Below are 72089 nucleotides of genomic sequence, written 5' to 3'. Positions count from 1 at the left end.
TGAAGGATGGAGGAGGAGGTGTGATGGTGTGGGTGTGCTTTGCTGGTGACATTGTCAATGATTTATTTAGAATTCAAGGCACACTTAACCAACATGGCTACCACAGCATTCTGCAGCGATACGCTATCCGATCTGGTTTGCGCTTAGTTGGACTATCATTTGTTTTTCAAACAGGACACTGACCCAACACATCTCCAGGATGTGTAAGGGCTATTTGACCAAGAAATTGAGTGATGGAGTGCTTCATCAGATGACCTGGCCTCCACAATAACCTGACCTCAACCCAATTGAGATGGTTTGGACCGCAGAGTGAAGGAAAAGCAGCCAACAAGTGCTCAGCATATGTGGGAATTCCTTCAAGACTGTTGGAAAAGCATTCCTCATGAAGCTGGTTGAGAGAATGCCAAGAGTGTGCAAAGCTGTCATCAAGGCAAAAGGTGGCTACTTTGAACACTCTCAAATATAAAATATATTTTGGTTTAACAGTTTTTTGGAGTTACTACATGATTCCATATGTCTTATTTCATAATTTTGATGTCTTCACTATTATTCTACAATGTAGAAAATAGTCCAAATAAAAACCCTTGAATGAGTAGTTGTGTCCAAACTTTTGACTGGTACTGTATGTAAATAAGGTATGTTTTTTTATTTTTAATACATTTACAAACATTTCTAAAAACCTGTTTCACTTTGTCATTATGTGATATTGTGTGTAGACTGCTGAGGAATTTAGTGAGTTTAGTTTTACATCTCCTAAATTTAGGACAGACACTTCAAAACATTGGGTCTTATTTATTTTTTGACTGTCCTTTTAGCCATTTATGAATATGAGTTTCTATGGGCTATATTTTGTGCCTTTTACGATCTATATCTTTAAAAAATACCAAAAAGGTCCTAACTTTTTAAAGTCAAATAGCTAAATGATCCATAGTATGAGCGTCTTACAACAATTCCATATGTCAGCTTAGCATCACCCCCCTTCTGCTACAGGCTCAGTGTGTGAATAACAGTGTTTTGTGTAAATGTCTTCTACACACTAAGTGGTCATCTGATGTGCCATCTTAAGGTACTTCTGCTGTAGGGCTACGCCCTGTCCCCAAGTCCCTCTCCACGTTCTCCACACTTTCCTCACACTCACTCATCCAGCCCATCCCACCCTTGAGTGTAGGTGGATAGATCCGTATGGGGCTAGTACTGTGCTTCTGTGGATATTAGGAAGAGTTTGCCTGTGTGTGTGCGTGTCTCCCGAGTCCACCACAGTGCCACTGCTGAATGTGTTTTAATGAACGCAGCAGACGGAATGAGCACCTGGGGAGGGATGGGGGGATGGAAGGAGGGAGGGATAGAGGGGTGAAATCAGGAAGAAGAGAAGAGGATTCCATAGTTATGGAACGGCTCCAAAAAGAAAAGAAAAAGTGATAAGGAAAAGAAAAAGAGAGGGTTGAAAGAAAGGGACAGCAGCGATGGAGGGATGTGAAAGCTCGGGCCCCCTACAGGACCTGTTGGCCTCCCAGGGTGCTGGTACTGGGTTACTGAAGATCTGTTTTCCTTGAGGGCCTAATGGAAGTGTGTGTGTGTATTGGTGCATAATTCAGGGTTTGACAGGTACTGTGCGGTAAGACGATCTGAAATCAGCCAGAGGACAGGGGTTAATACAACTTTCCTGCTAAATCATTGAGAGGGAAAATCATCAGTCATAGAAGAGATAGAGAGCACAGAGCCACCCCAGCCTCAGGCCTGGGAGAGGGAGGGAGGGCGAGAGAGAGACGGAGGGAGAAAGTGTGTGTGTGCATGTGTTTGCGCATGAGAGTGCTTCAAAAGAGAGAGAGAGTCAAAAATCAGCCATAGTTAACAAGGCAAGTACAAGGCCTAATTCTTGGAGGTCTTTTACTATGAATATTTACTGGCGCTCTAGAAATACTTTTTGGGTAATATAATACAGGAGGTAACTTCTACTTCTCTGCATCTCCATTGACTTCTTTATTATTGTTCTGTTTAAATATTCATATTGTCTCTTATTATTATTATCCTACTGTAAGAGTATATGGATGACTCTGTGATGCCTAAGTCTGGCCTGTAAAAGTTTGCTTACCTTACCATGTGTGGCCAGGTTGAATGATGGAGTGATGAACGATAATTTCAGTTTGATTCTGAAAACTTCTGTTAGTCTCTTACTGTTCCATAAAAAGGTGGCGGCAGATACAGTAGTGTGCTTTGTTTTAAATCATTTTTTGGTGGTCTGGATTGGTTTAATATCGGAGGCCTTTCTCGCTCAGACAATTATTTTGTTGTTGTTTATTCCTCGTCTATCTACATGTTTCTGATGACACTCACAGACAAGCTGATGATAGTAAAGTGGCTTGTGCGAAACACTAAACTCTGTAATAATAGTTTTATACTATGAGCGTGGCTGACAGAGCAAAAACAGGCAGTCTTTCCAAGGACAATATCACAACGTATTATTGTTCATGTGATGACATGCTATTTATCGAATAATTAACTAACTAGGTTTATAATGACGTGATTAAATGAATCCTGTAACCATTAACTCAGTAACCTGGGGCACCATGGGAAAAGTTTGTTTAATGAGTTACCGTTTCCAGAATTCACTCCAAGAATATCGATTTCATAGCAGTCACTAATTCATTAATTTCCTCAGTCAGTCTAATTCTGAACATCGCATAATTTGTAAATCTGCACAAACCAGGGTCTCACTAAATCATTCCGTACCACACAAACTGAGAAGATTATTTATTTACTAACAAGCTAAATGATAACATAAGACACACATACAAACACACACAGTCTAGGCGATTGATTAGAACTTAATACAATGACAACAGGTCCCTAGCGGACCAACACAATATGACACGTGTTACACAAAATGGAGATTTAAAGAGATCGAGAAAGAGCATGAGAGAAATTCAACACTTGGATACAATTTGTAAACTATGCTTAGTTTTAGCCCTAACACATTGCCCTGAACTGCCGGTAAAAAGTGTACCATTGGGTATCTATTCGTGGGCCGAGTTCCGCTTAGCGGGAAAGGTTTGGCCGACGCCTTGCTCTTTCACCCGATTGTCCATACAATGTCACAATGTCCTTTCTCTTAGTCGTCTGTTTCCTTGCACTCGTTCTGTGAGAGTGGTCTTCTCAGGACAGCTAATCAGCCATGTCGACGCTCCCAGCGTGGGTAGGAGGGCCATGTAGACACCCGGTGACTTGAAAAGAATAGCCGGAGGGTCCTGCTTTAAATTCACCTTCCTAGATACAGTACTTAGAATAGCTACTCCACCATAAACTTGATTGTTCAGAGATTTTCTTTGTCTTCAACCTCGTGTTGCGTTTCGGGATCATGGCTAGTCGTAAACCTCAGCTGCAGCGCGTGGTCAGCTTAGTCTGCTATGTGAATTCTTAACTCACATGTTTTATACCCTCGGGTCACAAGGGGTGTTTCCGTCTTTATGGCACACTCTCTGGGTTCCCTGGGGCGTATCTTGTTACAAGGCAAGGTATTAGGATCATCTTTTAGACAAGTAAAATCAGTCTTATCGTCACCAAAACATTCTCTTTCATCTGGGTATTCTCTACCCAACACAAAGTATGTAAACATCACATATACATTATGAAAACTCTTAAAGTTACAATGTTTTCGTCATAACGTCTTCATTTAATGTTAAAAAACATAACAAAATCGACATTCGTTTTCATATTCCATCTACCATTGTTACCACCATTTTGGCTGATGAAATATAATGTCCCAAAGTCCCATTTATTTGATGTTCTGTAGTTTTGGGCTGTAAACTCTTCCTAAGGCACACACATTCCAGTCTCTCACATTATTGACTAGGAAGGAGTTGGGCTGCTCCCTTATAATTTACGATGGGCGTGAGGTCATAAACCCCCCCCCCCCATCAATCCCTCTATACCTCTCCCCCTTTGCAGGAGGGAGGGATATCTCTGTAGAACCGTGATCCGTTGTAAACTGATCCTCCAGGCCAGTCCATGACCACAAACTCCACTCCTCCTCATGTTCCCCCACTTCCAATTCCCAGCATACATCTCAGCTTTAAAGGCACGCATCACGGTATCAAGAGAATCCCCCCTTCTCAACAGCTTCTAGGTTAGGCACAGTGCAGGTGGGTGGGCGGATGGGCTGTATGGAGCCAATTTGAGTTCAAAAGAATTGTCCCAAAAGAAAAAAGTGAATAAAGAAAAAAAATATTGTATGCGAAAGTTGAAACTGGAAATGTAATAACTGAATTGTATGAAGAATTTTTTTATTTATTCAAATGTACTGAACATTATTTGGAAAGCATTCAGTTGATGTTTGCATCCAATCTTAGTTTCTTTGGTCAAAAAACGTATTTTCACTCTTGGTTCTTGTCCTCCAACTGAGCCACACGAGATGGTCCCGTGTGGCTCAGTTGGTAGAGCATGGCGCTTGCAACGCCAGGGTTGTGGGTTCATTCCCCACGGGGGGACCAGGATGAATATGTATGATCTTTCCAATTTGTAAGTCGCTCTGGATAAGAGCGTCTGCTAAATGACTTAAATGTAAATGTAAATGTTGTCTATGGACCGGTGGAAATCTGTCCTTTGGTTGAGAGAACACCACAATTGTGCAAAGCTGTTTTTAAGAATCTCAAATATAAAAAATATTTTGATTTGTTTAACACTTTTTTGATTACTACATGCTTCCATAGGTGTTATTTCATAGTTTTGATGTCTTCACTATTATTCTACAATGTAGGAAATATTAAAAATAAAGAACAACCCTTTAATGAGTAGGTGTGTCCAAACTTTTCACTGGTACTGAATATTTAAAAAATATCTATTGGTATGCTGTTGCATCGAACATTTATTTGACATTCTGCATTGTTTGAATTTCCAACTTTAATGACTGAACAAGTAATTACATTATTGCCACCAGCTAGCAGTCTAGAAATGGCAGCATTGTGACACCGTGTATAGCATCGGGAAATGTTAGGCTTAGGCTTAACGCCCAAATAAGCCTACCAATAAAAATGTATCCATTAGCTACAGCAAAGCTAAGCCCTGGCACCACAGAAAGGCTATCATCGATTCGATAGGCATGCAGCCCTATAGACATGTTGCAATTTCAGCACAATGGACAGGAATCAGGGGGGGCAACTCCTACCTTGGTTTCTCTGGACCCCTCCAATCACATATTTTTTTGCTCTGCGATCTATTTAGATTATGCTTTGGAATTCTGAGCCTGTCATCCTCACCCATCACCATTGCACATGTGTAGCAGGTACTTCTTTGCAATCATGCACTGCTCTTCCAGACAACTTACTTCTCCCAGCTCAGTGTGCCAGTTGTGCCTCCTGTTCAAAGCTGTAAAAAGGTAGAAGAACGATGGCACAAACCTCAAACTAAACAACAGTAAATTATAGGTGCAATTACAATGTCTAGATATACCCACAGTAGCTAAATAATCTCATTCCTTGAGTATCATGTACACCCTTGATTACTGTATACTGTTAGTGGTCCACATTCAGTGTATACAAAAACATTATTTTCTTATCTATGATTGGTTCTCCTCCTCAGAGGTTGCAAACATAGCTCTGTATTTGTCTCACAGGGTGTGAAACCTGGGTTCATTGACAAGATGATTATATCCAAGCCTACACCAAACCGCATTGCAGAAGGAGTGAGGTAAGCTATGTATACTGTATTTTATTGTTTAAGATCTCATAATTTCTGTCTACAAATTCACTGATTCTGCGCTTCTATGCTGTACACTATAGAAGCACACACTACAAAGGAATGGTTGGACTGTTGGCGGATCTCTCTGTGCTGGAGGTGGAATAGACCGACAGGGATTTCCATGTTGAACAAACCACAGGTGACCACCATAGGCATGACAAATCGACAGGCCTCGAGTGGAATCTGCTTCCGGGTTGGTGCAGAAAGGGAATGTCTTATCTTACCAGCAGCCAAAGCTTCCTACTAAGCACATCAAACTCCACCAAGATGCTCTATCAAACCCATCCCTACCTCTAGTCGACCACCAGCTTGGCCCAACGCAGTGCGCGTTTGTTTCCCATGGAGTGGCTGTGTATGCAAACCAAATGACGATCGGTAGCAGGATTTTCTAACAGTAAAATAAAAGGTAGCTACATGCCATGAAAAAAAGGGTTCCTAATCAATAAAAAAAATAAATGGAGCCTAACGAGATGGAGCAGGTTCAGGAGACAATACAGACAAACACAGAGACAGTGGCCGGGTCTTCTGAAGACCATGAGGAAGGAAATCCCTGGCCACATCTCAAAGAACACTTCAGCTTCAAGCAGAGAAGAGGAGACAGTGTTATTATGGAATGTATGCTCTGCTTACCAAAGATGGTGGAGGTGGCTGCCTACAAACACTGCGTCAAAACGTGAGGAAATGGTACAAAAAGTTATGAATATATTTTATCGCCATGAATGGCGTTTGTTGTGTAGGCTATGTAGCTAACAAAGTGTTGCTACTAGCCAGTTGCATTCAATCTGTAGCATAATGCAAACGTTAGCTATCTCATCCTGTTGCTAGATAGTTAGAAGCTAACCCTGACCAACGTCTATACACAGCTGATGGAACTATAAACTGTAGTGTGGGCTACTACCGCATTGACATCATGGCTAGCCATCCCAATAATCTAAGTTGTTGGGGATAGCTAAAAGTGAAATGAATGAACTTGTGAAGATAAATAAATAATTTTGAGACCTGGGATTTTTAGGTACAGTGCGGCAAAAAAGTATTTAGTCAGCCACCAATTGTGCAAGTTCTCCCACTTAAAAAGATGAGAGAGGCCTGTAATTTTCATCATAGGTACACTTCAACTATGACAGACAGAATGAGAAAAAGAAATCCAGAAAATCACATTGTAGGATTTTTAATGAATTTATTTGCAAATTATGGTGGAAGTATTTGGTCAATAACAAAAGTTTATCTCAATACTTTGTTATATACCCTTTGTTGGCAATGACAGAGGTCAAACGTTTTCTGTAAGTCTTCACAAGGTTTTCACACACTGTTGCTGGTATTTTGGCCCATTCCTCCATGCGGATCTCCTCTAGAGCAGTGATGTTTTGGGGCTGTTGCTGGGCAACACTGACTTTCAACTCCCTCCAAAGACACTCCAGGACCTTGAAATGCTTCTTACGAAGCTGTATGTGCATTATTTTTTTTGCTTGCTTATTACCTAGCTGGATCACGGAGTTTCGAATAATAGCCAAAAATCGTGTTTGGTAAAACTATAGTTCTTATAACTGGGGAAAAGAAAGAACAATATTCCCTAACATCCGTATGTATTTGAACAGTGACATTTTTCAAAACATGCTGTAATTTCTAAGTAGTTCATTTGATATGAATAAAAACACCTTATAGCTGACAGTCTGCACTTGAACCCCATTGTCATTGTATCTTTTAAAAATCCAATGTGCTGGACTACAGAGCCAAAACAAAAATTGTCATTGCCCAATTGATTTTTTTAATACTTTTATTTCAACAAGGAACACAGACTGAGACCAAGGTCTCTTTTACAGCTGGGCCCTGCATATACATGTTTACACATACAGTTTAGGCACAATGATTAAGAAACTACACAAGACAAACAAAATAACAGATAACACAAAATAATACAGCAACAGATTACATTTACACATAGGTTATTCTACTAACAGCACAAGAACTTGCATTACCCGAAACAGTTACAAGCAATACAAAAATAAAAATCCTCCAATAAATATTTAAAATGGGCAAGAGGGACAAGAGTCTGAAGTTTAAGTTTAGTCTGCAGGCTATTCCATAGGCAAGGAGCATAACAGGAAAAGGCAGCCATACCCAACTCTGTGGAAATCGCATGGGCCTCAAGTGTAATCCATGCTTGAGACCTGGTTTTAGGAATTATAATTATAATATTGATGAGTGATGATAAATAAGAAGGTAGTTTATTCAGAACTGCTTTATAGACAAACACGAGAGCATGTTGTTCTCGTCTCACGGACAGCGAATTCCAACCAACATTTTGATATAAAACACAGTGGTGAGTTCTGTAGCTAGCACCCGTAATAAACCTAAGTACGCAATGATAAGTAGCATCCAGCGATTTAAGTGTTGATGCCGTAGCATGCATGTAAATAATATCCCCATAATCTATAACAGACATAAAAGTAGCTTGCACAATTTGTCTTCTATTTGTAGAGGACAAACATGTCCTGTTTCTATAGAGGAAGCCGAGATTGACTTTTAGCCGTTTACAAAGTTTGTCAATATGCAATACTTACAGATTGCACATTGTGCTGGTTTAAGCAAATTTGTATAAAACCAAACTGGTCAGGCTATATACATTTTGTCCACAGAGGAAACATCCTTTAAAGATAAACTACAATATGCTCACCTCTGCAACCACAAACAAATTAACTATGGAACTATCAAACACCATTTCAACTTGCAAGCAAGCAAAGATGTCTGAAATGATGGCAGTGGGAGGAGCCAGGTGCGTCTCACAGGCAGGCAACCGTTGACAAGTTTGTCATTAATTTGATCTGTGAGGGCCAACAGCCATTCTATGTGGTCGAACAAAAATTTGGTAACCACCCTGCATCCTCAATGCAAAGTCATCTCCAGACCTACTGTTCGTTCAAGAATACACAAAGCTGCAAAACACATGAAGAAGACAGTTATGGCACACCTTGGCAGGGTAAATTATGTTGCCACCACCACTGATTGTTGGACAGCTTATCAAAGGAGTTACATCGGGGTCAAATGTCACTGGATAGATGAAGAAACTCTGGTGAGACGTTCTCCTGCACTCGCTTGCAAGAGATTGAGAGGTTCCCACACATTTGATGTGCTTGCAGGTGCCCTCAATGACATCCACTGTGCATACAGGATCAGAGGGAGTGGTAAGAACCACAACCGACAGTGGATCAAACTTCATCAAAGCATTCAATGTTTTTGGTGAGCAGAGCTAGGCAGTCGAGTCAGCAGACCGAGACTCAGATGCTGAAGAGCCAGCAGAGCAGGTTGAATACCAAGACACCTATTCCATCCTGGAAAATGACAGTGGCCTAGAATATCAACTCACTCAGCATCAATGGTGTGCATGTCACCTGCTGAACCTCATTGCAACAACAGATTCTGCGTTGGCAGAAAAATTGTGATAGCTACAAAAGGTTGTCCAGGTGGTCTTTTGCCAAATACCAAGCCATGTGGAATAAAACGAGCCGGTCAACCTCAGCTGCTGAAGTTGTAGAGAATGAATGCAAACTGCAGTTTATCCGTCCAAATCAAATACGTTGGAACTCAACTTACCTGGCTGTGGAGAGGATCACACGTATCATACAAGAGAAGGAGGAGGATGCCATAAGAAGTGTGTGAAAAATTAAAAGTGAAAATGTGAGTAGCCATTCTTTGAATCAATGTAATGTTTTCCTATTACAGTAATATTTATTGTCCATGAAATGTTAGGATTCTAAGATGTATTACATTTAACTTAACTTATCTTTCAGGCTGAGCCCGGCAGAAATGTCCTTCTTGAATGAGTACAGCAAAGTGATGAAGCCTTTGGTCTCAGCTTTGAACATTCTAGTCTGAGACCAACACGCATATGGGGTGGCTGCTGCCAGTGATCTTCTTACTAAAAACAAAACTTCAAAAGGCTGGAAGCATCTTGACAAATATGCCTACCATTTATCGAAGCCATTCAGAACGGTCTCCAAAAGTGCTTTGAGAAATGATGGAGGACCCACAGCTTATTGCTGCTGCAATCCTTCTGCCAAAGTTCAAGACGTCTTGGACTGACAAAGCCAATGTCATCACAGCCGGTATGATTTCTTTACTCCAAAAGGTTTTAACCTCATTGTCCATATGATGATATCTTTTGGTCTTTGAGTCTTTTCTTCGATTGTTTTTTGTTGTTTTTAATTTTTTTTCATTATTTAAGTTGCATTACAAGTGCTGGACAATGACCTTTGTTTTTAGGTACAGCCAGACACGGACTCACCTCAACATTAGAGAATTTGTTAGGTCTGAATCTATTTGAACAACTCAAATCAATCTCAGTATCTGAGAATAACAAGTGCGGAAGTCTGTGTTCGAGCTATTGCAATGTCAATAATATGATTATGTTGCCAGCCACATACAACAGAGTTTGCTGAAACACCGAATATGTGATTGTTGTGTTGTTTCCAATGTACAAGTTTGCCATACCTGAAGAATCATCTTGACACAATCACACAGGACGAGACTGAGCATCTAAGGCAGCATTCATCTGATGAAGAGGATTTCTTCTCATCACTGACAACCAAACGGTCAGAAGGTACAGGGGAGCTGGATGGGTATCTTGCTAGTCCATCGGACAAAATGGATTTACTTCATTTGTTTCCGTACATAAAGACGTTGTCCCTCAAACTCAACGCAGGCCTGTCTGCATCTGCCGCCTGTGAGCATCTTTTTAGGTGTGCTGGACTGTTCTTCACTGCAAAGCGAGCCGGGGTAGACTCAATTAACTTAGAAAAGCAGCTCCTACTGGAACTGAATTCAGAGAGAAGTGAAGTGAGTTAAGTGTTCGATAGGTAGTTACACCAAAAAAAATTACTTTTGAGCATTTTGTATTTGTGAAGATTTAATATTAAAATCAACTGTGCTGGATCTAATCTTTTTGCTTATTTTTGGGTGTTTTATGGAACATTTAGCCTGTCGAGCATTACATGTAAACAATATTACATATACAGTAGTATATAGAAAAGTACATTTTTTTATATTAATTTGATTGTGAAGCTTGCATTCAATTGCCACACCCTTTTCACATGAACATCCATTCGTGTAAAAAGAGAAAAAAAATAACCATCAAAATTCAAATAGCAAATTATTTTAGAAGTATCTTAGTAACTTTTCCTCTGAGTACTTTTTAAATGTGCTACTTTTTACTTGAGTAGTTTTTTTACACCAGTACTTTTACTCCTACTTGATTATCCCTTATCTCCCTTACCTCACCTCGCTCATCAACTTATCCTTGACCGCTGGCTACGTCCCTTCCGTCTTCAAGAGAGCGAGAGTTGCACCCCTTCTGAAAAAACCTACACTCGATCCCTCCGATGTCAACAACTACAGACCAGTATCCCTTCTTTCTTTTCTCTCCAAAACTCTTGAACGTGCCGTCCTTTGGCCGCTCTCGCTGCTATCTCTCTCAGAATGAACCTTCTTGATCCAAATCAGTCAGGTTTCAAGACTAGTCATTCAACTGAGACTGCTCTTCTCTGTGTGCCACGGAGGCGCTCCGCACTGCTAAAGCTAACTTCTCTCCTCTGCTCTCATCCTTCTAGACCTATCGGCTGCCTTTGATACTGTGAACCATCAGATCCTCCTCTCCACCCTCTTCCGAGCCTGGGCATCTCCGGCGCGCCCACGCTTGGATTGCGTCCTACCTGACAGGTCGCTCCTACCAAGGTGGCGTGGCGAGAATCTGTCTCCGCACCAGACGTGCTCTCACCACTGGGTGTCCCCAGGGCTCTGTTCTAGGCCCTCTTCCTATTCTCGCTATACACCAAGTCACTTGCTCTGTCATATCCTCACAATGGTCTCTCCTATCATTCGCTATGCAGACGAACACACAAAATCTCCTTTCCCCCTCTGATAACCAGGTGGTGAATCGCATCTCTGCATGTCTGGCAGACATATCAGTGTGGATGACGGATCACCACCTTCAAGCTGAACCTCGGCAAGACGGAGCTGCTCTTCCTCCCGGGGAAGGACTGCCCGTTCCATGATCTCGCCATCACGGTTGACAACTCCATTGTGTCCTCCTCCCAGGAGTGCTAAGAACCTTGGGGGTCCTGGACAACCACCCTGTCGTTCTCACTAACATCAAGGCGGTGACCCGTTCCTGTAGGTTCATGCTCTACAACATTCGCAGAGTACGGACCCTGCCTCACGCAGGAAGCCGGCGCAGGTCTAATCCAGGCACTTGTCATCTCCCGTCTTGGATTACTGCAACTCGCTGTTGGCTGGGCTCCCTGCCTGTGCATTAAACCTACAACTCATCCAGAAACGCCGCAGCCCGTCTGGTGTTCAACTTTCCCAAGTTCTCTCACGTCACCCCCGCTCCCTCCGCTCTCTCCACTGGCTTCCAGTTGAAGCTCGCATCCGCTACAAGACCATGGTGCTTGCCTACGGAGCTGTGAGGGGAACGGCACCTCCGTACCTTCAGGCTCTGATCAGGGCCCTACACCCAAAACAAGGGCACTGCGTTCATCCACTCTGGCCTGCTCGCCTCCCTACCTCTGAGGAAGTACAGTTCCCGCTCAGCCCAGTCAAACTGTTCGCTGCTCTGGCCCCCAAATGGTGGAACAAACTCCCTCGCGACGCAGGTCAGCGGAGTCAATCACCACCTTCCCCGGAGACACCTGAAACCCCACCTCTTTAGGAAATACCCTAGGATAGGATAAAGTAATCCTTCTAAACCCCCCCCCCCTTAAAAGAGTTAGATGCACTATTGTAAAGTGGGTTGTTTCCACTGGATTATCATAAGGTGAATGCACCAATTTGTAAGTCGCTCTGGATAAGAGCGTCTGCTAAATGACTTAAAATGTAAATGTAAATTATAATTTCATTAAAGTAAAGTATTCTACTTGAGTAGGATTACATCCAGTACTCTTTCCACCCTGCTCAAGTAAACCTCAGCAAAAAAAAAAAAAAGGCCCTTTATCAAGGGAAAGACGGCCTGTCTTTCAAAGATAATTCGTAAAATCAAATAACTTCACAGATCTTATTGTAAAGGGTTAAACACTTTCCCATGCTTGTTCAATGAACCATAAACAATTAATGAACATGCACCTGTGGAACGGTCGTTAAGACACTAACAGCTTAAAAACGGTAGGCAATTAAGGTCACAGATATGACACTAAAGAGGCCTTTCTGCTGACTCTGAAAAACACCAAAGGAAAGATTCCCAGGATCCCTGCTCATCTGCGTGAACGTGCCTTAGGCATGCTGCAAGGAAGCATGCAGATGTTGCCAGGGCAAGAAACTGCAATGTTCGTACTGTGAGACGCTTAAGACAGCGCTACAAGGAGACAGGACGGACAGCTGATCGTCCTCGCAATGGCAGACCACGTGTAACAACACCTGCACAGGATTGGTACATCCGAACATCACACCTGCAGGACAGGTACAGGATGGCAACAACAAATGCCCGAGTTACACCAGGAACACACAATCCCTCCATCAGTGCTCAGACTGTCCGCAATAGGCTGAGAGAGGCTGGACTGAGGGCTTGTAGCCTGTTGTAAGGCAGGTCCTCACCAGACATCACCGGCAACAACGTCGCCTATGGGCACAAACCCACCGTCGCTGGACCAGACAGGACAGGGAAAAAGTGCTCTTCACTGATGAGTTATGGTTTTGTCTCACCCAGGGGTGATGGTCGGATTCACGTTTATTGTCGAAGGAATGAGCGTTACACCAAGGCCTGTACTCTGGAGCGGGATCGATTTGGAGGAGAAGGGTCCGTCATGGTCTGGGGCGGTGTGTAACAGCATCATCGGACTGAGCTTATTGTCATTGCAGGCAATCTCAACGCTGTGCGTTACAGGGAAGACGTCCTCCACCCTCATGTGGTACCCTTCCTGCAGGCTCATCCTGACATGACCTTCCAGCATGACAATGCCTCCAGCCATACTGCTCGTTCTGTGCGTGATTTCCTGCAAGACAGGAATGTCAGTGTTCTGCCATGGCCAGCGAAGAGCCCGGATCTCAATCCCATTGAGCACGTATGGGACCTGTTGGATCGGAGGGTGAGGGCTAGGGCCATTCCCCCCAGAGATGTCCGGGTATCTCACAGCAAGAACTGGCCAATCTGGTGCAGTCCATGCACTGCAGTTCTGGTGGCCACAGCTGGTGGCCACACCAGATACTGACTTACTTTTGATTTTACTATTTCTAGGTATGTGTGTTTGGGTAAAATGAACATTTTTGCTTTATTCTATAAACTACTGACAATTGAAAATTCAAGCAGCTCGGCTTTGTTTGATGGCTTGTGACCAAAGGTTTTCAATCACCGGTCCTGCACCAAATTTCACAGTGGTTGCGAGACACGGTGGCTTGTAGGCCTCTCCAGGTCTCGCACCCACTGTGAAATTTGGTGAAGGATCGGTGAGGATCTGGGGGTGCTTCAGCAAGGCTGGAATCGGGCAAATTTGTTTTTGTGAAGGATGAATCAAGCCACGTACAAGGTTGTCCTGGAAGAAAACTTGCTTCCTTCTGCTCTGACAATGTTCCCCAACTCTGAGGATTGTTTTTTCCAGCAAGACAATGCTCCATGCTACACAGCCAAGAAAATCAAGGTGTTGGTGGAGGACCACCAGATCAAGACCCTGTCATGGTCAGCCCAATCTCCAGACCTGAACCCTATTGAAAACCTCTGGAATGTGATCAAGAGGAAGATGGATGGTGAAGTATGTGGTCCAAGGGCTCTAACCATTCGCTGAGTGTTTGTGCAGGATCTGCAGCCTAACTCAAAGATAATATCAAGGCTCACACTATGCTCCAGGATTGATGAAGCATCCAAGGAAATTAAGAATGTGACTGAGGCCATGATCAGAGTTGACCACATTGCCACCACCACCGACTGCTGGTCTGCAAGAAGATGGAGCTTCATTGGTGTTACAGCCCATTGGATAGACCCTGACAGTCTCAACAGATGCTCTGCAGCCCTGGCCTATAAACGGTTGAGAGGATCGCACACCTTTGATGTGTTGGCAGGCGCCCTAAATGACATCCATTCGGAGTTCGAAATCCGGAGTAAGATTATGAGAACAACAGACAATGGCTCTAACTTCTTGAAAGCGTTCCAAGTTTTTGGAAAAGATGAAAACAATGAGGCAGTCGAAGCAGTGGGAGGTGGTGAAGCAGCTCCGCCAGGAGAGGACGATGGTGAAGAGGAACAAGAGGAGATTGAAGAAGTGGAGTTTGTTGATGTGGCAACGATCCTGAATGAAGATGATGGTTTTGAGTACCAGCTGCCGAAGCACCAGTGTTGTGCTTGCCACCTACTCAACTTAGTATGTACAGTTGATGCCCTGAAAGCAACATGCAGTGAAGCTTACAAAAAAAGTGTCCTGTTCAACATTCGGCAAGTGTCAAGCACTTTGAAACAAATGTGGGATATCTACACTTGCAGCCGAAACCGTTGAAGATACTTGCAACGACCAGCTGCTGCGCCGGAATGCTACAAGGTGGAACTCCTGGTTCACGGCTGTAGAAAGACTCCTGAGGATCATCAAAGACAAAGGCGAGGCGGCCATCAGAGTTCTCTGCACAGACCTCGAGGTTCCAATGCAAGTAGGAATTATGTATTATTTTATCATAATGTAAGGTCTTGAAAACGTCTAAATCTGTCACAGTGTTTCCTGACCTTTTGCTTGGGGACTAATAACTTTCCCATATTGTAGCCCTACTCTATAATTGAGTCAACTACTCATCCAGCCATTGATTACTGTAGTTAAATCAGGTGAAATGGTTAGTGGTCCCCTTTTGTAGGTAAGGAAACATTTTTTTTTTTTTTTTTTTTAATTCACTGGTTCAATCCAGTTGAATTCGCCTTCCTCACAGAGTATGCTGCCACCATGAGCCCAGTCGTAAAGGCCATCAACATCCTGCAGGCTGAAACCAATGTCAAGATGGGGTGGCTACTTCCAACTATCAACCTGCTGATCACAAAACTTGACTGGATCAAGTTGTCCCTAAAGTACTGTAAGCCTTGGGTCAATGCGCTACAACTGGGACTGAAGAAGCGCTTCAGCTCACAATTCTTCTTATGTATTGTGTTAGTGAATTTAAAATGATATTTAAGGAAGGGGGGTGCGCGTGTGTGTGTGTGTAAGTGTGTGCGTGAAGCATAGAGAAGAAAGCAAGATTCACTGAAAGAGGAGAAGAAAGCATACCAGTGAAACAAAAAAACAAACATAAAAATAAAAAATGCTGACTTCATACTTTCTCCTGCCTTGGAGGGGAAATAAACAATGATTATCAAATCAGTTACAACCGCTGTGTCATAAATCACTGCATATGAGAGGAAGAATGACACCTCATTGCCGCTTCGTTCCCCTTCCTCTCCTTTCTGCAGGTCTTTCTTTTCCCGAAGAGCCCTCTCATGAATGATATAAAGAGTGATCTGTTTTCTGAGAGAAAGCTGTCTCTCTAGCAGGAAGTTAACCTCTGAGGGGAGGAGCTTGCCTGAGGTAACATATAAGGGGCGTGGAAAGCCACAGGGTTTACTCAGGGCCAATCCTTGCCCTTCTGCCACCATAGGCAAGACCAAAAAAATGCCACCCCCTGCAAAACTAGAATAGTTCCATTAAGCAAAATTATGTCTAAAAGACATATTTTCCAAGACGTTGAAAAGGCATATTTTCTAGACGTAAAAAAATACGTATTTTCCGGACATTGAAATCAGGTACATTTTCGGGTTCTGAATGAAAGTTGAAAATAAGTCATTTATAGATTTCAATGTTTGGGCCAAATCAAGGCTGGTCCAGACAGGTCAAAATCTGAACCAAACATCGAAAGCCTATGATTGGATCAGATTTGGTCTGGACCGGACCAAAAATCTATGTCTGTGGATGTTGAAATCAATCCCGGTCTGGACTGCACCAAATCGGAACCAAACATCGAAAGCCTAGGATTGGTTCAGATTTGGTCCAGACCAAAAACCAAAGTCCATGGATGTTGAAATCAAGGCCGGTTTGGAACTGCACCAAAAGACATCCAAAAGGCGTCAGCATCAGTCCGTGCTTACTGATGTAAATTTAAAAGCATGTCAATTTCACTTGGACCTGTCCTGTTTTTATGATATGGTTTTTGTTAACATGACAGGATATTTTAGATTTGATTGAGCGCCATTTAGGTTAGGCTATTTGATCGGAGAAAGCTGCATGGTGTAAAAAGTGGTCGTCTCATTACATAGTCATACATTTATCTCCAGCCTGTAGGCTACAAAACAGGCCACATACTCTTTCTACCATATCCTGTATTTGCTACATTGCTAGATTATGTTTTTGAAGCAACGTTGCTGGAGCGCTGCAGAGATGCGTCTCTCCAACAGGACCCTGGAGAGGCGCGCTTGGAATGCACAAGCACAGTAATTTGCCTCCCTGCCTTTGACAAAGTGGGCACTGCTCTCAATGTTCAGCATCTGCGCTCACCTAAAACGCCCATATGCCACTGGTTGAGAGAAATTGTCATTGTTTTTAGGCAGAATTGTCTGAGGTTTTATGTGTTGTTGTTGGAGGTGCGTCTTGGTCAGTTTAGCTCAGAAAATGCCGCCCTTGTCAATCTATCAGCCCTAATCCTGTCTAATGAGCGGGCCGGCCATGGGTTTACTCCGCACAAAATCTGTCCACGAAAATAAAACCATGAAGTGAGGAATTTTGTACAGAGTTCAATGACAGTGTCGAATTTGGTCAACATATTTTTTGTTGTTGCTAATTTGTTACGTGAGGTATATTTGATCAAGCAGAAGTTTCGTAATGGTTTAGGTTGTTAGGAATGCACTGATATAAATGGAGACACGTGGAATTTCGGCAACTTAAAAAAAAAAAATACTTTATATCAGAATTGTGACTGTGGTTCACACTCGTATCTGCCCTCTCATTGGCTAGAATGGTTCCATCTTATCTGCATTAATGCATGTGTAGAATGTATCTTCAAGACACTTCACACACGTACGATACAGTATGTTTGCATTTCCTAGTTGGAAATGCTAAAAGATTTATCAACAGAAAATTTAAAAAAAAAGTGGTATGATATGAGATCAGATATCCAGAAATCATTGTGTTAACTTCAATTTATTACCTGATATCTTTTTTTATTTTTTTATACCCCCTTTTCTCCCCAAGTTCGTCGTATCCAATTGTTAGTAATTACTATCTTGTCTCATCGCTACAACTCCCGTACGGGCTCGGGAGAGACGAAGGTCGAAAGCCATGCGTCCTCCGAAACACAACCCAACCAAGCCGCACTGCTTCTTAACACAGCGCTCCTCCAACCCGGAAGCCAGCCGCACCAATGTGTCAGAGGAAACACCGTGCACCTGGCCACCTCGGTTAGCGCGCACTGCGCCAGGCCCGCCACAGGGGTCGCTGGTGCGCGATGAGACAAGGACATCCCTACCGGCCAAACCCTCCCTAACCCGGACGACGCTAGGCCAATTGTGCGTCGCCCCACGGACCTCCCGGTCGCGGCCAGCTGCAACAGAGCCTGGGCGCGAACCCAGAGTCTCTGGTGGCACAGCTAACACTGCGATGCAGTGCTATTACCTGATATCTTAACATATTTTTGGTGGAACTGCCGTCACGTACAACCTCATTATCAGTTTTGGAGGTGGAATGCTACTCCCTCACCATGTAGGCAGCTGTGTGTTGGAGAACACTTACAAAGCTTCACACACACCATAATTCAACACAAAATCACACAGCCCAGTCCCATGCTTCTATACTAGAGGTTCATCATCTATCATCCCCTCTCCCTCCCTCTCTCCCTCCCTCTATGGGTTTCTACCTCCTCTCCCCTCACCTTCACAAGGTAAAGGACACCAAAGAAAACTTTGGCATAATTCAAAACCCAGTCAGTGTGGCAGTTTCCAAAGTCAAAGTACCAATAACATTGATAATCAAGTCCTAAAAAAAAAGAGTGCTGTGAAACAGAGAAACAACAAAGGGTTAGCTAGCAGCTATCGTTCATTCTCCACAGGAGGTAAAGTAGACAGAGCTTTGAGACCAAAAATGACTCACTACTTGGCACTAACAACCTGTCATTTTCACATAATACATACAAACCTACCTGTCACATAGCCTTACCTGTCACACAGTCTTATCTGTCACCCACATATGTACCTCACACAGAGCTCTTGAATGTCACACATAACTTCCTATCACACAAAGTTGACACAGACCTTGCCTGTTAAACAAATACAGTCCTATCTGCAATACTCAGATGTACTGTGTCTTTGAGCCATGAAGGTAATGTTAAGCCCCCCCCCTCCCCTCCCACCCAGACAACCCTTAGTTCATATGAAAGCTCAATTTAATTACACATTCTATTTTACAGAAAGTGATTTGATCAATTGATAGCGACAGAGTCACACATTGTATATGATTTCTTCCCAAGCAAAGCCCAATTACTTAGACTTTTCAGCTTTAGAAGGTTCAAACCTGCAGTAGCCTCACCCATTCCATCCCTACCCCCCCGTCCCCTAAACTTGTAGTACCCCAGGCGTAGCCCCACCTGTTATAACCCTCATCCCTACCACCCCCCCACTCCCTCAAACTTGCAGAACCCTAACTCCACCCGTTTCCACCCTACCAGCCCCAACAGCTGGGTAGAAGGAGACTGAGGGAGCCAAGAGCTCTCAGCACATTATCTCACTCAGCAGGGGGCCCAGGTATCACAGGGAGATACACATGGCCAAGAGACAAACACGCCAAACAAGCACGATACAACATGTTCATCTGAAAAACACTACTCCCACTCATTAGCATTAACTTCGAATGGTCATTTGATTTGAGGTAGTTTGAGATGTCTCCAACGTGTTGAGAAAGTAAAGAAAAAAATACATTAAAAAGAAGAGTGGTTCCCTCAACTTGGGAATGGGCCTGTTCAAACGCAACTAAGAAAGTCTTTGGGCAACATTTTCATTTGCTTAAACAGCTGTGCTGTGAACTAACGCACTGCAACATTCAAAATAATGGTAGAATACTATACCTCGCGATTGCAGTGCTTGTTGCGCGTGTACGGCGCTTTAACTAATTGGCCATTTAAACTAGGAAGGGGCATCGCGTGGTGAAATATCGGAAGCCATTCACTTTCAATTAAAAGGAAAGTGAGAGAAGCAAAGTGGTCGGGGGAACCGTTGAGCGATGCGAGCATAGGCGAGAAAGCTAAACTTGCACTAAAGTTGGGGAAAGCTGAACATTATAAAAAAAAAAAAACTCTGCAATATCATGACGCAAATGACCAATTGATGATCACAATAGCTTCCAACCCCTACTGGATTGTCTGACAATGGCTGTTGATACGTAGCACTAGCTTGCTTGCTAGCACCCACATGAGGGCGATGCTAGCGTGGCTAGGCAAGTGCTGCTTGTATAGTGTAAATGCTCCGTAAATCTGCGGTTATATTTCAGTTTCTCCTCATTGTAATTGATAAAAAGAAATGCTACAACATAAATCGCGCTGCAGATATAATTTTGTTTACACTATGCATTAGCTCACAGTGCAGGTGTCTTTGTGACAGGAAAAAGTCACCCTCTGTGTGCCTTTTAACAGACTGACGCCCTGCCTTATGCTTTCTGTCAGATTACCAGGGAGACAAATGTAGGTCTTCACCCTCATTGCCCTCATCCTCATCCGTCTCTGGCCACTGCAGGGCTTTCGGTCTTGGGCCTATAATCCACTTAGGTGGCTCTTTCTATTCTTCCTGTATGGCTCTAAGCCGGAACATTGATTCCATTATACAGACTCACTCAACGACCTGCTGCCTATTCCATTAGAAAGGCCCAATCCATGTCTGTGCACAGTCCTAATCCAAATACATTATACAGTCTAGAATGGTCGCTGGTAGCAGCGGCCCCCCCCCCTCTCCACTCCATAGCTCTGGATAGCCAGTGACAGATGGGGAGATGAAGAGGGGAGAGAGAGAGAGTCAGAGTTCCGGTCATACAGTGAGATTTCGCGCTGAATCGGATTTCACTGATGTAAATACGCACACACACTATTATTGTAGTATTCTACATGTTATAATAATAGAGTAATAATGTTACAATGTATTGTATGATGTATTATTTTATTTATTTAGTAGGCTGTTTAGTTGTGATGTTTTATTCCTGTTTGGACAGCTGGAAGAGTAGCTGCGCAGAAAGAGTAGCTGCAGCAGCTAATGGGGATCCTAATAAATACTAAATGATTATGTGGAATTTAGGGCTTTCTCTCCATTTAATTGAGATGGTGCTTCTTTTACCGTGTCCCCTCAACAACAAAGGAATAGCGCAGTTTTTAATAGGACCTGATAAATACAGTATGACCAAGCAAGGTGTATGTACAGTACCTGAATAGTATGGAAATAATTTAATCTCTTGGGGAATATAGACCTATAATTAGTGAAGAACAGAAAAATACATAAACAGACAGTTCTACAATCCTTGAGGGGAAATGGAACAATCAGAATCAATCTATCCAAATATCCCAACCCCTCTGTCCCTCCACCACCTTGCTAAACCTCTCTCCAATTTCGACACCCTAATCTCTCTTCATCGTCCCCCTCCTCATCATCCCTCCATCTCTCTATCATTCTCCTTGTCCCTCCCCAATTCTCTCTTTTCTCTCTCTCTCCCTCCTTGTCCCCTTCTCTATCCTCTGTCCCCCTCCTCTTCATCCCTCCATCCCTGTACTGTTCTCTACCCTGTATGATCTCCAACAACCTTGTCTCCCATCCAGGTTGCTAAATGATTCCAAACTTCCGGCACATCCACCTGTCTCTTATACACATCTAGATGTGTATAAGAGACAGCCCCCACACAATCTCTCCTCCTCTCCTGCATCGGCACGTAATGGCCTATAGGGTTAGGATTACCCGTTGCTTTCTCTCACCTCATTGAGTTAAATTACTGATTATTACCTTTCACTGTTTAGTGTTCAGTCACTGAGCTGCTGCTGAAGGGGCCAGGAGTGGGGAGTGCAGGGGCCACACGAGCCCTTCAGGAAAGGACTCTCTACCTCTCCCCTCTGTCGATATCACCACCCTATGTCCTTACTGTGGCGACGTGGACTAAGAAGCACGCCATTTAGTCTTCTTTTATAATATAAAACCAATTTCAGTGCGAGCGGTTCCAGCGGTGCCTCCGCAACGGGGGTAAATATTCATTATTAAAATGTTTCCCCGAGCAGTTGGGAAATCCAAATATGAGATGAGATGGCTCAGCCCTATTGTCCCGAGGGAACATTGACTATCACCCAATATTCCCTCATTCCTTCCCTCAATCCCTCCCCCAGGCATCCCAGAATAACAGCATTGATCAGTGATTATGTTACTGGGGGTGTGGGTGGGGATGGAGGAAGACGTCAGGCGTCAGTCATTTCTATGGGAGCTATTTGGGTCCCCTTGTTACCGGATGCAGCAGCATAGTCAGTATTGTGCAGTTATAGCTTCTTTCTCGATCCGGATGTAAAGGGAGAGACTGAGCGATGAGGTATGTTCTGTAGGTAAGGAAATTATAATATTATATGGACATTTAGCTAGCAGACGCTTTTATGCAAAGCAACTTAGGCAATACGGTTGTTCAGTAGCTATTGCTCGAGCGAGAAATCACAAAACGACTGATAGAGGTATTGTATTTGATTAGGGGAAATTGCGCAACGTTGGTAAGTTAAGTATTGGGCAAAGGGGCTTGGGCTGGGTTGTTGGGTTTGGGAGGAGTTATTCCTGACCAAGTGACCAGAAAGTAACCACGATACTCTAGGCTCTACATCTAGGCTATTTGTGGTCAGGAAAAACTCCAAGCCCAACCATGGGAAATGGTATATCCCTCCCCTCTTTACACCTTTCTATCGCTCGCTCAGCTTTTCCCTCTGCATCTCCATGCTAAGCATGAAAAGTGTCTGTGATCAATACCTCCAGGCCTGCTCCTGCTTCTAACCACAGGCTGGGGGGTGGCAGAGCTACCTGGGGGCTGGAGTGCTGTGTCAGCATCCACTCAAGACCTCAAACACCCCTCTACTCCTCTCCTTCTCTCATCACCTCTGTCAACCAACACTTCCTCAACACAATCCCTCACTCACCCGTTTCTTACTTTTAACGCTACACACTTCCATCCCCCTTCTCTTCTCCTCCCCTCCTCCCTCCATTCCAATGTGGCTGTTAAATACCATTCAAATGTCACCCTGCTATTTTGATTGGAATAATAATTTTGAGAGGTGGGAGAAATGGCTTGTTGATGCTAAGCAGGCGGTGCAACAGCGAAAGCCATCTCTCCCTGTCACAAAGTTGCCGTGTAAGAGGTTCCCAGTTCCTGGCCGGCACCACGGCGCTACAGTAGATGTGGACACAGGTTTATGTTAAGACCACCGAGGCCATGTGTTAGTGTTGTTCATCATCACGCCTTAGTAGACCAATGACAGCGACAGTACTAGGATCCATGCACAGGGAGTGACAGAGGGTCAGTGTAAAATACCTAGGATTAGTGTGGTTATGTATGTTGGGGAGTGTGAAAGTGTGTATGAATGTAACAGTGATTTAATTATAGCTTTTTAAACTAACAATAAGAGTAGAGTTCAAAACCAAAAAAACTAACATGTGTTTCAGGGGTTTGACCTATTTTCAGTGTATGAACCTTGAAGTAAACTCATTTACCCCAGCAGCCAACATATCTCTCTATAAAACGCCTTAGTCGTGCTCAGCGGAGAGCAAACCGTAGTAGAACGTAGCAGAACATTTGCATCAGAAAATGGACAAGTTCAGGTCGTGCGTCCCCGTTTCACTCTGTTTGAAAGTCTCCGCCGTACTGAGCGTGACGCTGTTCTCTATAGCATTTTAATAGTAACACAATCTTACCTTGCGGGCACCTCGATGTTGGAGATAGCGTAAAAGTACTTGAGCAGGTTGTCCCTCTGCATGTAGGTTCCCCCCAGAGCCGGCCTGAGCAGCCTCAGCCTGAGGTTAGTGAAGGTAAAGAATTCCTTCAGGCCCTTCATGCTCTCCATACGGGTGTACAAGCTGTCCATGTTGAGCAACCTCGGCCCGGCGAACACTGCGAAACGCTCCCGAACCTCGAACTTTACGTTCTTATCATTCTTCGATCCCACCCAGCGTGAGAACTGCTCAGTGCAGATGACAAGGGTAATATTTGCAGGCGATAGGTCGGGGACACGCTTTGGTGCCATGTTAAAGGACTCGAGACAATCGTCAGCGTAGAACTGGTAGGGCTGCCAGGTGCGGCCGTGGTCCATGGACTTGTCCAGCACCATTATTGTGGGGCGGCCGTACTCAAAGGTAATGGCGATGTCGTCCGTCAGCTCCAGGCTCTTGTTCCAGGCTAGGGAGATGTTGGCCAAGAGGGGTTCTGGATAACGGGCCCATGTGACTGTCTGCCAGTAGGTGATGCGGCCGGTGTGCTCGCGGTCCTGCATCAGCTGAGGAGGGTGGGCCAGGTCCGGGTTGGAGGCGTCACACTCGTCACTGCACAGGTACGGGTTCTCCTGCAGAGTCAAAATAACACAAACGAGTCAGTGGACAAACAGTAAATGGATGCACTAAATGATTCTCAAGTCTTAGGTGAAATGAAATATAGTCTATCATCAGTCCATCCAGGATTCTGCAATCACAATTCTCTTTAGCAAAATCAACAATTCCCCGCAAATTTGACCAATCACAACTATTTCCGCATAAAACTGTCAAATCATCACTATATTATCATCACCACAGTACATAGAGGGCTTGCAATTTCAACCAATCACTGGACATTTACTGCATAATATGGTTCAATCGAGCCTCACATCAACAATCCTTTACCCTCGTGAGCTAATTTTCACAAGAGATTTGACAAAATCACCTACTGGCAGACAGTCACATGGTCCCGTTACCCTGAACCCCTCTTAACCAACATATTGTCATGCAAAATGTCTGAACTTACGCAGCAAAATCAAGCATTTTCGATCACAAATATCACAAAAAATGCAAAATCCTGGACTGTATGATGCAAAAGAAGAAATTCCTGTACCTACTTTCATGCTACTGGCATTCATCCTAAAACTTAAACCGAAACATTTCATATTAAAATAGAAAAGTGAAAAGTAAATGATTTCATGCTTAATCGAGTCGGTGAACTGTGCCTGTACAAAAAAACTAACCAGTCAGTCAAACCCACACTAATAACAAAATAAAGTTTACAGTTCTGTGCAGGAGGAGTTTATAAATCATCTGATTTATGATGACATTGAGATAAGAGAAAAAAACAAGCATATGCAAAATCTAGTGGTGCTAGGGTAAGAGAAACTTCTCAGAAGAAAGGAAAAGGAAAGGGGGATACCTAGTCAGTTTTACAACTGAATATATTCAATTGTAAAATGTTTCGCTTCGGTGTGCCGTACTGCACACTACCCTGCTGTGTTCAGGTCATCAATCCCTGTTAAGAGGGGAAGAATGAAACGCCAGCAGTACTACAGATTTTGAAGCTCGGAATTGAACAGCCCTGCTATAGAAGATATTGCAGTGTGGGTGGCTATGACTTAATAGTGAAACGACTGGGTCTTCTCTCCCAACAACAACATTAGATGAGAACCTCCCACTCTCACTGGGGAGAGGTGGCATGCTTGTTTCCTCTCTGTAACTATTACTACCTTTCCAGGATTTCCAGAAATCCCAGTTGGAAGATTCCTAGAATCAGCAGGGAATAAGCAGGAAATCCTGAATCCTCCAACCAGGATTTGTGGAAAACCTGGGCATTTTCACAAAGTTACCAGAATCTGGTCCTGGGCCAAAAAAAGGTACAAATATTTGTCCAACCTTCACTCCTGCTTCAGACACAATGAGGATTAGTGACATGACGTAAGGAAACGACCATTGACCTACAAATCCTATTGAAAATTATTACACTGTACAGACACTGTCCCAGATGCACAAGGACATGTAGGTTACTGTCGACCCGGATTTCTCTTTTGACGAACATATCAAGAATATTTCAAGGACAACTTTTTTCCATCTTCATAACATTGCAAAAATCCTAAACTTTTTGTCAAAAATGATGCCGAAAAACGAATTCATGCTTTTGACACTTCTAGATTAGACTACCGCAATCCTCTACTCTCCATCTAGCCGGATAAAGCACTAAATAAACTTCAGTTAGTGCTAAACACGGCTGCTAGAATATTGACTAGAACCCAACAGTTTGATCATATTACTCCAGTGTTAGCCTCTGCTTCCTGTTAAGGCTAGGGTTGATTTCAAGGTTTTACTGCTAACCTACAAAGCATTACATGGGCTTGCTCCTACCTATCTCTCCGATTTGGTCCTGCCGTACATACCTACATGTCCACTATGGTCACAAGACGCAGGCCTCTTTATTGTCTCTAGAATTTCTAAGCAAACAGCTGGAGGCAGGACTTTCTCCTATAGAGCTCAAATTTTATGGAATGGTCTGGCTATCCATCTCTTCAGTAGGTCCTATGATTGAGTGTAGTCTGTCCCAGGGGTGTGAATGTGAAGGACAAGGCACTGGAGCGACAAACCGCCCTTGTTGTCTCTGCCTGGATCCCCTCTCTCCACTGGGATGCTATGCCTCTGACCCTATTACGGGGCTGGGTCACTGGCTTACTAGTGCTCTTCCATGCCATCCCTAGGAGGGTTGAGTCACTGACGTGATCTTCCTGTCCCGTTGTGCACCCCCTCGGGCTCGTGCGGTGGAGGAGATCTTCATAGGCTATACTCAGCATTGTCTTAGGGTAGTAAGTTGGTGGTCTGTTGATATCCCTCTATTGGTGTGGGGGCTGTGCTTTGGCAGTGAGTGGGGTTATATCCTTCCTGGTTTGCCCTGTCCGGTTGGCCCCGTCCGGGGGTATTGTCGGACAGGGCCACAGTGTCCCCCGACCCCCCCGTCTCAGCCTCCAGTATCTACGCTTCAAAAGTCTATGTGCCGGGGGGCTAGGGTCAGTCTGTTATATCTGGTGTAATTCTCCTGTCTTATCTGGTGTCCTGTGTGAATTTAAGTATGCTCCCTCTAATTCTCTCTCCCGCCTGGAGTACCTGAGCCCTAGAACCATGCCTCAGTACTACCTGGCCTGATGACTCCTGACTGTCCCCAGTCCACCTGGTCGTGCTCCTGCTCCAGTTTCAACTGTTCTGCCTGCGGCTACGCAATCCTGACCTGTTCACCGGATGTGCTACCTTGTCCCAGACCTGCTGTTTTGGACTCTCTCACTCTACCACACCTGCTGTCTCAACCTCTGAATGCTCGGCTATGAAAAGCCAACTGACATTTACTCTGCGGTACTGACCTGTTGCACCCTCTACAAACACTGTGATTATTATTTGACCCTGCTGGTCATCTATAAACGTTTGAACATCTTGAAGAACAATCTGGTCTTAATTGCCATGTACTCTTCTAATCTTCACCTGGCACAGCCAGAAGATGACCTCTAGGTTTCTTCCGAGGTTCCTGCCTTTATGGGGAGTTTTTCTTAACCACCGTGCTTCTACATCTGCATTGCTTGCTGTTTGGGGTTTTAGGCTGGGTTTCTGTATACTAATAAATAAATGTGATTGACATACCGGTACTGTATAGCAATACGTAGGACGGAGTGACGGAAGGTCTGTATAAAGAATGACGCCAATATATTATAGTGTTTGTGGATTGGGTGTTTTGCATGTACAGTGGGGTTACTTGGCACCCTTGATAAAGGTGAGCAAAAAAGACTGTATAAAATAAATAATACAAATACTAAGCTATATTGCATGCCAAAAACATTTAGAAAATTATATTATTTTATACTAATACAATTACTCAGAGAAAGATATATTGTTTAACAAGTACATACCTAAGTGTACTAACCATTAAGGGCACCTGCACTTTCCATGACATAGACTGACCAGGTGAAACCAGGTGAAAGCTACGATCCCTTATTGATGTCACCTGTTAAGTGCTTTGACACAGCCCTTAGCCGTGGTATATTGTCCGTATACTACAAACCCCCGAGGTGCCTTATTGCTATTATAAACTGGTTACCAACGTAATTAGAGCAGTAAAAATGAAATGGTCATACCCGTGGTATATGGTCTGATATACCACAGCTGTCAGCCAATCAGCATTCAAGGCTAGAACCACCCAGTTTATAATACTATTTATGTTACTTTGCGTTACCTTTATGACTGTCAGGCTTGATAAGTATTTTCTCCTTTCATATGTAGCGCTGTTTTCCTGTGCTGTGCTATTGTAACAGGGTTGATTATGTTTCCACTTGCCTCTAAAGAAAGGTGTATTTAATGTTCAAGCATTCTTATTGGTTGGTTCAATTCCGATGACAATAAAGCGTGTTGTTATTCGCCCCGCTTGCAGATAGGGCGAGATCGCGAACATCAGGTCTCCCCAGTATGAAAATGTGATGCAAGGGGTAGGTCACGTTCTGAATACTATTTTACAATGTGTACAAGTTTGCTGTACATTGCTGATTTATACATGTGTGGGTATATGGTACCTGTTAGGGATTGAGGGGCTTTCTGGGATGTGCTTTGGTATATGATTTCTGTATATAAGTGTATATAACTGTTAGCTAGCCTGCACCGATGTAATGGTCACATAAGCTCACTGCTAACACAGTTGTTTCCATGCTACAGATTTTACCATTGACTGCCATCAACATCATTAAGCCCTACACAACTAACGTGCTGTTTCCTATTTAACAACAGATAATAATGTTCAACTGGGACCACTGGCTGGGGTGATTTATTTGGACAAAACACAACGCAAGGAGAGTACGATTAACATCTGTTACACTATCATAAGGGTTGCTTAATTCGTCATATATAAAGTAAGCCAAACATCTGTACAGGTTTCCTATCTTTTCATTCAACATCTTTCTATCGAGCCGCCAGTTCTGGTTATAGACCACACGTACACGGACCCCTGGAGATTTATCAAGGGCACACTTGCCACTAGACGGGAAAGCCCTTTGTTACCACAGAAGCGATCAATGGCAAAGATCAGAGGTGCACCCTCTATACATTTCTATGGACAGCGCACTCTATACATTTCTATGGACAGCAGCTGTCATGACATTTCTCCAAACAGCCTTTCTCTGCTCGCTCGAAAACTAAATGAGGAAACAAATTGGATTATGGAAACACGTGCTCAGTAAAGATATGATTCTGAAAGTAATGCACAAGTTGTTTGCCTAAATCTGTAATAATATTACGCAATTTGAAAAAATTACGCATTTCTTTACTCCCTTACTCATAAAAGTAATCCGATTACATAACACGTTAGCCCCCAACACTGAACGGCACAGAACATTTTTCTAAAATGTTTTATGTTATACAAGAACACATTGGGAGGGATCTTAGACCATTCCTCCATACAGCATTTTTCCAGATCCTTGATATCAATGCTTATGGACTGCCCACTTCAATTCAACCACAGGTATTCAATAGTGTTCCGGAGACTGAGATGGCCATTGCAAAATGTTGATTTTGTCAAGGATGTCAAGGATCTGGAAAGATGCTACTTGTGTCTGAACGGTCAAATCTGATTTATTTTTCCTCAGGTGGTTTTTAGACTGTTATTTGGCATAGCTAGTGTTGACAGTTTGACAAGGACACGTAGTAGCTAACTATTTTGCTAATTGTGTCACGCCCTGACCTTAGTTATCTTTGTTTTCTTTATTATTTTGGTTAGGTCAGGGTGTGACGAGGGTGGTTTGTTTAGTTTTTGTATTGTCTAGGGGTTTTTGTAAGTCTAGGTTGTCTATGGTTGCCTAGATTGGTCTCAATCAGAGGTAGCTGTTTATCGTTGTCTCTGATTGGGGACCATATTTAGGTAGCCATATTCCTTGGGTAGTTTGTGGGTTCTTATTCTATGTCTATGTATAGCTGCCTGTCAGCACTCGTGTTATATAGCTTCCACGTTCGTTTTGTTACTTTGTTAAGTGTTCATTCATTTAATTAAAGAGAATGTACGCATACCACGCTGCGCCTTGGTCTCATCACTATGACGAACGTGACAAATTGTTCACAAATAAATGAGTGAATGTTCTAGTAAGCTAAACAGCTAGCTAGTTGACTGGTGTTTTTATATAGTTGGATCATCATATCCTTTGAGGCTTTAAAAGTGTTCTAACACTATGATTTTGAACATTTAAAGTAACTGGGAAACGTCCATGGCAGGCATTGTTGTCACCTTAGCTTCTGAGTGATGGGAAACACAAGAACCACCACCAATCAACCTACACCACTCACACCCGTTGTTACTAACTAGCATAGCCATGTCATCAAATAACTCTGATTTGGTCACTTGTAACTTGCTGTTTGGACAGTCAGCATTCAAAAACAGATTTGAAAAACAAAACTGATTTGAGCATTAAGACCTGCAGTGTGAACAAAGCTTTAGATCCCTCCTAATGTGTTCTCCAATATCATGAAAAAGGCTCACATGCAAGGTGAGGTATTGAAAGGTATTGAAAAAAGGGGTGTCAATTTTGACCCCAATCTTTGAGAAAAAAATATTACTAATTAAACAAAATCGCTTTCTCTGAGCAATTGCATTAGTATAAAATAATATAATTTCCCACCAAAAATACAATACAGCGCAGTATTTACATGATTTATTTTATATTATTTTTTGCTCATCTTTGTCAAGGGTGACAAAAATGTCAGACGCCGCTGTACATCTGGATGTGGTGCGTGTGTTGAGTATGAGGGACTGAGCTGTGATGCGCTAAATGATTCACTGAAAGCTGCACATGACCTGATTGTCTGTCCTCTCTGTCTCTCAGATAATCAGGGACGGGATGTATTTCATTTTGTATGGGAGGGTTGTGAGTGTGTGTCGGTATTTGTTTAAACCCTCCCCCTCCCATACCCTCTTTCCTTACCCCCTCTCTCCTTATCCTGCTACTCTCTCCTCTTCTCTGGCCCACATAGCTACCTTCTGCCAGCAGTGTGTACACACATGCACACACACACAGAGATCCTGGCCAACTGCTACGGCAGGTGGCCGGCATCACTAAGTCCCTCCAGCAATTATCCTAGCTGGGATCCTGTCACCGTGATGACCAGCGCGATGGAACTCTGTCGCCGTGTCTACACGCAGTGGGCCATGGTGATAAGTGGGTTCTTGTTTTGGGCGGGACTCGTCCCAATCAGAACAGAAGCTTGCTCATTCCTTAGGTACATATGTCTGACTCGGAACACTCAATAACCATGGTCTAAAAAGTATACAGTGTTTTATGATTCGATAGGACATGTCCCAATTGGAACAGACGCTTGCTTAAGCCCTCGATCCCTACACCTGAGGGACCTAGATTTGGATACCAACACTCAGTCATCATGGCCTAAAAAGACTAAAACCTAAGTATGATACGCAGAGACATTTTGATTAGTAATTTGGAAAATTTATGTAGCAGACTAATATACACTGAGTGTACAAAACATTAGGAACACCTTAATATTGAGTTGCACCACCTTTTGCCCTTAGAACAGCCTCAATTATTTGGGTCATGGACTTTACAAGGTGTTAAAAGCGTTCCACAGGGATGCTGGCCCATGTTGACTCACAGTTGTGTCAAGTTGGCTGGTGGAACATTCTTGATATGTTATGTTTTTGGTATGCTATTTTAATAATGAGAATTAACCAATGATATCAGGCCACACCCGGCCATGATTATAGACATCTGTGTGTCTTTTGACACTATATAAAATGAGTCATCCCGCAGTGTTTGTCATTATACCCTGACGAAGACAGCTTGTCTGTCAAAACGTTGGACATAAATATTTTTGCATCTGAGCTCCTAGAGTGTGCGGCTCTCCTCCTAGAGTCTTGATACACACAGGAAATTGTTGAGTGTGAAAAAGCCAGCAGCATTGCAGTTCTTGACATACTCAAACTGGTGCGACTGGCACGTACTACCATACCCCGTTCAAAGGCACTGACATCTTTTGCCTTGCCCCTTCACCCTCTGAATGGTACACATACAAAATCCATGTCTCAATTGTCTCAAGGCTTAAAAACCCTTCTTTAACCTGTATCCTACCCTTTATCTACACGGATTGAAGTGAATTTAACAAGTGACATCAATAAGGGATTATAGCTTTCACCTGGATCCACCTGATCAGTCTATGTCATGGAAAGAGTAGATGTTCCTAATGTTTGTACACTCAGTGTAGGTGGGCACATCCATCTTGATGAGAGAGGAAACATTATAACAAGTTAAGAGACATCCCAACACTGGAGGTCTATGTACCAAACATTCATATATTCAATTAAAAGATAATCACTCCCAATATCAATGCAATTTGGCTGTTTATCTAAAAAGTAATAGGACTCAATCAAATTCAAATTACCTACACCAACAAGAGGGATGTTTTGTAACAATTTTTGTAACTTTGTAACTCTCTCGCTCTCTCTCTCTCTCTCGTTGTAGTACTTTCCAGGTATTGCCAGCAAGGGGAATAAAGTCCATGACAGCCAAAGAACACAATGTAGTGTTTAGAACAATCATCAAATGAAATGAGCCTCCCATAAAAATAAAAAAACACACAGTGGGACAGACATGGGATATTGCTTTCTTGCATTATGTTGTTTTGTTCAGAGATGAGAGTTTAGGTCACTAGAGGACTGTCTCCCTTGCCCTGTTGGGGAATGTGATTGTCCTGTACATAAAAATGTGTGTGTCTGTTATTGGTGTTACTTGTTGTCAGTTGTTATGCTGGTGAGTGTGAGCGATAGTGGGACTAGTAGTGTGACATAGTAGGATGAGTGATGAAATGTGTATGTGCGTGCGAGCGTGTGGGTATCGGTGTGAGTATTGCGTGTGGGTGTGCTGATGTGTGAGACAGAGAGTGTGTGTCTGCGATATTTTGCTAACCCTCTTTTGCCACGGTTAATTACAGGCTCAGTTTCCCTGAGGAGTCCCAGTGACATAGGAAAGGCTGGTGTGTGTGTGCGTGCATATGAATGCCTGAATCTGCATGTATGCATCTGTACATGCATTCGTCTATATAGTACCAATCAAAGGTTTGGACACACCTACTCATTCAAGGGTTTTTCTTTATATGTTACTATTTTCTACATTGTAGAATTATAGTGAAGACATCAAAACTATGAAATAGCACATATGGAATCATGTAGTAACCCAAAAAAGTGTTTAAAAAATCTAAATCACCCTTTGCCCTGATGACAGCTTTGCACACTCTTGGCATTCTCTCAACCAGCTTCATGAGGTAGTCCGCTGGAATGCATTTCAATTAACAGTTGTGCCTTGTTAAAAAGTTAATTTGCGGAAATTCTTTCCTTCTTAATGCGTTTGAGCCAATCAGTTGTGTTGTGACAAGTTAGGGATGGTATACAGAAGATAGCCCTATTTGGTAAAAGACCAAGTCCATATTATGGCAAGAACAGCTCAAATAAGCAAAGAGAAACAACAGTCCATCATTACTTTAAGACATGAAGGCCCGTCAATCCGGAAAATTTCAAGAACTTTGAAAGTTTCTTCAAGTGCAGTCGCTATGCCGAAATTGGCTCTCATGAGGACCGCCACAGGAAAGGAAGACCCAGAATTAGCTCTACTGCAGAGGATAAATTCATTACAGTTACCAGCCTCAGAAATTCCAGCCCAAATAATGGCTTCACAGAGTTCAAGTAACAGACACATCTCAACATCAACTGTTCAAAGGAGACTGCGTGAATCAGGCCTTTGGGGTCGAATTACTGTAAAGAAACCACTACTAAAGGACACCAATAATAAGAAGAGACTTGCTTGGGCCAAGAAACACGAGCAATGGACATTAGACTGGTGGAAATGTGGTCTGATGAGACCAAATTTGAGATTTATGGTTCCACCCGCCATGTCTTTGTGAGACGCAGAGTAGTTGAACGAAAGATCTCCGCATGTGTAGTTCCCACCGTGAAGCATGAAGGAGGAGGTGTAATGGTGTGGGGGTGCTTTGCTGGTGACACTGTCAGATTTTTATTTTATTTTATTCAAGGCACACTTAACCAGCATGGCTACCACAGCATTCTGTAGCGATACACCATCCCATCTGGTTTGCGCTTAGTGGGACTATCATTTGTTTTCAACAGGTCAATGACCCAACACACCTCCAGGCTGTTTAAGGGCTATTTGACCAATAAACTCTTTCAAGACTGTTGGAAAAGCATTCCAGGTGAAGCTGGTTGAGAGAATGCCAAGAGTGTGCAAAGCTGTCATCAAGGCAAAGGGTGGCTACTTTGAAGAATCTAAAATATATTTAGATTTGTTTAACACTTTTTTTGGTTACTACATGATTCCATGTGTTACTTCACAGTTTTGATGTCTTTACTATTTTTCTACAATGTAGAAAATAGTAAAAATAAAGAATTTAATGAGTAGGTGTCCAAACTTTTGACTGGTACTGTACGCTTGAATGAGTAGGTGTCCAAACTTTTGACTGGTACTGTAATGCATGCAGATGTGAAAAGCAGGCCAAAAAATAGGAGACAAATCCCAGTACTGGAAGAGAGGAGAGGTGACGAGAGAGGAGAGGGGTGATGAGGGCCGGGTCATCTGGCTGCTGCTCCACCACAGGACAGTGTGCCCAGATTACCAGCAGCCAGGTCTGCATTGTGTGGTAGGCTATCCTTTGGCGGCTTCTGCTGTGTGCAAATGAGACAGTGATGTCCCAATCCCCAGGGTTACTTATCTCTCCTTACCACTAGTTGCTCTGTTTGAGGGACGCTCAAAAACTAGGGGGAGATTGAGCCTATGGCTACCATAGCTGTATGAAAATGTAACACTTAGCTTATGTTCCATTTATGAAACTCAGCCTAAGTACTAATAAAATAATACTCAACCAACTTTAGCAGCTTTGGGGACATATTTCAAGGGACACAGGATATCCTGCTATCTTTTTGCTATAAGTATCCCATGGCTAAAGACAGGAAATCTTAACTTACGAACCCTAGGCTATGTTCCCAATATTGTACTCCATCCAAGGATCCAAGAGGCAGAGAGGTGAAGTGGTATCATTGGGAGGCTTAGAGGTGGTGTGAGTTCTTCACCTCAGGCTGTCTGAGCCCAGTAACAGATCCTCCTTAGTCCCAATTTGAACCACCTAAGGCTTTATTGATATCATTCCACCAACAAACCATGTGTAACTAAACAGTCTCAGCATGCATGTACACAAACACACACTCTCGTATGCACGCAGATATGAAACATTGCACCTAAAATAAATAGAATTATAAACTATGAAAAGATCCACCACCATATTTTACAGTAGGTATTTGGTTCTTTTCTGCGTATACATTCTCATTTCGACACCAAAGTGCTCTATTTTCATATAATCGAACCAAATCAAATCGCTCTTTGGGCACTCACACCAGTTTTGGGTTTGGCATCGAAATGAGAATGCATGAGCAAAAAAGAACCCCATATCTACTGTAAAATATGGTGGTGGACCTTTGATGTTATGGGCCTATTTTGCTTCCAGTGGTCCTTGGGCTCTTGTTAAGGTTAACAGTATCATGAACTACCCCGTACCAGGACATTTTAGCTAAAAACCAGGTTGCCTCTGCTAGGAGGTTGAAACTTGGTGGATCTTCCTGCAAGACAATAACCCCAAACCCCCCAAATCCATAAAGAAATGGTTAATTGGCCACAAAAATCTACATTTTGCATATCTCAGTCTGTGACCTTGAAACCCAGGTGTTTGAATTGAAGCGCAGACAAATTATTTCAAGGATCTGGAAGGATTCTGTAAAGGAGGAATGATCTAAGAATTCTCCAACTCTGAAAACATTTGAGAAAAAGGGTCAGTGCCGTTACCCTCGCAAGGTGAGGTATAGAAAGGTATTGAAAACAGGGGTGTCAATAATTTTGACGCCTACTTTTTTGAGGAGAAAAAAAAACTTTTTTTTATATAATTTCCAAAGTTTTTTGAGCATAGAGTATAGTTTAGTATTTGAATGATTTATTTCACACAGTACTTTTTGCTCATCTTTATCACGGGTGTCAATAATTTCAGACCCTATTGTTTATAGGCCTAAATAGCATCATTGATGATATAACTATACTGAACAAAAATATAAAACGCAACATTCAACAATTTCAAAGATTTTACAGATGTATATTTCATAAAAAGGAAATCTGTCAATTGAAATACATTAATTAGGCCATAATCTATGGATTTCACATCACTGCGCAGGGTTGCAGCCATGGTTGGGCCATGGTTGGGCTTCTTGATATACCACATCTGTCAGGTGGATGGATTATCTTGGCAAAGGAGAACTGTTCACTAACAACTTTGTGCACAAACTTTGAGGAAAAAGCTTATTTGCTTTTTGTGCATATGGAAAATGTCAGGGATCTTTTGTTTCAGCTCATGAAACATAGGACCAACACTTTACACATTTTTGTTTACATTTCATTTCCTCTGTTAAACCTAACCTTTGGAATGACTTTGATAGCAACAGTGAATCTATTTAGTAATTAGGTGGAGATCTCTCAATAATCATTCTCATGATAGCACATTGGTAGCAGTCAGTGACGAATATCAAAACTAGGGTTTGGTTAAAATCTTGGATGTGAGACCAAAGGGATAGCTCTAGATTAACTTTCCAGTAGGCGGTGCTGCACTGCCTATTGTTTTTTTCTGATAGTGGATATAAATGTTGAAAATCTGACATTGTTTCAAAGGTAAAAATTCAACATATGTTACACAATATTTGTCTATGATGACATAATCCTGTGGTTGAAATTTCACCCTTTTTGCAAATCCAATGTATTTTCCACATAGATTCCACGTCACAATACGTTGACAAATGTAGTTGAAACAACTTTTATTCAACCACTTCGTGCCCAATGGGTTGGCTCTTTTAGCACTATTCATTTGTTGTTGATGATTGAATCATTCCTTTGTTGCTTATGTTGAACTCCTACCCCCCCTGTCATGGCGCACCTGACAAAGGTCCTCAATCTTTTATTTCTGTGTAGTTTATGCAACTTTGTTAAAAGCTAGTTGTTCTATGTTCCCAGTTCAGCTCCATCTTTATCTGCCATGATCTAAAAATGTATCTATGCAGACCCTTGGTGTGCAGACTTTTTTTTCCAGCCCAAGACTAACACATCTGATTCATCTAATCAAGAGCTTGGTGAATAGTTGGTCACTTCGCGATGATTAAGTCCCTGCCCTTTGTACACACCGCCCGTCGCTACTACCGATTGGATGGTTTAGTGAGGTCCTTGGATCGGCCCCGCTGAGGTCGGTCACGGCACTGGCGGAGCGTCGAGAAGACGATCAAACTTGACTATCAAGAGGAAGTGAAAGTCGTAACAAGGTTCCCATAGGTGATCATTAATGGGTTGCCAGCCGCGGGCGCGGGGCTGTGCTCCAAAAACAAAACTCTGCTGTGGGCTGGGTAGGGTAGGGGACTCACGCCCCCCGCCTCTCCCTTCCCTCGGAGCAGGGTTCATGACAAGGGGGGTGGCTTCAGCCCCAGCCCGGTTTCCCGCATCTTCATGTCGCCTGGGTTGCGCTCGACCAGCTCCATCCCCCCTTTCCCCGTTAAGCAAGGCCGCATGGCGCACCTGTGGGCAGGTTTTGGTGTGGAGTCTAACGCACATGCAAGTCAGAAGGTTTTCTCCAAACACACCACGTGGCGCAATGAAAGTGAGGAACAGTGCACGCCAGCYGAGGTGGGATCCCTGCCCTGTGGGGCCGTCTCGCCCGCTCTGTCGGGAGGTGGAGCGTGAGCGCATGCGATAGCACCCGAAATATGGTGAACTATGCCTGGGCAGGGCGAAGCCAGAGGAAACTCTGGTGGAGGTCCGTAGCGATCCTGAAGTGCAAATCGGTCATCCGATTTGCACTTCAGGATATAGGGTAGGGGCGTAAGACAAATCGAACCATCTGGTACCTAGTTCCCTCCGAAGTTTCCCTCAGGATAACTGCCGCTCAAAGTCTCGCAGTTTTATCTGGTAAAGCGAATGATTAGAGGTCTTGGGGCCGAAACGATCTCAACCTATTCTCAAACTTTTTTTTATTTTTTATTATTACACCTTTATTTAACCAGGTAGGCCAGTTGAGACAAGTTCTCATTTACAACTGCGACCTGGCCAAGATAAAGCAAAGCAGTGCGACAAAAACAACTACACAGAGTTACACACAAACAAACGTACAATCAATAACACAATAGAAAAATCTATGTACAGTGTATGCAAATGTAGAAGAGTAGGGAGGTAAGGCAATAAATAGGCCACAGAGGCGAAATAATTACAATTTAGCATTAACACTGGAGTGATAGATGTGCAGATGAGGTGCAAGTAGAGATACTGGGGTGCAACTGAGCAAGAGGATAAATAACAATATGGGGATGAGGTAGTTGGGTGTGCTAATTACAGATGGGCTGTGTACAGGTACAGTGATCGGTGAGCTGCTCTGACAGCTGATGCTTAAAGTTAGAGAGGGGGAAATAAGACCCCAGCTTCTGTGATTTTTGCAATTCGTTCCAATCATTGGCAGCAGAGAACTGGAAGGAAAGGCAGCCAAAGTAAGTGTTGGCTTTGGGGATGACCAGTGAAATATACCTGCTGGAGCGTGTGCTATGGGTGGGTGTTGCTATGGTGACCAGTGAGCTGAGATAAGGCAGGGCTTTACCTAGCAAAGACTTATAGATGACCTGGAGCCAGTGGGTTTGGCGACGAATATGTGGTGAGGGCAAGCCAACCAGAGCATACAGGTCGCAGGGGTGGGTAGTATATGGGGCTTTGGTGACAAAACGGATGGCACTGTGATAGCAAACTGGATGTAGTCTGAGTAGAGTGTTGGAGGCTATTTTGTAAATGACATCCCCGAGGTCATGGATCGGTAGAATAGTCAGTGTTACAAGGGCATGTTTGGCAGCATGAGTGAAGGAGGCTTTGTTGCGAAATAGGAAGCCGATTCTAAGCCGGCTGCTTTGTAGCCGGGCGTGGAATGCGAGTTGCCTAGTGGGCCACATTTGGTAAGCAAAACTGGCGTGGCGGGATGAACCGAACGCCGGGTAAAGGAGCCTGATGCCGACACTCATCAGACCCCAGAAAAGGTGTTGGTTGAGATAGACAGCAGGACGGTGGCCATGGAAGTCAGAATCCGCTAAGGAGTGTGTAACAACTCACCTGGCGAATCAACTAGCCCTGAAAATTGATAAATATTCAAACAAGAACTTTGAAGGCCGAAGTGGAGAAGGGTTCCATGTGAACAGCAGTCGAACATGGGTCAGTCGGTCCTAATAGATGTATGCTCTCTGAGCGAACGCCGTTCGGAAGGGAGGGTCGATGTCCTCAAAAGATAGTCAGGTTCAGATCCCCGAATCCGGAGTGGCGGAGACGGACGCTGCGAGTAGTCCAGTGCGGTAACGCTACCCTTTCCCAGAGAAGCTGGCGGGAATCCCAGGGAGAGTTCTCTTTTCTTTGTGAAGGACAGGGCGCCGTGGAATGTGTTCGCCCCGAGAGAGGGGCCCAAGCCCTGGAAACAGTTGCGGTTACGGCGGCGTCCGGTGAGCTCTCGCTGGCCCTTGAAAATCTGGGGGAGAGGGTGTAAATCTCGCGCCGGGCCGTACCCATATCCACAGCAGGTCTCGATCTATAAGCCCAGGATGATAGTAAAGTGGGCAATAAGTGACATTACAAGAAAGGGAACACAGATACAACAGTAAAAAAGCTTGCAGGTTGGAGGGCCATCTAACAAAAGCAGATCGGAGGGCCGTCAAGTGAAACAGACCAATGAAGCGTGGATAAACAGCGCGAGTATCTATAACTCTCTGAAGGCGGGGTAGGCAACCTCACCAACACTACTGGCTGGTTTTCCAGGACTAGGATAATCAGGATAGTATAACACAGACCTAACACAAGGCCTGCTGGGTTTGGGTGGCCCTGTATGTTACCCTGGGCAGAGGTAGCCAGGGAAAGGGCAACGGCTGGGTTAGCCTGGCTTTAGCAGGGGGAGGTGGCATGGCCCTGGGCCCAGAATGGGATAGCAGTGATCTACTGACTGTTCTCATAGATCTGTATATAATGACGAGACACTCATGTCTCCGCCATAACAATGGGAGTCGTTGTCCCAAAGGCAGGTAGGCAGGGAACAAGCTTAGGTCCATAGAAACGCATTGGGCTTATTTTTGACAGATTTTGGCGAGAGTAAAACCTCTAGCTTCACCTCTTCCTCTCTGCTATTCTCTACTCCACCACACTACCAGCTGCCATCTTCCTCTCCTTTCAAGCATGCTCCTCTTCCGCTAAGCTTCTCTCCCTCTCCCTCGTCTATTTTTAGAGCTGGCTGATTTCTACCTTCTAAAACAGGCAAAATCTGTTGTGGAAGAGGAAGGGTTTTTTCCCTTCTTTCACACATGAACATACTGTACACACTCACACTCCGTTCATCCCTCATCTGTCACTACACACACTCATACATGGCGAGGAATCAATTTTCATGGGGGTACTTTACCTAAAGGGACTTGATTGAAGGTTTTGGTTCAAACCAAGCCACATGAAAGACGTACTGTACACTAACGCAGGCTTGTTGTCTGTGTTTGTGTGTGTGTATGTGCGCGGACAGTGCTGGTCTGATTTCATCTTTCTGCTTAGCTAAGATGTGATCTTCTCCACCTCTCCCTCATCATTATCTCCCTCTCTCTCTCTCTCTCTCCCTCCCTGCAACACACACACACACCATCCCCAGGGGTTACACACCACCAAAACAGTACAACTACCATGTATAGAGAGCTCGCTACAGTACAGTAGCATCGTCCTCAAAAGAAAGAGGGCCGCCATTTTAAAGGAGATACCATACTGCCCCAGTTGGCAGAGAAGGACACTACCTATAGCTAGCTCCACTCCCCATGAACAGGAGATGAATATAACAGTGTATCCCAGAGGAGAGGAGGAACAGGACTAAACGAAGGCAGGGAAATCTGTGCCTCAACACCAAACCAAACACCAAACTAGCATCCGCTGAATTTCACGGCCTTCGTTTTGGGGCAACAGTGTATTCAGGTGAAAAATAACTAAGTTACAGTGGGGACATACATTAGTGAAAAAGCGCACGCACATACACACATAAAACACACACATGCATACAACACCCACACATACACATACACATGCACACATGTGTATTTACTGTAGGTATTTAAGTTACATCTGTCCCACTATTGCATAATGTAATAGAAAACAGTATTGGGATCTGACTAATGTCCATATGTCCATTCATATACTTCAGCACCATGTCGGTATCTTCCAAGTGCATCCCTAACCTTGCCCACAATTTCTGCTGTGTGGATCGAGCAGTCAACAAGTCGAGCAGTCAATTGAAAGATAAATAAAATTTCAGCGAGACAACTCAAAGGCAAAATCTATTAACGCCAAGATAATGGAATTCATTGTCCTTGACAATCAACCGTTCCCTGTCGTGGGTGATGTTGGCTTTCTCAACTGGTCGAGCACCAGTACACAATAACGTTACCAAGTGCGCTATTGTTCAGATGTTGCCCTACCGGAGTACACAGTAATGGCGTTACTGCTATTATCTTCATGACATACTATGGAACGCCGTTTGGGTCTTTGCGTGTCAAAAAAGATACACGTCAAATAACACTATTTGACAATAACATTATTTGACGAATTAAATAAGCTTTTAATTTGACACGTCAAATAACACAGTTCTATTATATAATGTTGTGTGTTCTGAATTTGCACGTGCAAGCCAAGCGCCACCACTACTATCAGTAGCACTGTCAAAGCTGTACAAAAAAAGTCAGCAAACAAGCAAACACGAACAATGGGTTTACAATACCGCGTTGGTAATAAAGCATTATTTGTTCAACCGCAACTTCTGGGGTAGCTAGCTAGCTTTAGCTTGGTACTTAGATAGCGCCAATAAAACCAGGCTGAAAACAATGACCAGTTGAAACTACAGTCATTTAAACTATTCTTATTAATGATTTAGGAATCCTTGTGCGTAGGTATTAGCTTGGTAGCCACTTGTTGTTCGCCTATTGAAATTGAACTTCAGTTCATGAAAATAAATAGCCAGCCAGCTACTTAACCCTGTTGCCCAAAGCAGCCAGCTAGCTTCATCTGGCTAGTGAGACCAGACCGGGTTGTGTTGTGAAGCTAGCCATATTAAGGATTAGGCACAATAGTGGAATGTACGGTTCGCCTTCAAAATAAAAGTACCTCTTTGAAATTGATGCAGAGGGTTACAATTGGTGGAATCATGCCATATATTTAGACTAAATAATGTTAAACAAGGTTGGAATGTGAAGCAATGAAATGGGGTATCCGTCTACTCGGTGACACCCAAAGAACATAACGATGAAGAGTTTACGCAAATATTAGCATTGTAGCTCTTATCGCGGAACTGTGACTGTGTGAAATCCCCTCCCCAGTCAGCCTATTGTGTGTTGACATTCATATTGCACTGTACAGCTTTACCTAATGATTGGGGATCAATGAAATGGGGTATCAGTCTACTCAATACCCAATATATTTTTACCCAATGTCCTCCTCAGAGTTATCAGACTCCAAAACATCCACACAGTATTGTTTTTCCTCTGGAATAGTGTTCAATACACATAGGTTGACATTTCACAGTTGTTTCAGAGTCCCGMAATAAGAGCTACGATGCTAATGTTCTCTGGGTGTCACTGAGTAGACTGCTACCCCATGTCATTGATCCACAATCCATAGGTAAGGCTGTACAGTGAAATAAGTATGCCCCAAATGCAATTCTTAAGTATAATACATCCAGTGTGATTTCAACAGATTTTTGTCAAATTAACAAATTATTGTCTTTTGTTGATTTTATATAACATTACAATCTCGTTTAGCATGATCTATGAAATGATGGTATAATTCTACTATTTGTATTCATTTGCATCACTGTCAATGACATACTTTTATTTTGAAGGCTAACCACAAAGTCCACTATTGTGGCTAATCCTTATTGTGGCTAGCTTCACATAGATGGGTCCGACCACCATTAATCAAATAAGAACTGTCTTATACATTAGGGTTATTTTAGATGAAGACACCTAGCTATATAGTTAGCTAGGTAATTATAGCTACTGAAAAAGATTGTCGTTTTGCTATGTTTTTGGGGAAGAACACTGTTTGCATCCATGAGCTAGCTAGCTTTTTTTATGACCAGCACTGTAGGTGTGCGAGACAACTTTACCAGCATCATAGCATGCGTATCAATGAATCGTTGTGACATATGAAATACGAGTGAGTGTAATCAATGTGTAATAACTATGTAAAACATTTATGAACGCGTTAAATTATTATGTGACGTGCAGTCATATTCAGGTCCTGATTGGTCAACAAGCTTATTTGACACGTGTATCTTTTTTGACATACAAAGACCCAAACGGCGTTCCATAGAAATCCTGGTTGAGAATGAAACGACTGAACAAATGAACAACGAAACAGCACAGCAAGTAAGTGAAAGAAATAGGCTTTGATTATGTTTGACTGGTAATGGGCACATACGTAAATGCCAACAAAATAACTTTTTGGTCAGTGTGGTGTGTGTGTTTAACCTTTATTTAACTCGCCAAGTCAGTTATTAAGAACAAATTCTTATTTGCAATGAAGTCCTAACTCGGCCAAACCTGGACAACGCTGCGCCAATTGTGCACCACCCTATGGGACTCCCAATCACGGCCGGATGTGATACAGCCTGGATTCGAACCAGGGACTGAAGTGACGCCTCTTGTACTGAGATGCAATGCCTTACACGGAACCCAATCCGGCTGCGGGCGGGCGCCATCGTGCATAAATATATTTTGTCCCCCCACACCAAACGCGATCACGACACGCAGGTTAAAATATCAAAACAAGCTCTGAACCAATTCTATTAATTTGGGGACAGGTCGAAAAGCATTAAACATTTATGGCAATTTAGCTAGTTAGCTTGCTAGCTAATTTGTCCTAGTTAGCTAACTTGCTGTTGCTAGCTAATTTGTCCTGGGATATAAACATTGAGTTGTTATTTTACCTGAAATGCACAAGGTCCTCTACTCCGCCAATTAATCTACACATAAAACGGTCAACCGAATCGTTTCTAGTCATCTCTCTTCCTTCCATGCTTTTTCTTCTCTTGACTTTATATTGCGATTGGCAACTTTCATAAATTAGGTGCATTACCGCCACTGACCTCGTTCGTCTTTCAGTCACCCACGTTGGTATAACCAATGAGGAGATGGCACATGGGTACCTGCTTCTATAAACCAATGAGGAGATGGGAGAGGCAGAACTGATTTCTATTTTAGCCCGTGGCAACGCAGACGCCCGTTGGCGCGCACAAGCAGTGTGGTTGCAATAATTGAATAACATAGATTTCTACATTTATTTTGCAACGCTCACGCACGCGACGCAAGCGGTGTGGTCAGCCTGTTAGACCGCTGTGTCCGTGTGTGTGTTAACTATTTAACTGTTCTAGAATGCTTAAAAGGCTGCAAAAAAATTTAATATTGGTTATCGGTATCTTTTTTTGGCAAGGAAAATATTGGATATCGGTATCGGCCAAAAATGTCATATCAGTGCATCACTATCTAAGAGGAAGGGACCAGTCTGCTCTACTCAAGCCTATAGATCCCAGCTGGTATAGAAACTGATGACTAAGACTAATCTGCTGTCCCAGGTACCACCCAGCATATCTCTCTCCCCTATGGAACATTAGAGGGAGCCTAAGACTGGGATCTGGAACGGAACATACCATGGCGGCTAGCGTCCGGAGCTCCTTGTAAGGAAGAAGCCCATTAAGGAGAGCATCAATATTTCATCGCTCAGAAACATAATTGTTAAAGTTTCTAGCTGCAGGTCCGGGCCATGCCATTAGAGGGCAAACGTCAATACAGGAGGCCCCAGCATTTCTCTCTCTCTCTCACACACAGGACGCCTCAGCCTCTCTCTCTCTCTCACACAGGACGCCTCAGCCTCTCTCTCTCTCACACACACACACAGGACGCCTCAGCCTCTCTCTCTCTCTCTCACACACACAGGACGCCTCAGCCTCTCTCTCTCTCTCTCACACACAGGACGCCTCAGCATCTCTCTCTCTCTCTCACACACACAGGACGCCTCAGCATCTCTCTCTCTCTCTCACACACACAGGACGCCTCAGCATCTCTCTCTCTCTCACACACACACAGGACGCCTCAGCATCTCTCTCTCTCTCACACACACACAGGACGCCTCAGCATCTCTCTCACACACACAGGACGCCTCAGCCTCTCTCTCTCTCTCTCTCTCTCTCTCTCTCTCTCTCTCTCTCTCTCTCTCTCTCTCCTGTCTCTTATACACATCTAGATGTGTATAAGAGACAGCAGGAGGCCTCAGCATCTCTCTCTCTCTCACACACACACAGGACGCCTCAGCATCTCTCTCTCTCTCTCTCTCTCTCTCTCTCTCTCTCTCTCTCTCTCTCTCTCTCTCTCTCTGAGGAGCAGTCACTGGAGAGGGCTTTCTCAGGCCGTCAGCAGTTTCTGCTACTTCTACATTAAACAAATCATTAACCATTAGGTATCTGAGGAAGGAGCATATCCACTCTGCTTCACGTTATCAAATGATCCTTGAGTCCTGTTATTAGTCTCAATGAGGAGGTGTGTCTGTGTGTCTGTAAAATTCAGGATTATGGTAGCCATACACTCTTAGAAAAAAGGGTTCCAAAGGGGTTCTCGGTAGATCCCTGCATAGACGGTTCTAGGAAGAACCTTCAGATGATAAAATGGTTCTTGGTAGAACCTTCATAGAGGATTCTAAGCAGAACCCTTATACAGATGGTTGTTTGAAAAAGCCTAGAACCGTCTGCAAAAGGTTCTACCCAGCACCAAAAAGGGTCCCCCTATAGGGACAACACAAAGAACCCTATATGGTACTACTTAGCACCTTTTCTAAGAGTGTACAATACACAGTGTGTGTTTGTGAAAGTGTGGTTCTGAGACATCAGTGGATAATGAGTAAATCACTTCTACTCTATTAGAGTTCTGTATCTCTGTCCTTGGTTGTAAGTCCTCCCTCATCTGATTACCTCACTGACTCATTGACTGGGTAGCTGTTACAAGGATTGTCCAGCCAAGTGATAGGGATCCTGCGCCAAACACATTAAGTAGACACTCAGATTGTGTCAAGTTGTGACAATTAAAAGTAAGCAGTATGCTGTAGCTTAAAATGGCCCACAGAGGTAGCCTATTCTAAAAAGTTTCAAACTATCCAAACTTCCTACTTCTAGAGTTTAATTCCACTCAACAACCTATTAAAGTGCGAACTACAACGTTGAGCCTTGCATTCTAATGCCTAGTATTTTCCCGCAGTTCTCCACTCTCGCCCTGCGAGTGCCCTTGAAACGAAAGGTCCTCCACCCTCTCTCTCGTCTTGATGCTGTTTAGCAGGCGAAATTTGAAGTCCTCCCGAAAACGCAATCAAGCCGGTTGACAGTCTGCCAACACAATGTGAATGTAAACAACACCTCCGCACCGCTCTCAGTGAGCTCGAGCCCATGGCCAAGTAATTTCACTGATGTCATGGCTTTTGGAGCCCGCCAAACTTGGCCAAGGCCCGCTCAAGCCTGCTCGAATTCACACTGCATCAGGAGGTTCTGACCTGACTAAGCCCAATGGTATGTTTTTTTTATCCAACTGTGCTTCTGTTGTTCTCACATTTCCTTTATAGAGAAAAAAACTCTGCATATCGCCTCTTACTGTGTTATTTAAGTCCGCAAACAAATTAGGCTTTCCCAAAGTCACACTGAAATAGTGTTGATTGCAAATAGGCATTGCGATAGGTTACCCCTTGCCTGGATGTTCCCTGGACTATAGTTCAGGCCTGTCAATTCAACTAATTCTTTAATTCATCACCCTCACTGCAGCAACTTCCAACATCAATTTCAGTGCATTACAATTAACCAACCACTCCACCTTTTCAACTTACCAGAGTGCAGAATCTCTCGGGCGGGTTGCCGCAGGTGATGCCCGGCGGGTCCACCTTCACCCGCATGTAGTCCTTCATGGACTGGGCCTTGGGCTGGCATGCATACTGCTCCCACACTGCACCATCGTCCGTGCTCACCAGGGACTTGCACAGGTCGTACTGGCCCAGCGTCAAGGAGGCAAAGCAGTGCAGGAGGAGCAACGCAGCCTGGCGGAGCATGGCACGAGAGTGGTCCGAGGACGAGTGGGGTCTGGCGGCAAAGGGCGAGGGCGGCCACAGTAGTCAGAGTTGGGGCGAAGAGCATGGAACTCGACTGAGGACCATACGGACACAGTAAGTAACTTCGTTGTCACCAAGATGCGTCTGCACGCTCACCTGAGCTTAAGGGGACGTTTTGGGGATGATGGGAAAAATGCAAATGCACCAAGAGAAATAAAAGTGTTCGAGTTGGCTAAGTCAATTTACAGCCGTTCAACAAACGTGGGCCAACAAATAATCACAGCTCCTTTAGGAAATGACACTAACTTGTATTGATGTCGGATTTGGAAAAGTGACAAAAAAATTGAGCAGGGGGCGTCGAAAGTCAGAGAAACTTCCCATCTACTTCAACCATAGTGGCGCCAGTGCTGCGTGTGCAGTGGTGGGGGATGATGGTTGGAGAATCAGCAGAACAAATCCATACTTCAGAGGTCTTTTTCGGCTGGGAGAGATGAGAGCTGCCCGCCAGGGATGATAAGGGAGGGTTGATTATGTCTTTGGATACAGCCATCAGGTCGTGATGCAGCCGCCCGGCGCCTTGCCTCAGTGACTGTCCTGTAAAGAAGAGGGAAATGATAAAGATATTAGACTGATAGAGGGAGAGAGAGACTACATAGCATAGTTTCTCTTGTTCATCACATGTTTCGATTATCTTATTGTCCAATGTTGGACATTTAGGCTACATAACCTAATTTGTATTGGGAGAGTAGGCCTGTGACTGAACTTCCAAGAAATTGGACAAAACCGTGTAGGCTGACACAGAGGATATTGTAAGTAAACATATGTTTGTATGTAATACTATATGTCATTGTGATCGTGTAGGTGGACATATTTCAGAGATAATATTTCCAGAATTATACACAAGTTTTTAAGTCATATGCAGGGCTTGGTGCCAATTTTCAAAAGTTGGGTATTTGTGGGTGGTGTGCTTTGGGCGTGGACTGTCAATGAAAGATAGATATATGAGCTAAAACTTAACTTATGATGTAGCATATGCATTGCGTCTTGGAAGGGGGGGTTGAAGGAAAGTGAAAAAGTCACTCCACCACTTTGTGCATTGTTCCATAAAATATGAGGCATCCTAACTTCACCATGCATTATATCTGACATAGCATTTAGTAAATTATTACACACACCTTCACTCTGCTGTCCTGATTGCGCCCCTGCGTAAATGTAACAGTATAGCTTCCGTCCCTCTCCTCGCCCCAACCTGGGCTCGAACCAGGGACCCTCTGCCGCCTATGCGCGAGAAATTTCGAATCGGCATCGCCTTTCCAAATGCTAGATGACCAGAGTGAGCAAAATGCGTTTTAATTGGATTAACCCTGTTCACAGTTTGGCTTCGCTGTGGCCAGAGTCCCACATATATTTTTTTTCTCCGCGAAAATTTGGTAAAGCTAAATTCAGCTTTTAGTTGTAAATCGCCAAAGCTGTTCTTCAACTCGAAATACGGTATAGGGGTGTGTCTGCTAGCTTCAGCAGCGCGAATCAAAAGTAGCAACCATTCAGCTGCATTTAATTTGGTAGCCTAATAAATAATATTATTTCTAAACATAATATGAAGTGCCAACTGTTTTATTGATTGTAGAGTATATGCCTAATAATATTTAGAATAGTGAGTGACAATTTAAAAGTCTACATCACTCGAAGTGAGCGGTGCGTTTTAGACTAGGCTTCGTAATCTCGTTATTTTTTTTTTTATCAAACATTTTGACACGTGTCCGATTTGCGACTTACTTAGAACATTCATCTGATCCGGGAGAGCTTCTCTGTTCCTTTATACGACCGCCTCTCTGCCGTAAACCTTGCACGGCTCCATCTACACTATCGGGCTCCTGTCGACGTGTAGGCTACTGTACTCCACTCCTGTTATCTGGTCTGGTCCCCTTGTTGGTCTTCTCCAGCGGGTAACTTTTTTATTACACCGCGGAAGGCTGCACAGGGTAGAACGGTGTCCTAGATCTGGAAACGGGCGTCTGGGGGAAAAAAGAGCGTGATTTCCAGCGTGAAGGAGAATCAAAAGTGAAAATATTGACTTTGAGGAAGGGCTGGTGCCCGTTTCTTCTCCTCCCACTTTACAAGCTCTGGTTTACCCGGGATGCTCAAGGGCAGAAAAAAAAAAGCTTGGTGGAAAATCTCTCTCGTCTACTCCCTGTCCCTCTCTCTCTCCCCTTCTCTCTCTCTTATGTACTCACTAAACCCGCCTCTCCCTCTCTCTTAATGCTTGGGCTAAATCCTTTTCACCGTCACTTCCAATCACTTTCAGGGCTTTTATCTGCTAACCTCCGGGGCGGGCGGCGCAACTTCGCTCTCGACGCTTTCTCGCGTGGGCCGACATGCACCAAACTGAACCGTCCCACAGGCCGATCAGCACGCGCTGCTGAAAGGACCTGCGGAGAAGTGGAGCTATAGCCTATGTTGTATCGTTCCTGCTCTCTGTGTCACCGATTCATACTGTGCGTCCGAGCTGTCCGATAGTTGTATCAGGTAATCGCTAGCAGCAGATAAACGCGTTTTAGGACGTGTTGGATAGATGGCGGTTTAGATGCGGGACGTTTAACACCGCTCGGGTTTAACACCATCCATATTGGATTTCTATTTGCCATATTTTTCAACTGTGCTGTTTCACAAAAGTTCTGAACATTTCTATTCTCATTGTTTCTACAGATTGAAAATAAAATGTTTTGCTAAAAGTATTATTGATCGATTGACTATGCCTTTTCAGATCGCTCAGTGGTGTTATCTGCAGGGTTAACTCCAGGTAAATATTGCAATTCTTCAGCCATTCCTGGACCTGTGACCAAAAACAAGCTACAATGGACAGTACCAAAACAAATTATCTAATGATTCTGCCTCTTCGCATCAAAATCTGCAGAGCTGGGAAAGTTGTATCCCCCATATAATTACAATTCCATTGGTTGCAAGAATTTTGTATAATAATTTAAATAAAAAAATTCAACATTTTGAATCTGGCTTTTGCGTATCTGTTCATCATAAACCATGTGCCATGGAATCAGTACGTCACAAATCTTTTCCGAACTTTTTTGCAATGTTGGCTGCATGTGTGACAACTCCACCAGTCCTATAAAATAAAATAAATTAACCTTTATTTAACTAGGCAAGTCAGTTAAGAACAAATTCTTATTTACAACGATGGCCTAGGAACAGTGGGTTAACTGCCTTGTTCAGGGGCAGAATGACAGATTTTTACCTTGTGAGCTCAGGGATTCAATCCAGCAACCGTTCAGTTACTGGCCCAATGCTCTAACCATTAGGCTGCCTGCCACCCTTATAGCTCTGGCTAGCATTGGTTTATGTTGTTGTTGTGCATAACTGCAATAAAAAAAACACAGTTCCACTTAACAGATGATGATCATTTGAAACTTAACTTCATGTTGAAAGTTATTCTTGAAAAGGGAGAAGCAAACACATTTAGCAACAACATCCTCTTTGATAACACCTGCTGCAGCCACTGCAAACTAGCCGACAACAAAAGCGATCTAGCTAGACCATGGGAAAACTACTGCTCGCTATTGCTCAGTGACCTGTTAAGCTATCTAGCTAGATACTAGCTAACATTAGCGAGCTGAATCATAGCTCTTGAAAACTCTAGGCGGCATTCTGTCTTCTCTCTACAGTTTTCAGCAGTCAGCTTTGCCCACAACTGGCTCATGTGAACTACAATCCTGATGCTGTGTTTTGATGTTTAGAAACATCAGTAATCATCGCTTGCCCTTATCTTTCATCAGCGAGAAAAAAATCCTTAAAATAAAAATATTAACTTACTGTAGCAGTTTTGGACAGATCCATACGGCTATTGGTGCCTCCAGTCTGACGAAACTACACTTTTGTTACACTTCCAGAGTCATGCTTACACAGTGTTCAGAGAAAGCTATATAGCTAATTAGCACAGGTGGTCAACTCTGTCTTCTGTCTGTTTTCTGTAAACTAGTGCTGTAACATAGAGATATAGCTGTGTGGGAACACTAACCCTAACCCTATAAAGATGTGTATCAATGTAACCTTTTTTATTATTATTATTATTTCTCACCGATATGAAATATATGGTCCTTATGCTTCCAAAAATGTACCGCAAGTGATGCGTGTTAATGTTCAGACCGAGCGCCGGGGCTCTTAAAAAAACTCACGATCAAGGGCTAGCTGAATCCCAGACATAGGGGGAAGTGTGGGAGGAAAAGTATGCCTAGGGGAGCATTTCACCTTTACGATTCTGAAATTACTTTTTATGTAGCTAGCAACAGGTAGGCTCCCTAGCTATGTAAACATAAATGTCAACGATAGGTAGCTATCCTAGTTGCAGTCGCTAAGCTAACGTTAGCTACCTAGCAGCAGCACCACAATATTATGTCCTTTACCTTTAATAATAAGGTAATAGCTAGCTAGAAGAATAACTATTTAGATGCTTACTTGAAAGGTTGCTACTAGCTGCCGGATGCAAGATGTATGAGACAGAACCCTGATGGAGCAAGATGGATGAAGCTGCTAGCAAATCCACTGGCTGGTTAGTGTAGCTAACTTGTCAAAATGTCTAATCGGATGAAGTGATTTTTCTGATGGAAGACAGTGCAAAGAAACAATTGCTGCTACCGCACAATATCTCTTGCTTTTTGCTGTGCATAACTAGTTAGCTACCTCTCCTGAGTATGACAACAATTTGACTGGGAGAGTAGGAGGGGATATTGAAATCAAAGATGAACTCATTGGTCAATTACAATCAGACCGCGGAGTGACGATTTGCGGCGGCCAAAAACACCAACCTACCTGAACAGGCTGAAATTCCAGGCCTTTTTTTTCAAACAGCTCGTACACAAAAAATGGAATAATCCCCCAAAAATTAAATGTCTGTTTTATGCAATATCATCCCAAACTAACTTTAGATGTTTAGACTGCACTGTCCCTTTAACATTTATTTTAAGCCTTTTCCAGAAAAGAGAATTAGACAAAAAAATAAATAATAATAGTCTGACGATGGTGCTGGACCATCTGACATAAAAAGAAAAGGGGAGAGTATGATGAAAAAGAAATTGTAATAAAGGTTCAAATCCAGGTCATGTGACATGATTAACCACAACACAGGGCCCTACTATAAAGCTACAGTGTAGCTCTATTAGCAGTGTGTAACGTCAGGTGAATGATGGGTGTAGAGTCAGGCGCAGAGAGAGCAAAAGTTTTACGGGAACAAAACGCTTTAATGTCCACAGTGAAAACAGGAACAGGTACAAAAGGGGTGACGCCWAAACAMAGGCRCAAACACAACCCACAGACCACTGTTTAAAATAARCTGGACAGCGAAAAACCMACAATCAAATAATCCACTCCMRMSKWAMMWKRAMMMMMMAAATAAGCCCGCACAAACACTAGCGGGCGAAACTAACCTAAATAGTACACCTCCCAAAACCCCAACAAGAAACAGGTGAAAACAATTAGACAGACATAAACGAAAAGGAAAAAGGGATCGGTGGCAGCTAGTAGACCGGCGACGACGACCGCCGAGCGCCACCCGAACGGGAAGGGGAGTCACCTTCGGTAGTATTCGTGACACAGTGTGCTTCGACAGGGTGTTTCATTGTTATTGATGCTGGGGGATGAAGGTAGGCATAATTACATTTTTAAAATATCAAGCCCCTCATTCATCACCATCATCACTGCTGACATTTGAATCAAGTTACATTGAAGTGGATCTAGTAGAGTGTAAAACTATTGGAATATACAATATTCCAATCGTTTACCAGGTTTTACCTGTTTTTGATCACCATTATACAGTAAAACCTTGAGAATTGGGAGGGGTAGTATTATCAAAGACAGTACAGTATGAAGATAGGCAAAAACTGCTTATCCAATAGAAATCCCCGATCACACTTGTAGGTGATATCATGGCGATGTTGGCTAGCTAAACTCATGCGTAGAAACACGTCATCTGGTCTAACGGTCGTCTCGCGCCAAGCTGCGCATTTGCAGGCCATCAAAGGCACTCCTTCGATATAAAGTTGTTTTTGATGAAATTGGAAATGTGTCACTTTGTTGGAGTAATAACATCTTCAACTACTTACGACATTGTCTCGAATTTAGGTTGTTCCTTTAGATTTTGAGAAAATGAACAACTAAGGAAGAATTTTCACTTCTCTCATTGACTTCTCAAACCCCAAACCCTGGCCTGGTCGGTTTCGCAAGCGTTCCCGGAAGTCTCGCGATGTTGTGCATCTGGGTTTAGAAACTCTATGGTAATATCAAATGATTCACCCTTGATGTAACAAAAGCTGCAGTTTAGGGAAGCAATAGCTGTGATGCATTGTTTCCATAGGCCTAACCATCTCAAGCAAGACCAAAGACCAGCAAATAAATTGACATGCATTTGAGTAGAATAGAGAGAGTAGAGTATAGTTTTATTGATCCCAACTTTGGGAAATTATTTTATCACCTCAAGCATCATCAATGATTACAAGGATAAGACAAGGCTTAAGGACAAACACATAATAAAAACATACAAGACACGTATGAAGGCACCTTAGTAGCCAGAAGGATAGAGACCAATCATTTAGCATACTTTAATTAGCAGTACAAAGTCCAATAAGTTGACTACAACCAGAAAGTTGAATACAAAAACATACATGTCAATAATATCCAAAGTGAGGTCATTCATTGACGTATTTATTGATGCTGAAATGTTCTGATGCCAAGTCTCGTTTCAAGTGAAGTGGATTTGATGTGACCAAACTAGCTAATGTCAGTGACAGTGCTGACGTCAGGAAAATGACCAAATCTAAATCATGTGTGGGCCTTTGAGAAAGATGTCAGGACTCATATCATATGGACAGCTTTTCTAACTTTGATGAATGCCACATCCTAATGCATGTTATGTGAATCCAAGCTATCACCGGCCAATTTAGCATGTTTATTTACTTATTTTCTCAACTGTCATCGGCATTTTAGAGTGGTTTATATGAAGACTTCATTACAGAGTAAAACATTTATTCGTAGATGGGTGAAGGGGGCTCAGTTGGGCACTGCAAGGGTTAAGAAGAATCTGAAAGATGTGAGAAAGACAGAGGAGACGCGGCAAGGACAAACTATCGATCAACGCCATGCTGTGCTGTCAGTGTTCCCAGATAGAGGTTCAGAGTTACCTTCCAAATCACACGTCTCTCTCTTTCTACCTCTCTCTCTCTGTCTCGCGCTATCCAAAATCACCATAAAAAAGTGGTAAACCAGAAAACTCCATGACATTGTTATTACACCATAGCCTATTGTAGCTTGGGGTTCTTCTCTTGTAATACATGTCACAGCTTTTAAATGTTTGAAGTGCAACGCAGCTGTCACCAGCTGGGCTCATGTAGACCCTGCGTATGAGATCCGTGGAGAAAGTACAAGAGTACAAACTGTCAGTCTGCTTTAGCACCATGGATAGCGCCCTCAGAATGGCTGGCGATGCGCGGCTAGTGACGCGCTGTCGATGTTCCTGAAATGAAATCGCGAGCGCCAAGCGGGATCAAATACCCTTCTGAAGTTGTCTTCAAAGCTGGTTCATTTTGTGACATCCACAATCAAAGATTGAGTCAAAGAGTTTGATAACTTATCAATCTATAATCAGTTTAAATTAAATCAATAGCCTACAACTTGGTTATGCAAAAAAATGTGTTGTGATTATTGTGCCATTATTATGATAGGCCTATACCTAAAAAACAAAACATTACAATTTGTCAGGGGTGCAACTTTCACTGGGGACGGGGTCATATCTCCCCCACACTCCGAAATTGCATTTTTGTCCCCCCCCAGTTTTATCATTGCTATAGAAAATGGCAATGGTGTGCTTTAGGACCATGCGAACGATTCCGAGCAGTCCGGTAGGCTGGAATTAGGACTGAGCCGACACCACAGAGCGGGCTGATAGGCTGTGTGAAGGCAAAGCTTCTGGAAGGCTGGCTGAACAAGCACGGGAGAGTTGAGCATAGTTCGGTGTGTATGTGTTGCACTCTTTCACCGAGTTGTAAAAACAAGCAGAGCAGAAACTGGCTACTCTGTAGTTGACTGATGTAGCTGGCAAGGTACCTGCTGTTTAACTTAACAGAAGAAAAAAACTAAACTTGTGTTTATTCGCAGTGCTGAGCTAGTATTGTAATTGACATGTACAGTAACGTTAGCTAATGTTTCATCCCCTCTCGACTGAGGTAAATGAATAAGCGATGCTAGCTGGTAACTACCACAGCCAGGTCAGCTCTAGCCTCTAGTTATCTGTCAGGTAGCGATATGAGGTGGCTATTGTTACTATTTAACAGCTGTTTGTATGAAAATGTTTTATAGCCTTTGTTTTGTCCTGTTTCAGAAGTAAATTAATTTGGCTAGCTTTCGCCAGTTGATGTACCGTTAGAGAGAGAGCTGGCCAAAAGTTGGCTAACGTTAGCTATTCTTTTTGCCTAAATCACACAAGACCTGATTCAAACAATGAAACCATCGGCCAAACAATTGAAGATTGATATTCTGACGTTTTTTCAGTGCAATGTGAGTTTTATTCATCAGTATGGCAATGTAACGTTATTGATTTGTTAGTATCCCTAGCTAATTCCCTACTTTTCACACTGACACGGTAATAAACAGCTCTAACATTACAGGCTTCACTGTCATAGCACCTCGCTACCGCAAGAACTGGTCCAAAACCCAAGAACTGGTCCCAAACCCAACCACAGTCCCACAATGTTATTTTAAACGTATGTGACTCCGGTCACTTGCCAGCCATGGTCCCAGCTATTTTGCGCCCTAAATTACCAGAGATTCTCACAGCCATTATATTGTATTACTGGGCTATATCAGCCAATATGCTAGATGTAGTTTGAAGAGAGCAAAGTTGGAGACAATTGCACTTTCTTTTAAGCTATTTTTATAGCCTACCTTTTATGAGTGGGAAGATTTTCAGATAGAGAAATATGAGTGATCAATATTTAGGCCTATTTCTAGGCAATGTAGTAAACTATAGCCTAACCATAGGCCTATTTAGGAAGTCAAATTCCTTGGAAAGATAACTGTCCCGTGCTTCTCCACCCATGCATAGACTATAGCCTACTCTATTTAATTGAGACCATACGCGCAGCTGATTTTGCAGGTACGGCTACTGAACTTAAAGCAGAAAGAATGATGACAGCAACACTTGCTACATTTTGCACAGGCCTATAGGATATAGCCTACCTTTTAGGAGGAGGATTTGCAGACAGAGAAAAATAAATGGGTAATCAATATTTATTGAAAATTAAAAGGCTCAACGTTCTCCCACCAAAGTAGCCTAACCTGTGTGCCTTTTTCTTTTCAATGATGATAAAAAAAAATTATTGCATTTCGACTCACGTTGGTTGAGCGCCCTCCACTTCTTTCTATTTTCAATATTTATTTACAGACACTGTAGTAAGCTACAGTCTAATCATATTTAAGTTAATTTAATATTCAAGTTAACTCAAAAGTCACTCGCACATCTGATCTATCTTTTTTTCAGGGAGTTTTTTTGTTGTTTTGGTTGGTGACGTCGGGTCCGGGTGCCGGCTCGTCAGGCTCCCACAACTCAGCCGACTCGGGTGCTGCTGCCGAAAGAACTGGGGATGCCTCAGCTGGCTTGTCAGGCTTCCATGCCTTGTCAGGCTTCCATGCTGGCTCGAGAGGTTTTCTTGCCTTGGTTGGCTTGGCAGGCTCCCATCCCACGTCATGCCTCAGCCGGCTCGTCATGCCTCAGCCGGCTCATCAGGCTCCCACGCCTCAGCCAGCTCGTCAGGCTCCCATGCCTCAGCCGGCGAGTTTGGGGAAGGTGCTTAAAAGGGTGTTGGACCTGAAGTCGGAGATTGCTGAGTTTTTGCAAATGAAAGGAAAATATGTAGATTTCCTTCAACTGCAAGATAAATAATGGTTGGTTGATTTTGCCTTCACCTTGGGCATAATGGCACTCATTGTAATGGCTTCTGTCGTTGGAAGGAGAGGAGGACCAAAGCGCAGGGTGGTATGTTTCCATATTTATTGGAATACTTTTTCAACACGAACAAAAACAATAAACAGACGAAAACCAAAGAAGCTACAGTCCTGAACATGGGAACACAAAATACATGAACACACGGACAGGAACAATCACCCACAAACAAACAGTGAAAACAGGCTACCTTAATATGGTTCCCAATCAGAGACAATGACAAACACCTGCCTCTGATTGAGAACCATATTAGGCCAAACAACAAACCCAACATAGAAACACAAAACATAGAATGCACCTACCCAGCTCACGTCCTGACCAACTAAACAAAGACTAAACAAAGGAAAGGAACGTGACACTCAAGGTCAGGAACGTCAGGAATGTGACACTCATGAATTAACTGAATTCCAAACTACAAGGGACGGGTCTGGAAGCCCCAGACCGAGGGTGATTGACCATCATCTTGATCTTCTTCCATTTTCTAATAATTGCGCCAACAGTTGTTGCCTTCTCACCAAGCTGCTTGCCTATTGTCCTGTAGCCCATCCCAGCCTTGTGCAGGTCTACAATTTTATCCCTGATGTCCTTACACAGCTCTCTGGTCTTGGCCATTGTGGAGAGGTTGAAGTCTGTTTGATTGAGTGTGTGGACAGGTGTCTTTTATACAGGTAACGAGTTCAAACAGGTGCAGTTAATACAGGTAATGAGTGGAGAACAGGAGGGCTTCTTAAATAAAAACGAACAGGTCTGTGAGAGACGGAATTCTTACTGGTTGGTAGGTGATCAAATACTTATGTCATGCAATAAAATGCAAATGAATTACTTAAAAATCATACAATGTGATTTTCTGGATTTTTGTTTTAGATTCCGTCTCCCACAGTTGAAGTATACCTATGATAAAAATTACAGACCTCTACATGCTTTGTAAGTAAGAAAACCTGCAAAATCGGCAGTGTATCAAATACTTGTTCTCCCCTCTGTATGTGAACAGACATTTTCAGTGATGAAATATAACAAGTCAAGGCACAGATAAACTCTTACTGACTCACACCTCTCAGCAATCCTGCGCATAGCGATGTCAGAAACTATACCTGACTTCACTGCTCTAGTCAATGCCCATCAGAGACTTGAGGCCTGGGCTAACGTATACAAAGCAGAAATAGGCCCATTTCCAAAGAACCTGTGGGACAAAGTCGTTTGTCTGACCGCCCGCTCCCGCCCGCACCATGAAAAATGCTGAATGCAGCCCTCTAGTGCAGTCAGTACACAACACTACGCTCATCATGTCTTAGCAAGACAAGATGGTGACAGGGGTTCCAGCAGGGTCAGACAGCCAGGGAAGACCGGTTTACGGAGCTCAAGGGAAATTTTGCGGAATATTAACAATGCCAGTGAATGATACAAAGTTCCATCTTGAATAGATGGGTAGACCTACAGTAGCTACAGCACAGCAGCTTAAAGCTACAGTCTGGGATCTGGGAATGATGGTCATTTCATTTATTGAACCACTGATTATATTATTGGATAATGTATAAATGTACACCAAGGTAATTCTTTGTCATGCCTCATTTAAGGAGGTTCAGATGGTGACGGATCTCAGCAGAGTCAGGCAGCCAGAGAAGACCAGTCTGTGACGGAGGTGAGGTTCATGTTTGCAGATACAATACTTTATTGTCTCTGTGCAGCAAACATTGGACATGCCAGATGCTATTTTATGGCAGCCTGACAAACCTCCAAAGTTGATTTCCAAATTGTATCCAGTGTTGAGAGAGGCGATAACACAAACCAGGAAGACCTGGTAGAAGCTATTGATGATGAGTGGATACAGATATGTTTGAAGGCCCAGTCATGTTCGTATCATCTCAAACATAAATTACTGCAGTTTAAGGCCATCCGTAGAACGTACTGTATGCCAGTGAAACTGAACTACATGTACTCAGAAGTGTCAGTCCTCTGCTGGAGATGTTGTCACACCCTAATCTGTTTCACCTGACTTGTGCTTGTCTCCACCCCCCACCAGGTGTCTCCCATTTGTCCCCATTATCTCCTGTGTATTTATACCTGCGCTTTCTGTTTGTCTATTGCCAGTTTGTCTTGTCCCACCAGCGTGTTCCCGTGCTGTAGTTTTTCCCCCCTAATCTTCCCAGTTTTGGCAATTCTGCCTGCCCTAAGCCTGCCTGCAGTTCTGTACCTTTCTGACACTGCCCTGGATTACTGACCACTGCCTGCCCATGACTTGTCATTTGCCTGCCCCCTGTTTTGTAAATAAACATCTGTGATTCGAACTGTCTGCATCTGGGTCTTATCCTGATTCCTGATAGGCGAAAAACACAAACGGGACATTTTTGTATGGTCTTGTGAAGGCTGGCTGAATTCTGGAAGAGAGTATGTTATTTTATTTCAGGGTGTCTACAGATTCTCCCTTCTCCCTGTTTTTTTTGCCATGAAATGTTGATACTGGAGACTGTTATATTAGAAACTGTGTAACCAAGCATTTATAGCATTGCCATTTATTGGAAGGTTGGTTATCCTCCCACAATGTCAAGTTATGTATCACTAGATTTGATTTATTACAAGGTATACTGGGAAACTTTAATAAAGTCTGGATGGAATACAGTATGACTAAAGGAGTCTGTATTGAAAACATGCCCACGTCAGAAGAGATAACTATTTAGGCAATCCCTAGCTGCTGGGCTGCTCAGTCCTGGCCTTATGGATTCTGCCGTCCTGTAGGTTGTCACAATTTTTATTTTTTTCCCCCAATCCTTTCCCTTGGGAATTATATTTTTTAAAGTGTGAACTGGAAAGGAAATTGTGTTGGGGGAGAGTTGAGTTATTGACTAGACTGTTCGGGGTCGGGCGTGCAGGTGGCTTGGGCTGGCTGGTCGGTCAAATATGGCTATTTAAGAGATAGGAGGGAGGGATAGAATGGAGCTGAAGGTTGGGACTAATAACTAATAAGAACAAGATAACTAAAACATACTGTGACCGTAAAACGTACAGTTTAAGTCGGAAGTTTACATACACCTTAGCCAAATACATTTAAACTCAGTTATCACAATTCCTGACATTTAATCCAAGTAGAAATTCCCTGTTTTAGGCCAGTTAGGATCACCACTTTATTTTAGGAATGTGAAATGTCAGAATAATAGTAGAGAGAATTATTTTCATCACATTCCCAGTGGGTCAGAAGATTACATACACTCAATTAGTATTTGGTACCATTGCCTTTAAATTGTTTAACTTGGGTCAAATGTTTCGGGTAGCCTTCCACAAGCTTCCCACAATAAGTTGGGTGAATTTTGTCCCATTCCTCCTGACAGAGCTGGTGTAACTGAGTCAGGTTTGTAGGCCTCTTTGCTCGCACATGCTTTTTCAGTTGTGCCCACAAATTTTCTATGGGATTGAGGTCAGGGCTTTGTGATGTCCACTCCAATACCTTGACTTTGTTGTCCTTAAGCCACTTTGCCACAACTTTGGAAGTATGTTTGGGGTCAATGTCCATTTGGAAGACCCATTTGTGACCAAGCTTTAACTTCCTGACTGATGTCTTGAGATGTTGCTTCAATATATCCACATATTTTTCCTCCCTCATGATGCCATCTATTTTGTGAAGTGCACCAGTCCCTCCTGCAGCACATGATGCTACCACCCCCGTGCTTCACGGTTGGGATGGTGTTCTTCGGCTTGCAAGCATCCCCCTTTTTCCTCATAACATAACGATGGGCATTATGGCCAAACAGTTCTATTTTTGTTTAATCAGACCAGAGGACATTTCTCCAAAAAGTATGATCTTTGTCCCCATGTGCAGTTTGGCTTTTTTATGGTGGTTTTGGAGCAGTGGCTTCTTCCTTGCTGAACGTTCTTTCAGCTAATGTCGATATAGGACTCGTTTTACTGTGGATATAGATACCTTTGTACCTGTTTCCTCCAGCATCTTCACAAGGTCCTTTGCTGTTGTTCTGGGATTGATTTGCACTTTTCGCACAAAAGTACGTTCATCTCTAGGAGACAGAATGCATCTCCTTCCTGAGCGGTAGGACGGCTGCGTGGTCCCATGGTGTTTAAACTTGCGTACTATTGTTTGTACAGATGAACGTGGTACCTTTAGGCGTTTGGAAATTGCTCCCAATGATGAACCAGACTTGTGGAGGTCTACCATTTATTTCAGAGGTCTTGGCTGATTTCTTTTGATTTTCCCATGATGTCAAGCAAAGAGGCACTGAGTTTGAAGGTAGGCCTTGAAATACATCCACAGGTACACCTCCAATTGACTCAAATGATGTCAATTAACCTATCAGAAACTTCTAAAGCCATGACATCATTTTCTGGAATTGTCCAAGCTGTTTAAAGGCACAGTCAACTTAGTGTATGTAAACTTCTAACCCACTGGAATTGTGATACAGTGAATTGTAAGTGAAATAATCTGTCTGTTAACAATTGTTGGAAAAATGACTTGTGTCATGCACAAAGTAGATGTCCTAACCGACTTGCCAAAACTATAGTTTGTTAACAAGAAATTGGTGGAGTGGTTGAAAAACTAGTTTTAATGACTCCAACATAAGTGTAAGTAAACTTCTGACTTCAACTGTACATATGAGATGAGTAATGCAAGATATGTAAACATTATTAAGGTGGCATTATTAAAGTGACTAGTGTTCCATTTTTTAAAGTGGCCAATCATTTCAAGTCTGTATGTAGGCAGCAGACTCTCTGTGCTAGTGATGGCTGTTTAACAGTCTGATGGCCTTGAGATATAAGCTGTTTTTCAGTCTCTCGGTCCCAGCTTTGATGGACCTGTACTGACTTTGCCTTCTGGATGGTAGCGGGCTGAACAGGCAGTGGCTCGGATGGTTGTTGTCCTTGATGAGCTTTTGTCACCCATCTTTTTGGGATTCTCGCCTCCGAAGAATCCCGGAGACCCCCGAAGTCTACATGTCTAAGTGAACCCGACGTCACCCGAGTTCTCTCGGCATCACCTAGGGCTGCCGACTCGCCTCCTTCGGAGTCCATGCACCTGGGCAGAGCTAGCTTGACTCCACACACAGAGCTGTCAATATTGTTGAGCTACGGGACATTTCACAGCTATATGCCCATTATATTATATGCTCTTCAGGAAAGGGCGAGTACTCTGGTGGGCCTTGTGGAGAACTTCCTCTCCCCTTACTCGCACCCCTTTCCATGCCATCCTGCTGTGGGTGAACCAGTCAAAATCTCTCCGGGTACTCATCGACTCTGGGGCCGATGAGAGCTTTTTGGACGCTGCCCTGGCGTCAGAGCTGGGCATCCCCACTCAGCCCCTCTCCATTACCATGGATGTTAGAGCGCTGGACGGGCGCTCTATAGGCCAGGTCATTCACAATATCACTCCCATCAACCTACGAGTTGTAGCAAAGGGTCTGAATGGTAATGGGTTTTCTGTTTTTTCTGTTTAGTAAATGTGGTAAAATTTCTAAAAACCCATTTCTGCTTTGTCATTATGGGGTGTGTAGATTGATATTTAAAAAATATATATTTTAGAATAAGGCTGTAAGGTAACAAAATGTGGAAAAAGCCAAGGGGTCTGAATACTTTCCGAATGCACTGTAGGGCTCTAGCCAAAAGTAATGGCTATATAGGAAATTAGAATGCCATTTAGATTGAGCTTGGCAATGACACAAGTAACTATGAAATTATAGTGTTGGTGTATGAATCTGATAATACAGTGTTACCATTGGTCAGAATAGACTGAACACACTCTATATATAGGCCAATTATGGATGTATTAGGCTAATAAACCTACACAAACTATTTTGTCATTTGGGTCATTGTCAGCTACCTAGGTCATGTTCAGAATCCACGAAACTAAAGAAAGTGTTCAGATGCGAGGAGGTACTATCTCAACTTCTCTAATAAGAAACACACATTTTAATTTTCCATTGCAAAACCATTTCAATATTCCATTCGAAAACATTGTGATACGGTTTTCGCTAATGAACCCAACCCCCTCTAGATGTTTGATTTCCATGACATCATAGAAGTGTGCAAAATGCTGAGTTTGAAAACGTGGTAAGGGCAGGTGAGTACTCTGTCTCTGGTTGTGTCCCAATTGGCACCCTATTCCCTATGGGCCCTTATCAACATTAGTGCACTAAATAGGAAATAGGATTCCATTTGGGATGTAGCCTCTGTGTGTCCATATGTCTGGCAGAGGGTTGGGGTGCCTGAGTAGCCTGGTTGGCAGACCTTGATAAAAAGATATACTGTTCATGTAACGGCATGCATAGTTTGGACTGGGCTCAGGACGGTGCTCACGCACGCACACACACACGCGCACACACACACACACACACACACACACACACACGCACACACACAGTCTCTCTCTCTGGCCCTCTTTCTCTTTTCTCTGTCTCCTCTCTTTCACAGTTTATTTCCATCTCTCTCCCTTTCTCACTGTCTCTCTACTTCTGTTGCTCTTTCTTTCTTTGCGTCTCACTCCCTCCTATCAGTTTGTGATGACGCAAAAGCAAAAGTCAAGTTGTGTGGGAGTCGTGCTTGTGCATAAATCAGTCTGGAAATTTGGGATGGCACCAAAGAAGTGGTGCATGATCTGCAATGTAATGTAGCTGTTCACCATGGTCCGTGGACACACACACACACTGCGGTTGCTGTGTTTGGTCAGGAAAAGTGACACATCTGTAAACAACCAGAGGGACCCCTAGGGACAGTGTTGTCGTAGCCAGGGTTCAGGTGAGGATCCTTGGGGGAGAAAGAGGACAGAGACCTGACAGACCATAGAGAAACGTTCTTAGTTCATTGAGTTGTAGTGAAGTGTCTGTCATTTTCCCAATGGTCCCAGGTCTCATGATGAATTAGGGTGCATGTGTCAAAACTGTGCTATCACAAGTTAATCAATGACTGAAATACTGCAGTGTTTTATTCATAAAATAGAAGTGTGTGTAATCTGTTTACTGTGACAATTTCTTTTAAATGTAGTTTACCAAAGTTTACCAGTAAGGCTGGTCTGAATGTCTCGTCACTTTTACATGTATCTAGTAAACACAATATAATTCACATAGTGTCCTATCTCACAGGCATAGCAGGTATTCATATGGTAGCATGTATAATGTTACCTCATTAGCAGAGCAGGTATTTATATGGTAGTGTTTATAATGCTGCCTCATCAGCGTAGCAGGTATTTATATGGTAGTGTAGGCTCGGCCCTAATTTATGTGTTCTCTGTCACCTGGTGCTACATGGCAAATGGTCCAGGAATAAGGGACTAGTCAGCCCTTCCCCTCTGAGGTGCCAACATGTATCTCTTTGTTACAGTATCCAGAGGACTGACTATTGAATGTAATAGAATAATACTATATTATCCATGTCTGGTATCTATCTGAAACGTGTTCATTGAGGATAATTGCTGTCTATATGGATGTATGATCTCTGTGGTTACTTGTATCTGTACAGGGTGAACTATGAATTACTCTGTCTTCTCAGGAATTCTGTCTTAAAAGTTACCTTTAAATGCTGACACACCTGTAGATTGGGCCTGTGAGTGTTAGGTTACCGTAAACTTCGGATCGTTTGATTGGTCAATGGTGGTTAGTTTGGTTGCACCTTCAGATGTTATACATGGAATTAAATGCCTTTGTTCTCTCTCTTATCCTGTATCCAGTCTGTGGAGGAAGGTTGTATGATCAATTCTCATTTACCTGGCTTCTGGGCCTCTGGCCTAGCCTAGCGAGCCGCTAGTGATCGCTATTTAACAGTCTGATGGCCTTGAGATAGAAGCTGTTTTTCAGTCTCTCGGTCCCAGCTTTGATGCACCTGTACTGACATCACCTTCTGGATGATAGCGGGGTTAACAGGCTGTGGCTCAGGTGGTTGATGTCCTTGATATATTTGGCCCTCCTGTGACATCGGGTGCTGTAGGTGTCCTGGAGGGCAGCCAGTGTGCCCCCGGTGATGCGTTGGACAGATGCGTCGAGAGCCCTGCGGCCGTGAGCGGTGCTGTTGCCGTACCAGGCGGTGATACAGCCCGAGAGAATGCTTTCAATTGTGCATCTGTAAAAGTTTGTGACGGTCTTATGGGCCAAGCCAAATTTCTTCAGCCTCCTGAGGTTGAACAAGCGCTGTTGCGCCTTCTTCACCACACTGTCTGTGTGGGTGGACCATTTCAGATTGTCAGGGATGTGTACTCCGAGGAAATTGAAGCTTTTCACTTTCTCCTCTGCGGTCCCGTCGATGTGGATAGGGGCGTGCTCCCTCTGCTGTCTCATGAAGTCCACAATCAGCTCCTTTGTTTTTTTTATGTTGAGGGAATGGTTATTTTCCTGGCACCACTCCGCCAGGGCCCTCACCTCCTCCCTGTAGGCTGTCTCGTCATTGTTGATAATCAGGCCTACTACTGTTGTGTCATCTGCAAACTTGATGATTGAGTTGGAGGAGTGCGTGGCCACGCAGTCATTGGTGAACAGGAAGTACAGGAGGGGGCTGAGCACACACACATGTGTGTTGAGGATCAGCATAGTGGAGGTGTTGTTTCCTACCTTCAACACCTGGGGACGGCCCGTCAGGAAGTCCACGACCCAGTTGCACAGGGCGGGATTCAGACCCAGGGCCCGAGCTTGATGATGAGCTTGGAGGGTACTATGGTGTTGAAGGCTGAGCTATAGTCAATGAACAGCATTCTTACATAGGTATTCCTCTTGTCCAGTTGGGAAAGGGCAGTTTGCAGTGCGATGGCGATTGCATCGTCTGTGGATCTATTGGGGCGTAATGCAAATTTAACTAGCCTCTCAAAGTGCTTCATGATGACAGAAGTGAGTGCTATGGGGTGATAGTAATTTAGTTCAGTTACCTTTGCTTTCTTGGGTACAGGAACAATGTTGGACATCTTGAAGCAAGTGGGGACAGCAGACTGGGATATGGAGAGATTGAATATGTCCGTAAACACTCCAGCCAGCTGGTCTGCGCATGCTCTGAGGAAGCAGCTAGGGATGCCGTCTGGGCCGGCATCCTTGCGAGTGTTAACACGCTTAAAAGCTCTTTGGGCTAGGGGGCAGTATTTTGACGTCCGGATGAAACGCGTGCCCAAAGTAAACTGCCTTTTACTCAGGCCCAGAAGCTAGGATATGCATATAGTTTGTATAGAAAACACTCTAAAGTTTCTAAAACTGTTAAAATAATGTCTGTGAGTATAACAGAACTGATATGGCAGGCGAAACCCCAAAGACAAACCATCACCCCCCAAATAAATTCAGCCTACCACTGTTTTCAATGGCTGTCATGTTTATTATGAGGCGAAATCCTCCCAGATTGCAGTTCCTAGGGCTTCCACTAGATGTCAACAGTCTTTAGAAAGAGTTTCAGGCTTGTTTTTGGAAAAATTTGCTAGAATCTGTAGTTTTTCAAAGTGGTTCCCATTTTGGCTGCAGTGTTTTCATGCGCGTGGATGAGAGCGCGTTCTTTGTTGTTTATCTACTGTAAAGACAATAAAGATTCTCCGTCTTAAATGTTATCGTTTATTTACATATTAGGGTAGCTGAGGTTTGATTATGAAAGTTGTTTGACTTGTTTGGAGAAGTTTATTGGTAACGTTTGGGATTCATTTTGAATGCATTTTGAAGGAGGGAAACTGGTGGATTATTGAATGAAGCGCGCCAGCTAAACTGAGTTTTTGGGGTTATAAAGAAGGACTTTATCGAACAAAAGTACCATTTGTGATGTAGCTGGGACCTTTTGGAGTGCCAACAGAAGAAGATCTTCAAAGGTAAGGCTTTTATTATATCGCTATTTCTGACTTTTGTGGCGCACCTGCCTGGTTGAAAAATGTTTTTCATGCTTTTGTATGCGTGGCACTGTCCTCAGATAATCGCATGGTGTGCTTTCGCCGTAAAGCCTTTTTGAAATCTGACACTATGGCTGGATTAACAAGAAGTTAAGCTTTATTTTGATGTATGACACTTGTATTTTCATGAATGTTTAATATTTATATTTCTGTAATTTGAATTTCGCGCTCTGCAATTTCACCGGATGTTGTCGAGGTGGGTCGCTAGCGGAACGCCTGCGCCAGAAAGGTTAAATGTCTTACTCACGTCGGCCACAGAGAACGAGAGCCCACAGTCCTTGGGAGCGGGCTGCATCAGTGGCACTGTGTTAAGTGGGCGTAGAAGGTGCTTAGCTTGTCCGGGAGCACTCACCCACAATTGCACATTGTACCAAATGGTTGGTTGGACCTCACTTTATATGCACAGAAAGATACATACATTTGTATGTGTTCATCTACAAAGCCCTTTGGGTAAACTCACTCTTTACCTCTGTAGTCTGGTCTCCTTCACCACCAGCAGTTACCATACCCGGTCTGTTAGCTGGTTGCTACTTAAAGTACCCAGGACATTCACAGTATTAGGCAAGACTGCCTTCTCTTCTTGTGCACCAGACGCATTGAATAATCTACAATCCACGCTTCATCTAGATATGTTAGTGCCACTGAATGAATTTAACATATTGATGGGAGACTCTGTTACAGAGGAGTGTAAATGGTTTTTTAGGCTGGATCATGTTGTTGTATTGTATTGTTGTATGTTTTAATTGTATTAATTATTGCTGCCTTCTTGGCCAGGTCTCCCTTGAAAAAGAGATGGGATAAATAAAAAAAGAGGTCGGTGTCCGCGACGTGGCTGGTTTTCTCTTTGTAATCCGTGATTGTCTGTAGAACCTGCCACATATGTATTTTGTCTGAGCCGTTGAATTGAGACCACTTTATTTCTGTGCTGACGTTTTCCCTGTTTGATTGCCTTACGGAGGGAATAACTACATTTTTTGTATTGTACCATATTCCCAGTCACCTTGCCATGGTAAAATGCGGCAGTTCACGCTTTCATTTATGCGCAAATGCTGCCATCTATCCACGGTTTTTGGTTTGGGTAGGTTTTAATGGTCACAGTTGGAACAAAATCCCCTATACACTTCCTGATGAACTCAGTCACCGTGTTAGTGTATATGTCAATGATATTCTCAGAGGCAACCCGGAACATATCTCAGTCCGCGTGATCAAAACAATCTTGAAGCATAGATTTCGATTGGTCAGACCAGCCTTGAATAGAACTTAGCACGGGTACCTTCTGTTTGAGTTTCTACCTATTGGAAGGGAGGAGCAGGATGGAGTCATGATCTGATTTGCCAAAGGGTGGGCGGGGGAGGGCCTTGTTGCCATCCCAGAAGGGGAATTAACAATGGTCGAGAGCTCCTGATGCGTGAGTTCTACAGGCATCCCTAATTTGCTTTGTTATAATCCCCAGCTACAATACATACGGCCTCAGGATATGTGATTTCCAGTTTAAACAAAGTTCAGTGTAGATCCTTGAGGGCCGTCATGGTATCGGCCTGAGGGAGAATATAAATGGCTGTGACTATAACCAAATAAAATGATCTTGGGAGGTACTACGGTCGACATTTGATTGTGAGGTATTCTAGATCGGGTGAACAAAAGGGCTTTAGTTATTGTACGTTATCCCAATCACACCATGAGTAGTTAATCATGAAACAAACACCACCGCTTTTCTTCTTCCCTGAGAGTTCTTTATTTCTGTCTGCGCGATGTACTGAGAACCCAGCTGGCTGTATGGACGGGGAAAGTATATCCAGAGGGAGCCATGATTCCGTGAAACAGAGTATGTTACAGTCCCTGATGTCTCTCTGGAAGGAGATCCTCGAATTGCTCTTCTCCACCGGTGGCGTCTTGGAGCAGCCTTCGGGATAAGTTCAATTGCCCTGGGGGGTACGAACAAAGGATCCAATTCGGGAAGGTCGTATTTCTGGTCGTAATGATGATGAGTTACCGCCGCTCAGACATCCAAAGGTTATTTCGGACTGTATATAATAACACAAAAAAACGTCCTGGGCTATTACAGTTTTTCTCAATTGCTAAAACACAATTTCTGAAACCTTGCTCCATTTCCTGAAAACATTAAACACAATACCTCATCTTCAAGCACTATTTACATCCTCTCGCAAAATGAAACATTCGCCTCAAAACAGTTTTACCTGTGTTCAAAATCAAACACTGCTCTTAAATCATAAACAAAGTGATCAAAATGATATACACTCTCAAGCAGTCAGTAAACAATACACCGAAAAATAGAAAACACATTGTTCAAAACATACAATTCTCAGGGAGAAGTACATTTTTAATCAAAAATATTAATATTTTTCCGTCATTGTCTTTTGATGAACGAAACATGTTCTATCATAGTAGCTCAAAATTGATCAGAAATTACTACTCTGCTTTGCTCTTTGCAATTTTGTTTTTTGTTCTTCCTCCTCCTTGTACCCCTATTTTTACAGTACTGTACCCTGCATTTCACAAACTTGTCCCTTGTCTCTGTGATACTGTAATTCTTGTTCTTTGTTGATATGAACCTGCAACCAGTCAAAATCTATTGAGCAGTTAGTACTGTTAATAAATGGAAAGCACAATGTTCAGGGCCATACAATTTGTCCATTGTACAGTATACAGCCTACAATGCACTGTACTGGTATACAATACTAAAAGGAGTAAACATGACAAAAATCAAAGGAGTAAACATGTGATCAATGTGCTTCTTCTTGTCTTTGGGCTGGGTCAGGCCAGAGCACTTCGTCGACATCACAAGCAATATTGTCCCTCCTGAGGCAACGGGGGAAGAAGCCTCTTGTGTGCCGTTTCCAGCCCTGACATGATTCTTCACCTACTGTATATCACCACAGGCTAAATCCATGGCTTGCAGCAGATTTACTCTGGTGTAGGGTTGTCTATCCTACACTTTCCATCTCCAAAACTCCTCAATCGGATTCAGGAAAGGCGAGTATGGAGGGAGGTACAAGTTCATAAACTGCCCATTGATGTTAAACCATTCCCTTACCTGAGCAGCTCGGTGGAAACTGACATTGTCCCACACTATCACATAGGTGGGAATGGGATTCTCATTTAGCTCTTGACCCTGCTGCTCTTGAACCTGCTGCTCAAATAAAATATCTCTTAGATTGGCAATAAATCTTAGAAGGTGCTGGGTGTTATATGGCCCGAGTGTAACATGGTGATGTAGAACACCATGGTTGCTGATAGCAGCACAGATTGTGACATTGCCACCTCGTTGACCAGGGACTTCAACAATAGCCCGCTGTCCAATCATGTTTCGGCCTCTCCTTCTCCTCTTTGTTAGATTGAAGCCTGCTTCATCGACAAAGATGAACTCATGGGGTCTGTCCAAGGATTCCAAGTCAAATATYGTCTGTGTAGAAATACAATATACTGTATGTAKGATTTTTTAAGTCGTACAGAGACAGTGCTATACTGTAGAGTACAATTAGGCTTCTGATTCACATACATTGTATGTACTGAAGAGTAATGTCATTCACATAGTATGTGTTAGTACTGTAGACAATCTGGATTACAGTAAATGTTTCTGAATGTACACTTACTTGCACATACTGAGCTCGCAGTTCTTTCACCCTTGGTGAGTTGCGCTCAAAAGGTACTCTGTATACTTGTTTCATTCGCATGCTGTTACGATGGAGGACACGGTCAATTGTGGAAATGCTCAAATTGGGTTGCACTCTAAGTCCTACTTCCCTCATTGTCAGTCCATGGACAAGAACATGGTCTATACCCGTTGCTCGAATTTCATCAGATATTTCCACTCTGTCTTCCTCTTCGTCCTCCTCTTCCTCTTTCTTGCCCTCCTCCTCCTCGTCGCCCACCTCGCATACGCACTCGTCCTCTCACATTGTTTCTTCTATCCATTCTCAGACTTTCGCCTTCCCACCTTCAACAACCTGTTTGCTCTCTGAACTGGCTTATATTGGTTGTGTCGCATCATTTGAAACAGGTTAAATCAATTTTGAGTGGTTGTATTCAATCAATGACATGTGTTCTCTATTTGTATTTGATTGTTGCCACTTGTGTTTACCAGTATGGATGACATGTGCATTAGAGTGCAGAATGTGTTTTGAGAATGAGAATGTGTTTAGAGTTTTGCTGAAAAGTCTAAGTGAGATCTGCAAATTGTGTTTTACCATGTGAAATGGTTTAAGGTATTGACAACAGACTGCATAATTAGCTAAATGAGTCCAGGCAACTGAGAACTTTGTTCAGCCAATGGGTTTTTAGTGTTTTAGCAATTGAGAAAAACTGTAATGTAAGAAAGAACTCCCCAAAAAACTAAATAATGCATAGTTGCCTTCTTATGGCTGAGATCCCGCTAACGGGATCGATATGACAACAGCCAGTGAAAGTGCAGAGCCAAATTCAAACAAAAGAAATCTCATAATTAAAATTCCTCAAACATACAAATATTTTACACCATTTTAAAGATACACTTCTTGTTAATCCCACCACAGTGTCCGATTTCAAATAGGCTTTACGAGGAAAGCACCACAAACGATTATGTTAGGTCAGCGCCAAGTCACAGAAAAACACAGCCATTTTTCCAGCCAAAGAGAGGAGTCACAAAAAGCAGAAGGAGATCAAATTAATCACTAACCTTTGATGATCTTCATCAGATGACACTCATAGGACTTCATGTTACACAATACATGTATGTTTTGTTCGATAAAGTTCATATTTATATTAAAAAATCTCAGTATACATTGGCACGTTATGTTCAGTAGTTCCAAAAACATCCGGTGATTTTGCAGAGAGCCACATCAATTTACAGAAATCATCATAAATGTTGATGCAAAGCTATCATCAAGGCAAAGGTTGGCTACTTTGAAGAATCTCAAACATCAAATATATTTTACACTTTTTTGGTTACCTCATGATTCCATATGTGTTATTTCATAGTTTTGATGTCTTCACTATTATTCTACAATGTAGAAAATAGTGAAAATAAAGAAAAACCCTTGAGTGAGTGTCCAAACTTTAAACTGGTACTGTATATATAATACACTTTAAATACACATATCAGATATTACACTACAGTTGTGTTTATAACACTTTCTCGTCAGCTTAGCAGGTATCCACATGGTAGTGTTTATGAAGTAACCTTGTCAGCATAGCAGGTAGTGTTTCTAACGGTAACATGCTTCTACACCTGCATTGCTTGCTGTTTGGTGTTTTAGGCTGGGTTTCTGTACAACACTTTGTGACATCAGCTGATCTAAGAAGGGCTTTATAAATACATTTTGATTG

General features: G+C 43.1%; 1 protein-coding gene across 1 annotated transcript; it reads right to left on the bottom strand.

Annotated features, from left to right (window-relative positions):
• Positions 1-23525: 23525 nt before the first annotated feature.
• Positions 23526-47028, bottom strand: LOC112080483 (netrin-G2-like). Its single transcript, XM_024146265.2, has 2 exons — positions 46711-47028; positions 23526-24258 (listed from the first exon to the last, which is right to left on the bottom strand). Exons 1-2 carry the CDS (start codon positions 46927-46929, stop codon positions 23611-23613), a joined length of 867 nt encoding a protein of 288 aa, XP_024002033.1. The 5' UTR covers positions 46930-47028; the 3' UTR covers positions 23526-23610.
• Positions 47029-72089: the final 25061 nt, after the last annotated feature.

The sequence above is a fragment of the Salvelinus sp. IW2-2015 genome, unplaced genomic scaffold (assembly GCF_002910315.2).
Source record: "Salvelinus sp. IW2-2015 unplaced genomic scaffold, ASM291031v2 Un_scaffold16335, whole genome shotgun sequence".
NCBI lineage: Eukaryota > Metazoa > Chordata > Actinopteri > Salmoniformes > Salmonidae > Salvelinus > Salvelinus sp. IW2-2015.
This window is presented reverse-complemented; position numbering and strand designations above follow the sequence as displayed.

Excerpts from the sequence above, each read along its gene's own strand:
- LOC112080483 (XM_024146265.2), bottom strand. The coding sequence starts at position 46,929 with ATGCTCCGCCAGGCTGCGTTGCTCCTCCTGCACTGCTTTGCCTCCTTG. Across the intron at positions 24,259-46,710 it reads CCGAGAGATTCTGCACTCTG|GAGAACCCGTACCTGTGCAG; the intron begins GTAAGTTGAAAA and ends TTGACTCTGCAG.